The 62005-nt window shown below is 43.6% G+C and overlaps 3 protein-coding genes, 1 long non-coding RNA gene and 1 pseudogene across 4 annotated transcripts; 3 read left to right on the forward strand and 2 right to left on the reverse strand.

Annotated features, from left to right (window-relative positions):
- Window positions 1-20052: 20052 nt before the first annotated feature.
- LOC121790339 (ATP synthase subunit delta', mitochondrial-like) lies at window positions 20053-22489 on the reverse strand. Its single transcript, XM_042188583.1, has 2 exons — window positions 22164-22489; window positions 20053-20674 (listed from the first exon to the last, which is right to left on the reverse strand). Exons 1-2 carry the CDS (start codon window positions 22428-22430, stop codon window positions 20330-20332), a joined length of 612 nt encoding a protein of 203 aa, XP_042044517.1. The 5' UTR covers window positions 22431-22489; the 3' UTR covers window positions 20053-20329.
- A 7908-nt stretch (window positions 22490-30397) lies between these two features.
- On the forward strand, window positions 30398-32898 carry LOC121790337 (annotated as a pseudogene).
- On the reverse strand, window positions 30918-31800 carry LOC121790338. The gene is made up of 3 exons (XR_006048259.1): window positions 31665-31800; window positions 31157-31249; window positions 30918-31052 (listed from the first exon to the last, which is right to left on the reverse strand). It is a non-coding gene; the product is annotated as an uncharacterized LOC121790338 (long non-coding RNA).
- Window positions 32899-51331: 18433 nt separating the features above from the next.
- LOC121790342 lies at window positions 51332-52226 on the forward strand. Its single transcript, XM_042188587.1, has 2 exons — window positions 51332-51672; window positions 52033-52226. Exons 1-2 carry the CDS (start codon window positions 51372-51374, stop codon window positions 52050-52052), a joined length of 321 nt encoding a protein of 106 aa, XP_042044521.1. The 5' UTR covers window positions 51332-51371; the 3' UTR covers window positions 52053-52226.
- A 7019-nt stretch (window positions 52227-59245) lies between these two features.
- On the forward strand, window positions 59246-59902 carry LOC121790340 (WASH complex subunit 3-like). The gene has a single exon (XM_042188584.1). It carries the CDS (start codon window positions 59246-59248, stop codon window positions 59900-59902), a length of 657 nt encoding a protein of 218 aa, XP_042044518.1.
- Window positions 59903-62005: the final 2103 nt, after the last annotated feature.

Raw genomic sequence — 62005 nt, forward strand, 5'->3', positions numbered from 1 at the left:
CGGCCGCGACCTCATCTCGCTCGCCGGCCAGAGTATTGCAACGGGTGGAGGCCTATGAGGCAGCCTTGTCGCCTAGGGTCACTGGTCTGAAACATGCAGGTACCATGAGAGAGAAGGGGGAGGATCATCAAACAGTCAACCTACATGCTACACCACATCAGATAACATGTTATGCAATTAATGCGTCTCAATCGAATTTTTCCGAGAAAGGAGGGAAAGCAGCAGCTCATGGCAAAAGTGGTTTGTTTCGTCCCACAAATACTTCAACTGACTCATTCATTTTGGGAGAGAGCGACGCTTTTGGAAAGAGGAGCATTAATTCCACACTATCCCCAAAAAATGACCAACTCGATATGGAGGCTTCTGCATATATTGAGAAGACAATTGAGGCTACAATCCAACTGCCAGCCGACGTTAATGCAGCAATTCTGGAAGAAAATCTGCTGGGTCCAATATTGGGAAGTGGGGAAAATAATTTATATTCTTGGAATAAGGATACGGAGTGCATGGAATCAGCTTTTGTACCAACCAACGCCCACTCTCTTTGTCTCAATCTCCACGTGGAGATCAACAGGATCCTCTGCCAAAGCACGATGTGGCACCCTTAGCTAATTTTTCTAGTGTGGAGGCGTGCGATATGGACCTCTTGGAAGTCCAACCCCTTGTTCAACGTAAGCTCCATTCTGCCTCCAAAATTGGGCCGTCGACTTCTGGAATGAATTTAATTCATAAGGGATCTAAGGAGCAGCCCAATCCAGCTTTTACTCCAGACACACAGGTAATATTTTCGGCCTTTTCTAATTACAAGCCCAGCTCTTTTAATACTCCACTCTCGGCCCAGTTACCCCAGCCCAATCCCGAATCCAGCCTCATATTACTTCCAACAATTCCTATTTCACCTCCAATAGCCCATAACCCCAACCAGCCCATTCCTATTCCACTAACAGCAGCCCAATCCACTGATATGCAGCCCAATCTTTCACGTCCACCAGTCCAAAACATACCCCAAAAATCAAAAAAAAGCATGCAGCCCCAACCCAAATCTCCCCTCCCAAAGCATCCAACCACTTTGATTTTAAAGTCAGCCACTCCATTTAAGAACAAAATTACAACACCAAGCTTTGGAAAAAAAATAAAGCTGCTTCGGGACTGACCGAAAGAGAACTTGCTGCATCTCTCTTTACGGATCGGAACCAACCCCGAACAAGGCCACGCGAACCAGTCGCTCCCCCCTCTCACTCTTGAATGGTGAGGCCGGTAATGGGCTGGACTTCCCACCTTTGCCGAACAAGGCTGGCCCTCCCGATCTGGAACATTTTGCGGGTGCAGCCACTTCAAAATCATGGCAGAATTGGTCGAAAATGAAGCCAAGAGGACCAGCGACCAGGCGTGCAACCCATGCACACAGATGAGTCCAATAAAGGGCAGCCTAACATTTATTTTGCCCGCTCCATGGCTGATATTCTAAGGACGGGGCAGCCGGCGGAAGGTCCTATTTTACTTGATCGCGAAAAGGCGGACAAAAGAGGCGAAGTCCGCATCGTCGAAGGTAAGCCGTGCCTTTATTTTTCGGCTAATGAAACTTCTCTTCTTGCAGGCCGTATAGGACCTGCCATCGTCGGAAAATTCTCTCACTCCATCCCCCCTGCCCACCAAATTCAAAAGGCCCTAGGTAACCTCAAACTTGTGGGTTCTTTATCTTGGAATTTTTTAATGCAAAGCATATTTTTATTCAACTTTCCGACATGCGTGACTATGTGAAAATTTTGAATGGTCCTAATAACTCGCCTATTTGGTATGTTGAGCATCACCCTATGCGTGTCTTTAAGTGGACCCCTGATTTTGACCCCCTTTTTTGAAATCCCTATTGTGGCTATTTAGTGTAATATTCTTGCCTTACCTGTGCATTTATTTGAGGAGTCATCGTTGATTGCTATTGGTGAGATGCTGGGTAAGCCTGTCCAAGTTGATCGAGCTACTATTACTAGATCTCGCGTCTCCTTTGCTCGGATTTGTGTCGAGGTTGATTTGTCGCGCCCTATTCCGGAGGAGATAGATATTGATATTGCAGGTAAACATGTGACACTTAAGGTGAAATGGGATAAGATCCCTTCGTATTGTACCGAGTGCAAGCACGTGGGCCACTCGGCGATTTCATGCTATGCTTCGGGGAGGCGGCCCATGCCGCCAAAGAGGGACTACTCCCAACGGCCGACCCCACAGAACCGGCCTCCTCCCGACAGAGAGGGAGAGTCGCATCAGGCAGGCCCGAGTAGGCAGCCTCGGGGCCCGAGGTACCAGCCTTTTCCTAGGCAGCCTACAGAGAGACCACCCCCCGAGGTTGGACAGCCATTGCGTCAGGAGAGGCGCAACCAGGGCGTGGTGATCAGAGACCCGGCCCCTGGCCCCATCTCAGACCATGGGCCTTCTTCAGCAGCCGCAGAGGGCTCTCAGGTTGCATGGGACGACGGCTTCGTCGTGCCTAAGAAGAAGAATAAGGCCAAGAAGAAGAATAAGGGCAAGAAGAAACAGGCGAACAGGACCTCGGCGAGGACAGTGTCAGAGGGAGAGGGTCATCAGGGCATGGAGGCAGATGAGTCCTCGTCAGGGAATGAGCGGGGCTCTAGATCCCGTTCGCCTTCTATTACACGCGGATTCGGTTATGGGCCCCTAGCGATGGTTGTGCATGGTGATAACATGTTCGGGGCATTGGAGGATTTTCCCTCGGATGATGCCGAGGTTGAGGTAGACAGCGATGACCACCAGGATCATATGATTTGTGAGGTACCGAACACGAGGCTTGAACCCGACGATCCGGTGCTGCAGTACATTGGACCCACTTCCCCTTCCGCAGAGAGTTCATCGAAGAAGGCGAGGCTTTCGGCCTCGGGAGCCTACTGAGTTTCCCATGTCTTCTCACTTCATGATCTGGAATGCCCAGGGGATAGCGAACTCTACTACCCAGGGCACTTTCAAAAATATGATCGATATGTATAGTGTTTTGTTTGCCGCGGTGCTTGAGCCCCAGACGGATCCCCGGCCTTCTTTCTTTAGTAGGAGATTTGGGCTGCAGTTTAGGTGTTCGAACACAAACGGTAAGATTTGGATCTTTTCTCACAGGGACTGGCAGGTCGAGGTCATTGACGACTCTGAGCAGGTCCTTCACGTCCGAGTTTCTACTGCGATATTCCCCTTTTCAATCTATCTCTCCGTAGTGTACGCTAAGTGCTCGAGGGAGGGGAGATACGATCTGTGGAATAAGCTCAGGGACATCTCTCTAGCCACTGACGGCGCCCCCTGGCTTGTTGGTGGTGACTTCAACATCTTCTTGTTGGAGGAAGAGAGACAGGGCAGCTCAACAGACAGGCACGGAGAAATGATGGACTTCGCCGACGCCGTAGCAGACTGCCAGCTACTGGACCCAGGCTTTGATGGCCCACCGTTTACATGGACGAGGAGTGGGCTCTGGGAGAGATTGGACAGAGTTCTTCTTGGGAGCACTGGACGACCGCCTTTGCGGCTACTAGGGTGACTCATTTGCCTAGGATCTCCTCAGATCATGCCCCTTTGCTAGTGCGGTGCCAGCTCACGGCTCAGATTCCGAGGCCTTCGTTTAGGTTTCAGAACATGTGGGTTCGGCATCACACTTTCAGGGATGAGATTGCCAGAGTGTGGACGGCGGAGACGGGCTTCTTCGGCATGCTTAATCTTCAGTTCAAACTCAGCAGAGTTAAGGGTTTTCTCAAGGGATGGAACAGGGAGGTCTTTGGGAACATCTTTGAAAAGCTGAAGGAGGCAGAGGACGCGGTTGCCGCTGCGCAGGCGGCTTACGACGGGGACCTGACAGGAGCCCACAGGAGTGAGCTTAGCCGTTGCACCGCCCTCTACGTACTCCGCACTAGGATGGAGGAGGATTTCTAGAAGCAGAAGGCTGCCATTCGGTGGGCGGCAGAGGCGAAAGGAACTCCAAATTCTTCCACGGGTGGGTGCGACAGAAGCGGGTGAAGTCCCGGATTCACGCCATTCAGGGAGGAGGACAGACTCTCACGTCGGAGGAGGACATCAGACAGTCGGCGGTTGACTACTTCCAGCGGCTTCTCACGTCAGACGTTGAGCACTTGGAGCAGCCGGACCTTGATCTCTTGCGCGGTCTCCCAGACTCCGTGGACCGCGAGGGCCTCTGTGCAGTTCCTGATTACGATGAGGTGAGGGCGGCGGTCTTAGGCATCAGTGGGGACAGCGCCTCGGGACCGGATGGCTTCTCGTCTCTTTTCTTCCAGCACTGTTGGGACATCGTAGGAGCAGAGGTGGTGGCAGCAGTGGCGGACTTCTTCTTAGGAGCTCCCATGCCCGCAGCTTCACGGCCACGACCATCATTCTCTTGCCGAAGAAGGCAAGCCCGGCGACCTGGGCAGAGTACAGGCCGATCAGCCTTTGCAACGTGACCAACAAGATCATCTCCAAGATCTTGACATCGCGTTTGGCGCCGCTGCTTCCTCAGGTTGTGGCGCCGAACCAGAGCGGTTTTGTAAAGGGTCGCTTGCTTAGTGATAATGTGCTCTTGGCTCAGGAATTGATTCACGACATCGGCAGGTCGCTCATTCAGAAGGCAAAGTCGCCTAATCTGGCCCTCAAGCTAGATATGGCTAAGGCCTATGATCGAGTGCAGTGGCCTTTCCTACTCCTGGTGCTTGAGAGGATGGGATTCCCGCCGGGGTGGGTGAGTATGGTCGATCGTTGCATCTCCTCTTGCTGGTTCTCAGTGCTCGTGAACGGGGCTCCGGCAGGTTTCTTTCAGTCTACGAGGGGACTTCGCCAGGGAGATCCGTTATCGCCGTCGCTGTTCGTGCTTGCTGCAGATTATCTTTCGAGGAGCTTGAACAGGCTGGTTGACACACATCCCGATATGGAGTATAGATGTGCAAGGCGCGCGCCGGCCATATCCATTTGTCTTATGCCGATGACGTTATCATTTTTGTCAGGGCGCACAGACAGTCCGTGGAGAGGCTGGTTCATTGTCTCGAGCACTATTCTGCCGTGTCGGGTCAGATGGTGAACAGGGGAAAGAGTCATTTCTACCTCTTTGAGAAGTTCGACGCTTGGGCGGCTGAGGTGGCAGAGGCGAGTGGATTCCAGCAGGGATTCCTCCCTTTCACCTACCTCGGTGTCCCTATCTATAAGGGGGGGCTGAAGGCCGGCTACCTTTTAGATATCCGACAGAAGATGGTGGACCGGATTCACAGCTGGTCTCACAGACATCTCTCTCTTGGAGGACGCCTCGCTCTGATCAAGAGCACCCTTGTAACCATCCCTCTTCACATCTTCCAGGTCCTGAAGCCGTATCAGTATTGGATGAGGGAGTTGGAGCAGATCTTGGCCCGGTTCTTTTGGGGTACGGTTGGGGAGCAGAGGAAGATTGACTGGGTTAGCTGGAAGAAGAAGATTTGTCTGCCGTTGGATGAGGGAGGCCTCGGCATCCGTCGTTTCCGCGAGGTCGTCATAGCTTTCAGCATCAAGCTCTGGTGGAGATTTCTCGCGCAGGATTCACTTTGGGCGCAGTTCACGATGCGCAAGTATTGTTTCCATGTTGGGCGTGCTTTCATTTCTCCTTACTCTGTGCATGATAGTCCTATCTGGCATCGTCTCACGGGCATTAGGGGTCAGGTTCATGGTCTCATTAGGTGGTCCCTAGGCGAAGGGCGGATTAGTTTCTGGGATGACGTGTGGGTCGGGGATCTTCCCCTTAGGACCTATTGTCCGCCCGGGACTGATCTCCCTGCCGCTGAGGTCTCTAGGTTTTGGCGTGATCATACTTGGCATGTTGAAAAACTGCATGATTATCTGGCTTTGTATGGTGTGCCTTTGCATGTGTTGGATCTTATCAGGGCTGTTCCGATTGAGGTGGGCAGGCGGGATGTGATGCGATGGAGCCTCACTGGCGATGGCGAGTTCTCGACGGCCTCAGCCTGGGAGCTCATCCGACACGGTCCCCTAGACATTTCGGACTTCGCATGGTTGGAATGCTGGGCTGACCCCTACCATCTCTGTCTTCATCTGGCGCTCCTCCTCCAGAGGCTCCCTGTTGAGTGTTATGTTCAGGCCCGGGTATCTCTCTTGCATCCAAGTGTCTCTGTTGTGTCTCTTCTTTCTCAGTCGAGTCGTTTCAGCATCTGTTTGTGTCGAGTCCTCTGGCGAGATCGGTTTGGGATTACTTTGATGGCTGGTTCCCTTACATCAGCACACACATTCACACGTGCACTGACATTGCACATAGATTAGGTTTTTGGTGAGGTCCTCTCACAGGGCACGCCTTGCACATCAGCTTCATCATTCCATGTTTGGTCTACTGGTTTATCTGGACGGAGAGGAATAGCTGCAAGCATCGCGGCATTTCTTTTCGTTCTTCACATGTTATTTGGCAGGTTGTTCGGCACCTGCGAATCTTGGTGGCGGCAGGCGTGCTCGTCCCCACTCATTGGCGTGGTTGCTCTCCGGCCGTTGACTTCATGCCTTCGATTCCTCCTCGCCGGCGAGTTCTGAGGTCCCTGCAAGTGCTTTGGCATCCACCCGACGATCCTTGGGTGAAGCTGAACACCGACGGGGCCTTTACTAGCTCGACGGGACAGGCAGGCGGTGGGGGAGTGGTTCGGAGCTCAGACGGTTCTCTCTTGGGCCTTTTGTACGCCTCTCGCAGCTGGGTCGGCCTTCGAGGCGGAGCTATTAGCTCTTCTTCACGGGCTGACACTGGCTCCAGTTCTCCTCGCATGTCTGGTCGAGATGGATGCGGCAGCAGTGGTCGCGGTGTTCACTTCAGGATGCGGAGGAGCAGCGGATGTGAGACATCACATGGCTCGCATTCGTACTTTGCTCGCACAGATACAGTTCATGTTCTCTCACATCTTTTCGAGAGGGCAACCGACCAGCAGACTTTTTGGCAGGTAGGGGGGTCCAGACCCCTGCCATCACCTTCTTCGATGCGGATTCAGCGCCTCGGTATTTGAAGTCGCTCGTCAGGATGGACCATTTGGGCTATCCGAACTTCAGATTCAGATATCGAGATGGATGACTACTTTCACTTGGTTCGTGGTTTGATTTATGGTTTTTTATTTCCTTAGGATTGGCCCGCTTTTGGCCATCATCCTTGTCTTTTTATGATGTATAGCTTTGTTATGTTTATCTCTCTTTAGTTAGATGGTTAGTACCCGGTCTGTGGGGATACCATAGTAGCTTTGTTAGCTCTTGTGTTTTGTATCTCTCGTGCGGACCGAGTCACTTTTGGGCTCGTCTGATGTATGTTCTTTTGGTGATTTTTGATATATACAGGTTGGGGGTCCGCCTTAACCCCCCGCCGTGATGGTGTTTGAGGAAAAAAAAAAAAAAAAACCCTGAACCCTAAACCAAAACAATTCATGCCCTTGCATGCAAATCACACACACTAAAAACACACAATGCTCCCTAGCCATTCAAAATTCCCAAATAAGATTTCGTCATTTTTTAGTGTTTTTCGTTAAGTTTTTTCCTTTCATCTTCTTCGTTTGAGTCTTAGCTACGTTTCTACCGTTTTTGTTTTATTTCGTACTGTTTTTGGCTGGATTTCGACCGTTTTAAGTTTCGGTCTCCGGAATCCATTTTCCGGTCGTCTTCTTCCGGTCGTCTTTCCGGCAGTTTCTACCGTCAGTTGTAGGTTCTAGTGAGTCTTCGCGTCTGCTGTGTTTACAGGTACGGTTCTGATTGGCTTGCGTGTTTTGGTGTGTTCGGCGTCGCCGTAAACTCGAAGTTCGCCGGCAATGGCGGATCCGCCGCAGCAACGTTTGCTGGCTTCTCGGCAGCGGCATGCTGCTGGTGCTGCTCGTGGTTTAGAGGAGGAGAACGAATTGTTTGGAGTGAGGCGAGAAGTTCAGATTTGCCGATGGGGTCGGAGGCTGAGTCTGAGTTGCAGGCGGGTCAGAGGCTGAGTTGGAGTCTGAATCGGGCGGATCCGACTACTCTATGTCGGCGGAGGACCTTGAGGATGATGACTTACTCGACTCTGAGGAAGGGATCAGAAGTCGATGGAGAGGGGCCAAGCTACTGAGGAAAACGAGCTCAGTCTTCATTCGTTGTCGGATCGAAACGATGAAGCGCAATTTCATGAACAGAGTTCGCGGGGGGTCAGATGAATATGCTGCTGAATACCAGAAAGAGATGGAGGATGATCGACTTGCAGATAGAAAAATGGCCAACTTCGTCGACTACGAACAGCCAAGAGTGTTGCGAAGCCACAGCAAAGAAAAAAAAATCTGGCGAAACGGTCGGACACCGTCGACGCAGGAGGCGGCGCAGTTTCACGATCCCTCACTAGGGTTCGGCAAAAGTGGCATCGTACGAGGCTCGTTCAGCAGCTACGGTTGGTGGAGAGACAAGGGGGCACGTGCGTCAATGGTAGGAAGGCAGTGAGAATGCAGACTTGGTGATACAACATGACAATTCGTATCAGCAGAGGAATCTTGCAATTAATCCAGTTGTCTTATGGATGTCGAAAATGGGGAGTGGCAGCTAGCAATTGTGGAGAGAGAGAGTATCCCTGCCATAAAAAAGCAACGGTTTCTTTATCCCTTGGAGTGGCAAAACTATTGTACATGCATCATTAATAGCACACTAGCCGCCAACTCCTCACTGCCCAAAAAGGAGATGGATTCGGTTTCTAATGCTACAAATCGAGATAAGCTCCAACTGTCACCGTAGTCAATCTTTGTGCTTGGAAGGGATCAGTGGGTGTTGTTTGCAAGTACCGAAAATGAGAGAGTAATTACTGCACAATGTGAAACAAGTTTGTCTTACCCCAAAAATAGGCGTCTCGATGCAGCTGATTGTGGAGCATGTATAATTTTGGAAAAAGCAACATTTATGGCTCATCTCCTCCAACAATGACTGCCCCAATTTTGTGATGAATCAATATTTGAAACAGCAATTCCGCCAACTTCACCGATACCGAGGTCAAGGCCAGCTCATCGAAAGCAATTCCGAATAATGTGAACAGGGGAGTGAAGACAAACCTGCTTCATTAATTTGGAGTGATATGGAGCACGTCGATATCGTCAAAACACATGGGAAATCGACAAGTATCTCGACAGAAGAAACTCAGCAACTTGATCTGGCGGAGACTCGAACCCTCGTCGCTCAGCAGGTGAATTCGGCCGAGTTTGCGGGCTGCCGTTTTGCCAATTACTCCTGCCTCGGTCCAGGTAAGTTCTCACTGGACCCTCCTTTCATCCCTCTCTTTCTCCTTTAAATTCCAAGCCCATTACATCCCAAATAACCCCCAGCCCACTTCACATTTTATTTATTCCAGCCCAAAAAACAGCTTATTGCTACTCCCCCACAGCCCAAAAATCAAACAAACATGCAGCCCATTCTAAAAAAAATAGAACCCCTATGCATCGTCCTTCCCAGCCAGATTCTGACGCCGGAAAACAACTCGCCGTCGCGATTTTTGCCGGCCAAAAACACCCCAGCCAATCCAAACGCCGTCCACCCTCACATCCTCAACCCACCACTGTTCTTACCAGCCCAAACATGGAGGATTTTCCCCGATCAGCAGCTCAAGCTGACTCCAGCAGTTCCGACGTCTGCCGAAGCCATCGGGCAGCCCCTCTTCATGTTGTTCTTCCTTCGCTGTTCACAACTCACCCACGCCTTCTCTTCTGCTAGATTGCTAATTCTCCACCTCTTTCTTGGGCTGATATGATGAATGAAGATGCTCATTTGGAGAAACAAATACATGGACAAAATTCAAAGGAACATCAGCCTCCATCGGCTGGAAATTGGAGACCAATCAAATATTTATTTTGGGACATCTATGGCTGATGTTTTAAAGAGAGGGCAGCCGGCAGAAGGTCCGATACTTTTGGATCGAGAAAAGGCGGATAAAAGAGGCGAAGTTCGCATTGTCGACGGTAAACCGTGTCTTTCTTTTCGGCTAATGAAACTTCTATTCTTGCAGGCCGTATAGGACCTGCCATCGTCGAAAATTCTCTCACTCCATCCCTCCTGCCCACCAAATTCAAAAGGCCCTAGGTAACCTCAAACTTGTGGTTCTCTTTCTTGGAATTTCTTAAATGCAAAGCATATTTTTATTCAACTTTCCGACATGCGTGACTATGTGAAAATTTTGAATGGTCCTAATAACTCGCCTGTTTGGTATGTTGAACATCACCCTATGCGTGTCTTTAAGTGGACCCCCGATTTTGACCCCTTTTTTGAAATCCCTATTGTGGCTATTTGGTGCAATATTCTTGCCTTACCTGTGCATTTATTTGAGGAGTCCTCGTTGATTGCTATTGGTGAGATGCTTGGTAAGCCTGTCCAAGTTGATCTCGCGTCTCCTTTGCTCGGATTTGTGTCGAGGTTGATTTGTCGCGCCCTATTCCGGAGGAGATAGATATTGACATTGCAGGTAAACATGTGACACTTAAGGTGAAATGGGACAAGATCCCGTTGTATTGTAACGAGTGCAAGCATGTGGGCCACACGGCGATGTCATGCTACGCTTCGGGGAGGCGGCCTATGCCTCCCAAGAGGGACTACTCCCAAAGGCCGAACCCACAGAACCGGCCTCCTCCCAACAGAGAGGGAGAGTCGCATCTGGCAGGCCCTAGTAGACAGCCTCAGGGCCCGAGGTACCAGCCTTTTGCTAGCCAGCCTACAGAGAGGCCACCCCCGGAGGTTGGACAGCCACGGCGTCAGGAGAGGCGCAACCAGGGTGTGGTGATCAGAGAGCCGGCCCCTGGCCCCATCTCACACCCTGGGCCTTCTTCAGCAGCCGCAGAGGGTTCACAGGCTGCAGGGGACGAGCTTCGTCATGCCTAAGAAGAAGAATAAGGGCAAGAAGAAGTATAAGGGCAACAAGAAACAGGCGAAAGCCACCTCGGCCGGACAGTGTCGGACGGGAGAGATATCAGGGTATGGAGGGGGATGATTCCTCGTCAGGGAGAGAGCGGGTCTCTAGGTCCAGATCGCCATCTATTACACGCGGCTTCGGGTACGGACCTCTAGCTATGGTTTTGCACGGTGATAACATGTTCGGGGCCTTGGAGGATTTTCCCTCGGATGATGCTGAGGTTGAGGTAGATAGCGATGACCACCAGGATCATATGATTTGTGAGGTACCGAACACGAGGCTCGAACCCGACGATCCGGTGCTGCAGTACATTGGACCCACTTCCCCTCCCGCAGAGGGTTCATCGAAGAAGGCGAGGCTTTCGGCCTCGGGAGCCTACTGAGTTTCCCATGTCTTCTCACTTCATGATCTGGAATGCCCAAGGGATAGCGAACACTGCTACCCAGGGCACTTTCAAGAATATTATCGATATGTACAGTGTTTTGTTTGCCGCGGTGCTTGAGCCCCAGACGGATCCCCAGCCTTCTTTCTTTAGTAGGCGATTTGGGTTGCAGTTTAGGTGTTCGAACACAAACGGAAAGATTTGGATCTTCTCTCACAGGGACTGGCAGGTCGAGGTCATTGATGACTCTGAGCAGGTCCTTCACGTCCGAATTTCTGCTGCGATATTCCCTTTTTCAATCTATCTCTCCGTAGTGTAAGCTAAGTGCTCGAGGGAGGGGAGATACGATCTGTGGAATAAGCTCAGGGACATCTCTCTAGCTACTGACGGGGCCCCTGGCTTGTTGGTGGTGACTTCAACATCTTCTTGTTGGAGGAAGAGAGACAGGGCAGCACGACAGACAGGCACGGAGAGATGATGGACTTCGCCGACGCCGTAGCAGACTGCCAGCTACTGGACCCAGGCTTTGATGGCCACCGTTCACATGGACGAGGAGTGGGCTCTGGGAGAGATTGGACAGAGTTCTTCTCGGGGAGCACTGGACGACCGCCTTTGCGGCTACCAGGGTGACTCATTTGCCTAGGATCTCTTCAGATCATGCCCCTTTGCTTGTGCGGTGCCAGCTCACGCTCAGATTCCGAGGCCTTCGTTTAGGTTTCAGAACATGTGGGTTCGGCATCACACTTTCAGGGATGAGATTGCCAGAGTGTGGACGGCGGAGACGGGCTTCTTCGGCATGCTTAATCTTCAGTTCAAACTCAGCAGAGTTAAGGGATTTTCTCAAGGGATGGAACAGGGAGGTCTTTGGGAACATCTTTGAAAAGCTGAGGGAGGCAGAGGAGGCAGTTGCCGCTGCGCAGGCGGCTTACGACGGGGACCCCACGGGTGCCCACAGGAGTGAGCTTAGCCGTTGCACCGCCCTCTACGTACTCCGCACTAGGATGGAGGAGGATTTCTGGAAGCAGAAGGCTGCCATTCGGTGGGCGGCAGAAGGCGAAAGGAACTCCAAATTCTTCCACGGGTGGGTGCGACAGAAGCGGTGAAGTCCCGGATTCACGCCATTCAGGCAGGAGGACAGACTCTCACGTCGGAGGAGGACATCAGACAGTCGGCGGTTGACTACTTCCAGCGGCTTCTCACGTCAGACGTTGAGCACTTGGAGCAGCCGGACCTTGATCTCTTGCGCGGTCTCCCAGACTCCATCGACCGCGAGGGCCTCTGTGCAGTTCCCGACTATTATGAGGTGAGGGCGGCGGTCTTTGGCATCAGTGGGGACAGCGCCTCGGGACCGGATGGCTTCTCGTCTCTTTTCTTCTAGCACTGTTGGGACATCGTAGGAGCAGAGGTGGGCAGCAGTGGCGGACTTCTTCTCAGGAGCTCCCATGCCCCGCAGCTTCACGGCCACGACCATCATTCTCTTGCCGAAGAAGGCAAGCCCGCGACCTGGGCAGAGTACAGGCCGATCAGCCTTTGCAACGTGACCAACAAGATCATCTCCAAGATCTTGACATCGCGTTTGGCGCCGCTGCTTCCTCAGGTTGTGCGCCGAACCAGAGCGATTTTGTAAAGGGTCGCTTGCTTAGTGATAATGTGCTCTTGGCTCAGGAATTGATTCACGATATCGGCAGGTCGCTCATTCAGAAGGCAAAGTCGCCTAATCTGGCCCTCAAGCTAGATATGGCTAAGGCCTATGATCGAGTGCAGTGCCTTTCCTCCTCCTGGTGCTTGAGAGGATGGATTCCCGCCGGGTGGGTGAGTATGGTGGATCGATGCATCTCTTCTTGCTGGTTCTCAGTGCTCGTGAACGGGGCTCCGGCAGGTTTCTTTCAGTCTACGAGGGGACTTCGCCAGGGAGATCCGTTATCGCCTCGCTGTTCGTGCTTGCTGCAGATTATCTTTCGAGGAGCTTGAACAGGCTTGTGGACACACATCCCGATATGGAGTATAGATGTGCTAGGCGCGCGCCGGCCATATCCCATTTGTCTTATGCCGATGACGTTATCATCTTTGTCAGGGCGCACAGACAGTCCGTGGAGAGGCTGGTTCATTGTCTCGAGCACTATTCTGCCGTGTCGGGTCAGATGGTGAACAGGGGAAAGAGTCATTTCTACCTCTTTGAGAAGTCGACGCTTGGGCGCTGAGGTCAGAGGCGAGTGATACCAGCAGGGATTCCTCCCTTTCACCTACCTCGGTGTCCTATCTATAAGGGGGCTGAAGGCCGGCTACCTTTTAGATATCCGACAGAAGATGGTGGACCGGATTCACAGCTGGTCTCACAGACATCTTTCTCTTGGAGGGCGCCTCGCTCTGATCAAGAGCACCCTTGTAACCATCCCTCTTCACATCTTCCAGGTCTTGAAGCCGTATCAGTATTGGATGAGGGAGTTGGAGCAGATCTTGGCCCGGTTCTTTTGGGGCACGGTTGGGGAGCAGAGGAAGATTCACTGGGTTAGCTGGAAGAAGAAGATTTGTCTGCCGTTGGATGAGGGAGGCCTCGGCATCCGTCGTTTCCGCGAGGTCGTCAAAGCTTTCAGCATCAAGCTCTGTGGAGATTTCTAACACAGGATTCACTTTGGGCGCAGTTCACCATGCGCAAGTATTGTTTCCATGCTGGTCGTGCTTTCATTTCTCCTTACTCTGTGCATGATAGTCCTATTTGGCATCGTCTCACGAACATTAGGGGTCAGGTTCATGGTCTCATTAGGTGTCCCTAGGCGAAGGGAGGATTAGTTTCTGGGACGACGTGTGGTCGGGGATCGCCCCTTTGGACCTATTGTCCGCCTGACTGATCTTCCTGCCGCTGAGGTCTCTAGGTTTTGGCGTGATCATACTTGCATGTTGATAAACTGCATGATTATTTGCTTTGTATGTGGGCCTTTGCATGTGTTGGATACTATCAGGGCGGTTCCGATTGAGGTGGGCAGGCGGGATGTGATACGATGGAGCCTCACTGGCGATGGCGAGTTCTCGACGGCCTCAGCTTGGGAGCTTATCCGGACACGGTCCCCTAGACATTTCGGACTTCGCATGGTTTGGAATGCTGGGCTGACCCCGACCATCTCTGTCTTCATCTGCGCCTCCTCCTCCACAGGTCCCTGTTGAGTGTTATGTTCATGTCGGTATCTCTCTTGCATCCAAGTGTCTGTTGTGTCTCTTCTTTTTCAGTCGAGTCGTTTCAGCATTTGTTTGTGTCGAGTCCCTCTGGCGAGATCGGTTTGGGATTACTTCGATGGCTGGTTCCCCTACATTAGCACACACATTCACACGTGCACTGATATTGCACTTAGATTAGGTTTTTGGTGGAGTTCCTCTCACAGGCCACCGCCTTGCACATCAGCTTCATTATTCCTTGCTTGGTATACTGGTTCATTGGACGGAGAGGAATAGCTGCAAGCACGCGGCATTTCTTTTCGTTCTTCACATGTTATATGGCAGGTTGTTCGGCATTTGCGGACGTTGGTGGCGGCGGGCGTGCTTGTCCCCATCATTGGCGCGTTGCTCTCCTGAGTCGACTTCATGCCTTCAGTTCCTCCTCGCCGGCGAGTTCTGAGGTCCCTGCAAGTGCTTTTGGCATCCACCCGACGATCCTTGGGTGAAGCTGAACACCGACGGGGCTTTACCAGCTCGACGAGACAGGCAGGCAGTGGGGGAGTTGTTCGAGGCTCAGATGGTTCTCTCTTGGGGGCCTTTTGTACGCCTCTCGTAGCAGGGTCGGTCTTCGAGGCGGAGCTTTTAGCTCTTCTTCACGGGTTGACTTTGGCTATGCAGTTCTCTTCGCATGTTTGGGTCGAGATGTTCACTTCGGGACGCGGAGGAGCAGCGGATGTGAGACATCACATGGCTCGCATTCGCACTTTGCTCGCACAGATACAGTTCATGTTTTCTCACATCTTTCGAGAGGGCAACCGACCAGCAGACTTTTTGGCAAGTAGGGGGGTCCAGACCCCTGCCATCACCTTCTTTGATGCGGATTCAGCGCCTCGATATTTGAAGTCGCTCGGCATGATGGACCAGTTGGGCTATCCGAACTTCAGATTCAGATATCGAGATGGATGACTTCTTCACTTGGTCCGTGGTTTTGATTTATGGTTTTTTTATTGCCTTTGGATTTGGCACGCATTTGGCCATCATCCTTGTTCTTTTTAAGATGTATAGCTTTGTTATGTTTATTTTCTCTTTAGTTAGATGGTTAGTACCCGGTCTGTGGGGATACCATAGTAGCTTTGTTAGCTCTTGTGTTTTGTATCTCTTGTGCGGACCGAGCCACTTTTGGGCTCGTCTGATGTATGTTCTTTTGGTGATTTTTGATATATACAGGTTGGGGGTCCGCCTTAACCCCCCGCCGTGATGGTGTTTGAGGAAAAAAAAAAAAAAAAAAAAAACCCTGAACCCTAAACCCTAACCCTAAACCCTAAACCCTAAACCCTCGGGATGCGTGCCTCGGGAAGTGTGCCCTAAACCCTAAATCCTGAACCCTAAACCCCGACTGTGCCTCGGGATGCATGCCTCGGGAAGCGTGCACGCACCCTAAACCCTAAAGCTAGAGAAATGGGCGGGAACTAATTTGCTTTCATAACTGCCACTCGCCACGCAATTGAGCTGATGAAAGCTAGGGGCGCCTCGGAAGGGTTCACCAAGTCCCCAACGGGTTCACCAATCCATAGGGCTAGGGTTTTTAGATCCCGCCCCTAACAAACATAATAACAAGGCCCGGAGGGATGATCCAGTCCCCAACAGGTTCACCAATCCATAGGGCAAGGGTTTTAGATTCGCCCCCCTACAAACATTATAACAAGGGCCCCAAGGATGATCAAATCCTCTATTGCGGATGCTCGTTTTCAAACGCTAAAAACCAAAAAAATCTCCCCTCGGTCCTGACGGTCCTCCGGTAAATAGGCCTCCGGCCGGGAGCACCAAGCAGGAAACCGGGTGTGGGGGAGCCCCCCAGGCGTGACACGGTCAGGCGTGACACGACCCCTGAACCCTAAACCCTAAACCAAGCCCCTTGGCCTAGCGGTAAAGGGTGCTGGATACCACGTCCATCCTGGAGGTCTCGAGTTCGAACCCTAGGTGGCGTAATTTGTCTTTCCTCCTTATTATAGGAGTTGATTTGTAATTTCCTCCTTCATATATATGATATAAATATATGAAGTTAATTTAAAAAAAAAAAAAAAAACCCTAAACCCTAAACCCGACGTGCCTCGGGATGCGTGCCTAAACCCTAAATCCTGAACCCTAAACCCCGACCGTGCCTCGGATGCGTGCCTCAGGAAGCGTGCCCTAAACCCCGACCGTGCCTCGGGATGCGTGCCTCTCACAGATGCAGGTTTGGTTCTCTCACATCCAACGAGAGGGTAACCGGGCAACAGATTTTCTTGCAGGTAGGGGGGTCCAGACCCTTGCCATCACTTTCTATGATTCAGATACAGCGCCTCGGTACTTGAAGTCGCTTGTGAGGGTGGACCAGCTGGGCTATCCGAACTTCAGATTTAGATATCGAGATGGATGAGTTCTTATTTTTGTTATGGATTTTGATATGTATGTTTTGTATTTCCTTTGGGCTTGGCCACTCCTTGGTCATCACCCAAGTTATTATGTATTTTATTAGATCGTTTGCTAGATGGATAGTACCCGGCTTGTGGGGATATCCTAGTAGCTTAGATAGAGTTTTTGATATGTATCCCTTTTGTGGACCAAGTCACTTTTGGGCTTGGTCAATGTACGACACTTTATCGTTTGTTTTGATATGGACAGGTTGGGGGTCCGCCTAACCCCCCGCCGTGATGGTGTTTGAGGAAAAAAAAAACCCACATCATGGTTAACATCTGACTCTTCCTAGCGACTGTTGTATCTTTTACTGCACTTTAGCCGCAATTTTTCGAATTTTTCGAATTTTTGTCCTATCCAGCTTCAGCACGAAATGTCAAGGTATCTTTATTGCTTTCTTAGTTTACTCACGTCCCAACCGACTTTACAAACTTATTTTACACTCTGTTGTAAATAAGTTTGGGGGGATGAAGTGGTGGACCGTGAGTTTAGGTTTTTGTTTTTGTTTTTAGCATGTTTAGGGACATATTAGACTGAGTTGCCTATGATATTAAATTCTTTCATCTTTGATTAAGTATGGCTTAACATTTTGATTTGACGGCTTGGTGAAAATGTGCATAATTAGTTAATTGCTTGTTCACCTTGAATCATGTTCAAATTCTTTTTTGCACGAAATTTAACAAAATGATAATTTGTTAAATTAAGTGGAGAGAAAATAAAAAACAAGAGAAAAAATAAAGTATGAGAGAAAGAAAGTAATAAAGGGAAAGTTAAGTGTTGTTTTTTGCTAAAAAAAAAATCAATCACTTAATTTGTAACAAACCAAAAATATAAAGTTGATCACTTGAGATGAGATAAACGGAGTAATAGCATTCACAATAACAATAAGGGCGCCGATTAGTGCCCTCCGCCCACCGCCGCCCATCCGTTCGTGCCCAATGTGGCGTGTCTGTCAGTCTCGCGGGCAAATTTTTTTCCACTCCCTATATATATCTCTTCTATCTCATTTTTTACATCACATATCTCCTTTCTCTCATCTAAAATATCTCTCTCTCTCTAGAAATGAATCCCAATAGAAGTTCCCAAATTCTGACGAAAACCAATACCCCGACTTCACTCCGTACTTGGCAATGCCTACGTCAGTACTGGTAAACCCTTCACCCCACACCGCAGGCATCGCAAAATTACTACCAGTTGCTACAGACAGGGGTGTGACCCGCATTTCAGCGACAAAGTTTATCGGCCAAGCATGCTCGGTAACCCGTGGATCGAATGAATCCAACATTGTTCCGGATTCAACACCAATGAGTATGGCATGTCAGACACAGAGCCATCTTCGCCCAAGGTCCAAGGAGGATCCCACTCCCCCGCCGAGTCGTGTGAGCCTGAACTCTTGCGGAAGGAAATAAGGGTAAACTACCCCCTAAACTACACCGCGGAGTCAATGGCCCAGGCTTGGTGTTAGGTCGACATTTCTAATGACCCGATCGTGTCCAACATGTCGAAGGGAGAGTTTTGGGGGCGTATCACGGGTAGATACGCCGAAGTAAAGCCTGTAGGCACTGTACGAAAAGCATTGGGAACGCATGAAGACCGAAATTGGCAGATGGAAGGTCTGTAAGAAAACAACTTGCGGGTGATGGGCAGTGAACGCAGCTACAACAATGTGAAAGAGTTTACCGTGAAAGAGTATTCGCTCAATGGTATGTCTCCCCCTTCAAACACTGGGATGCCTGTCAAATTTTGAAGGATATCCCCAAATTCCAAGTGGGGTTGGATCTGAACGCGCCGAAGAGGACACGTCTCAACAGATCCGGGGGCTACAGCAGCAACGGCAGAGATGAGCCGACCGAATCAACAAGCTAAAGAAAAAATTGGGTTCCTGAGCTGCTTTTTCTATGTTTTTCTTTTATTTATTTTTTTGCCTTATTTTTTTAATTAGATTAAGTATGTTTTCTTCTCTAAGTTTTTGCCTTCAATTTATTTTATTTTATTTTATTTGATAAACGTCATATAGATAATGCTAATGCTGATTGTGGAACTAAGGATGGACTGTTGGATAGGTTGCCACTAGGATGTCAAACTAACCCGAAACAAGTAGGTCGGCCCAAATAGACCGGTAAAACTAGTGGGTTAGGGCTCTAATTTCACAATCCGAATACAAAAACGGGTTGGCCCATTAGAGTTGGCGGGTTAAGGGGGTTGGCCAGGCAGGTTGCGATTTTTAACTAAAAAATATTAGATATGTTCGTTCATTAAAAATGAAACGTTTCCTAAGATGGAAACAACTCAATCTCTACATTTTTTATCACTCTTACTTTACTCTCTATTCATTCACTCACAAAACAATACTACATAAAATCATATGCCGACTTCCAATATTTCATATGTAATGGGAGGGAGGGAGTACAATGCATGATGTACTAAAGAACTAGCATAGGTATAAATATTACTCCCTTCATTCATTACTAGCAGAGTCATTTCAGTTTCTGCACTCGTTTTTAAAAAATAATTATAAATAGTGAAGGTCGAAAAATAATAAACTAAGAGAGAAAATATTGTAGATAAGAATTTCCCTACATTATTCTTTTTGTTACTTTACTATATCTTCACTTTAACTAATTATTATCATATTTTTAAAATGAGAGCAGAAAATGAAACGACTCTATTACTGTAGAACGGGGGAGTATTATACTCTCTCTGTTCCTTGTTAATAGAGACATTTCTTTTCAGCACAGAATTTAAGAATAGTGTGTTAAATGGTTGGTGAAAAAGTAAGAGAGAATAAAGTTAGAGAGATGAAGAGAGAATAAAGTAAAAGTAGAATTACTTTTTGCCAAAAATAAAAATGACTCAATTAACTTGGAACTTTCCAAAATAAAAAAAACGACTCTATTAACATGGAACGAAGGGATGGAACGAAGGGAGTACAACTTTATTGGGCTATTAACAATGAGGTGATGATGAAGGCTCTTTTTGTTTCTGCCTTCTGGAACGTATTTGGTCTCGCACCAGTGGAAATTCAAGGTCCTATTTGAAATGCCTTCTCTCTGAAGACATCACATTAGGTGATGAGATTTTTACATCTCCAACTAATGTAGCTTTGGAAGTTGTATGTCGTATAAATCTATTAATGCATATAGTTTTGCAAACCAGCAGTTTTGATCAACATTCTATTGTATCATTGACCACAAAATAGAAAAGCTCCAACATAAACTCACATAGTTAAAATTACAACAGATGACCTTAAAAGGAGACCATCCAATTGTAAATTTGTTTCATGGTTACAACCACTAGATCACAAGTTAAGGGAAATGCATCAGACCCAGTATTTATTCAGAAATCCCTTTATATAAAACTCAGAGATCTAAAAGTTCGATCAACAAGCATAAGGTCTTGAAAAAAGGGAGACAAAAAGAATCCGCATAAGCAAAAATAAATCAATCGATTATGCTGTAAATTTAACCTGTAAGGGCGGCATTGAGAGCGCTGTGTACATCTATGCCGATTTGTGCTTCAGCTTTCTCCACATCGGTTGATGCTGTGTTTAGCTTTTGTTGAAAATCTGCGAGGCCTTTCTGAACCAAATTTGGGTCCAGGCGGTCTACAGGTGTGGCCTCAATAGCAATTATATCTGCAACAGAGTTTGCATGGATAAAAGCAAACCCGCTGCTGAGGAAATATTTGGTCACATCATTGCCTTCATGAACTGACAGTATCCCAGGTTTTAGCTCCGCAATTGTAGCTACATGACCAGGTAAAACACCCATTTGTCCCGTAGTTGCTGGTACTATGACCATATCAACCTGTATAAACAATAGAGACACATTCATCACTTTACATGTTTGCTTCTAGGCTATATCAACACTCAAATCACACCAGTGAACGGATCAGTGAAGAAGTGTAATTTATAATACATTGATTATCTTATTCCAATAAATTGAAATGATCCAGGAATTGATAGCTATAAGTTCAACTAGGGTCTATTAAGCAACATAGTAGCATTTGCAGATAATGTAAAACACAAAAATTTCCATCTTGGCAAACAAATTAACCATTAACTGTTCTACATTATTTCCGTGTTCGAAAATGAGTGATGTGATGTTAGCTGCATTTACTTGAAGGTGGTAGTCATTAGCATGGAATTAGATAATGGATGTTGGATTAAATAGTATGAGTATATTTTTCACAGTGATTGTAGGCATCTCAAATGAATGAGAACAGACAATTCGACAAGTAATTTTTACTAGAGCTCCTAATGATTGGCAGACTAACACCTAAGACATCTTAGCCAAAGATTTTAGCCTGAAGAGTCTGGAATCTCCTAAACTAAAGTAATCATCTGAACAGTGGAAATTGGATTTGGACATAAAAATAGAATTCACTTAGCAAGAAAACGAATAAGAATAAAAAATTTGCAGGCTCTTCCCCAAGAAAGAGCAGGGCCCCACTTGATAACACAGCACGAACACAGGTAACCCATAATATTGACTGAAATAAGTAAGGAGAAAATCTCTAATTTGTGTATTAAAAAATACAAATGTACCTAGTTGACAATGGAGAAAGAAATCAAAGATCATAGTACAGAAAATAGGTCCTGATACTCAGTTGCAACGTGAGCTTTAGGAGGGGCAAATGCCTCCCTCAAAATTTTGCACATACTTATATTACTTTGTTCTTCAATTCTGCAAATTTATCCATATTTCCACATATATGCCCCTTCTAAACTCCTCAAAATTTCCTCACATATATTTTTACCCCTCCTAAGTTGAATTCCTGGCTCCCACCTGCTAATACCGAATAAATTTTCACCGAAATTTTTGTAAAAGGTCCAAGATAGAAAATGCAGTTCCACAAACCCTAAACCTATATGCCCACTGTCCACATGAAGAGTCTGACAAAAAATAGGTTGTAACAACCAAGCATATTAAAGGGAATATGAACAATCCATCATAAAAGGTCAATGAAAAAACAAGCAATACAAACACCTATCTCCACCTAAAAACATAAAATTGCATATTCTGGAGCTCTGCATCCAAATTTAAACAAATTAGCTAGAAATTTCTGATTTAAAAATGCACCGAGAGGGATTTTAACAGCATACTACCATAGTCACAGTAAAAGAGGGAAAAAGCAATAATAACCTACCACAGCTTAGGAAGCCATTCCAAGAATGCATCATCAAATAAATTAGAGACAACAGTCAAAACCGATAATCTCTAAATAACAATTCGCATCAAAATATGATTATCAATGAAATTGCCTAGAACCATAAATGGGCGTAGGGTAGGGTACCTCTTTGGAAGATAAGACAGAATCATAAGGAAGCACCAAATTGACAGTGAGCTTGGACGGAATGTTGGCCGGGGTGGGTGGTCGAGGCTTCATGTAGGCCGATGGGGTTTTCGGCGGGTCCATATTCGGATTCATTTTCTTCCATGATTCCACAAACTTGGTGTCTTCGGCAGTCTCCGCAGGTAGATCGGTAGAAAACTGGCGGCGCCACCTCATGGATGAGGCGGAAGCTCGGTTGAAGAGGGATCGTGAACCATGTCGCAACATTTTGGGGGCGTCACAGAGAGAGGGGACTGACAAAAGGAGATTTGCGATTTGAGAATTTTGGAGATGATATACCGTGGGCTTCACTTCAGGCCCATTAAAACACACATGCACTGGATGTCAATCCATTTTAGCAGCGAAATTGTCCGCTAGTAACTAGTCAATTAATCTATCTATCTATGCATGTATTAAAGGCGAGTTTTAGCCTTATTTTGCAATATTTGTAAATTCTGGGTATGAAATTAAATACTTACAAATATAGGGTGTGAAATTGGATGTTTAAATAACCGCTCGCTGCCTTCAAATGAGAAACCGCTGCATTAAAATGAACGAACTAATCAATTACTCTCTCTGTCCTGTTTTAAGAGTCACGGTTGATCAATTTCGGCCGTCCCGCTTTAGGAGTTTCGGTTGGGATAAACTAATAAAAAATGCCTACAAAGTAAGTAAAAAGTATTAAAAGTGAGCCTCAACATCCACTATAACATTTATTTATTACTCACTCAAACACTTTCTTTAAACATGTGTCCGACTCAACCGGGACTCCTAAAGCGGGACGGAAGGAGTACGATATTATTATATGATTACACTATTAGTCATCCAACTTAAATATGAAATAACTGCTGCATTCAAATGAACGAACTAATCAATTACAATATTATTATATGATTACACTATTAGCCATCCAACATAAATATGACGTACAACATAATTTTATAATAAAAGACAAGATATGAACAAAGCAAATTCAATTAAAATCACTAGTAATTAGTGAATTCTTTTTGTAGTACATAAAGATAAGATATGAACCAAGCAAATTTAATTAAAATGATATAAATTACTAAATAAGTAAAGTTTTGAACAAATACACACCACTAATAATGTGGACCTCACAATCCATTAATACTATTTCCACTATTTTTTTCTCTCTCTCTTACTTTTTCTTATACTCTCTTACTTTAACAATCCACATTAAAACTCATGTCATGCACAATTTTATCCATTTTTTATTACGGAGTGAGTACTTTAGATTATCCTAAAGTGTAAATAACTTATGGTAAATACTGAACTTATAATACTATTTGTGCATATACTCAAAGCCTCCAAGGTGAACACCCAGTGGCGGACCTACTCAGAGTCATGGGACCTATATTTGCTTCACACTCATGTTTTATTAAGAGTTTATTCAATCTATTTTTATTGGTTCTTCTTATATCTATAAATGTCCTTATTTTTCTTATTTACATTTGATTTAGAGTTTGATTCTTACAAAAAATTTATTTTTTATTAGAGTAAAGGCCAAAAATGGTTCTAAATATATGCACATTTTACGATTTTGGTCTTATACTTTATCTTTTGAATTTTTGCATCCTGAACATTTGAACTCGGATCACAATTGGTCTTGTACTAACCGTTCCATTAATTTTTAACGGTCAACTAGTTTAATCCCGATTAAACTGTTAATTACTCCCTCTGTCCAATTAGAAATGAAACGTTTTCCTTTTTGGTCTGTCCCATTAAAAATGAAACGTTTCTAAAAATGGAAATAATACTCTCTCTACTTTTTCTTTTCTCTTACTTTATTCTCTCTTCATTAACTCACAAAACAACACTACATAAAATCCCGTGCCGAAAAGCAAATGTTGCATATTTAATGGGACGGATGGAGTATAATTTTTTACTCTCTAATTATATCCTTAATTATTTTATTAAATTATCATTTAAAATATAAAATAAATATTATTAAAAAAAGAAAATGAAATGCCATTTGACTTCATTAGTATTTTTTTTCTTGATTATCTCAAAATTACCACAATGATATATCTCAAACTTTAACTAAACTTAATCAAACAAGCCAAAACTTATGTCGTTGTCACATTACACCTTTTCCTCCTCTTCTTCTTTTCCTTAGTGGCAGCGGCGCCACCAGCAGTTGGAGTAGTGACTGCGACGACGCCACCGGCCCACCGCCAATATACATACAAATTCACAGCCTTCAGCACGGTCGAGATTTTCTCCGCCGTGATGGGGATTCAATCGTCGTGGAGGACCAAAGCAGCATAGGTGCAAGCGAGCTCTCCCACCGAAATATTTTCCTACGAAGACAAGATGATTATCGAATATTAAGGTTTTGCAAATGGAGATGCTGCTGTTGTTGTTTCTTTAGGGTTTAATTTGACTAGATTAGTATTTCTAATTAGGGTTTAATGAATTGGATTTTTAGAGTTAATTCAACACTTTTTCATCTCTTATCTCCGGGAGATCGAGGGGTTTCAGATTCGTTACATTGCAGTCGATGAGGGACGCGATTGAGGGGTTGCCCTTTAGCCCTAAAAGGGCATTTAGGTCAGTTCAGTTAAATGTCTGACATGGGCCAGGCCTGCATGCTGTCACGTTTACTGTGACTGACGCAAGTGATGGTTGGGTTGGTCGGCGATTTGACATAATTTGCAGCCATTACGTATTGTTCACATAAAAACTTGGGGCGGGTATTTTGAAACCATTTCAAAATATTCACAAGTTAACTCTAAACTTCCCTCCACACCACTTAACTCCCACACCCCTACTCAGTAACCTCCCTTCGTCATTGTTGGCTCTTGCATGAATGACGCCAAAACGGAAGCGGGCTGGGTCCTCTGGTGCTTCCTCCTCACGAAATGGGTCTCAGAGTAAAAAGCATCCCGCACCACCGCCATCGCCATCGCCACCACGACCACATAGACGTGTACCAGAGGTCATCAATGTCGACACAGAAACCTGGGATGTCCGAGATCCTGATCTAGATTTTTTCTATCCCGAAGAAGAATACAGTATGTTAGGGTTGAAAATCGGATTTTACAATTTCATTGATAGATAGTCTCAGTTTGTGATTTAGGGCTCCGAAATTTGTACATTTTGGTAATTTAGATCCATGTCTTGGTTTGATTTAATTCCATTTCTCAGTTTGTCAAAAGTTAGGTTATTTAATTTTTGTCTGATTTTGAAAAATCTTAACAGGGGACGCTCCTGGGAAGTTTTTCGTTGCTTTTCATCATGGTGGTTCGTTCTTCGAAACCAAAGAAGAGAAGAAGTATGTTGGGGAATATTTGACTTTCTTCGACGACTGCGACATTAACCACTTCGCGCTTATAGACTTGTCTAGTATGTTACTTAAGTTGAGGTATGACAGGAAGACAATATGCGAGTTTTATTACTGTCATCCAAAGTATAGTCCTGGTTGTGAGGCCAAAGTAATAAGGGGCCCTTTGATGCCCATTGTGGAGGATGCACACCTAATTGAATTCCTCAAGGTTGCTGCTACTAGCACAAAGTTAGTTCACATATACGTGTTGGAGATTACCCGGGCGGCCGCTATACTAAAAAAGATGAAAGATGAAGCGCAAGAGGTTCTCAAATTCTGGCCGGCGAAATCCGAAGGAGTGATTATTGAAGAGATTGAAGAAGCTCAACCAACTGTCCCAAAGCGTCCACCGAGAAGGAAGAGAATGCAGGAGCATGTGGTGGTGCAAAAGAAGCAGCCTTTGATGATTGGGTGGTATGATAAAGATGTAGAGTTCGATGAATTTCTTATAAAAAGTCTAGAAGCTGACCATGCTAAGAGGAAAAGGGACAACGAGGTAGCACGTCAAAAATTGGAGAAAGCCATTGAAGAGGTATCATCCGAAGCAGTACCGTTCGAGTCCCCAGTCTTTGCGTCAGAAGCTATGGAAAAAGTATCAGATGCCATACCATCGTTGTCTGAGATCGAAGTTATGCCACAAGTTGAAGCAGTCCCAGAAGTTGTTGAAGCTATACCACAAGCAATACCAGACATTGTTGAAGCTGTGGCAGATGTTGGAGAAGTTGGAGGAGAAGCCTTTGATGATTGGGTGGTATGATAAAGATGTAGAGTTCGATGAATTTCTTATAAAAAGTCTAGAAGCTGACCATGCTAAGAGGAAAAGGGACAACGAGGTAGCACGTCAAAAATTGGAGAAAGCCATTGAAGAGGTATCATCCGAAGCAGTACCGTTCGAGTCCCCAGTCTTTGCGTCAGAAGCTATGGAAAAAGTATCAGATGCCATACCATCGTTGTCTGAGATCGAAGTTATGCCACAAGTTGAAGCAGTCCCAGAAGTTGTTGAAGCTATACCACAAGCAATACCAGACATTGTTGAAGCTGTGGCAGATGTTGGAGAAGTTGGAGGAGAAGACTTCCATGCACACGTGCAAGAGGCGATTGGTTGTGATTTGCAATAAATGAGTATGATATATTACCCCCACGTTTGTGAGTTATGATTTACATGAATGATTTAGTACCCCATTTGTGATTTAGTTCTATTCTGTTTGTGTTCATCTGTGTTTACTTTTGTCAGTGTGTTGATTGAGTTTTGTTTTGCGTATGATGTACTTGGTACGTCAAAATTTGGAGATGCAACTGTCGGTGTCAATGCACTAGAAGATGTGTACCAACCGGTCATAGATGGTGGGTGTCAACCTCAAGAGGACATATGGGTTGACAGTTCATTGTTCCCAATTGTTGAGGACATTATCCATGAACAGTTCATAGCCGAAGTTGAGATCCCTGTGCAAGAGTCAGCTCCAACTACTGTAGTTACAGATGAAGCCGAACCAACTGCAGGAGAAGTACCCCAACAAGTTGCCCAAGTTGATGTTGATTGTCCTACTTTCGAGTATGTTCCGGACGGAGGCCATCTTCATAATGAGGGATCTCCGAGTGATGATGATGAGGATGCGGTCGGCCATTTTATCTCTTTGGCAAACATGTGTCGAGATGAGCATCTATTTACATCCTATTATGAATCTCTATGTTAGCAACAACCGGAACAACAAGAGGAACAACAACGGAATGCGGATGCGGAGACCGAACAACATGGGTCTTGACAGCAGAATGGTGAGGACAGTGGAGGGTCCAAGAATGACTACAAATATACGATATGTGATTATGTTTAAGGTTAGGGTTGTCTGACGATATTTTTTTGTTAGGGGCCTGCAGTGTCACAACTGGAAACGTTAGGGACTTTTGAGATAGTTCACTCTATATTTTAAATGATAATTTATTAAAATAATTAAGAATATAATTAGGGAGTAAAAAATTGTAATTAATAGTTTAATTTGGTCAAAATTGGGATTAAGCCCGTTGACCGTTAAAAACTAACGAAAAAGTTAGTGTAAGACCAATTGTGATCCGAGTTGAAATGTTCAGAATGCAAAAATTCAAAAGATAAAGTATAGGACCAAAATCGTAAAATGGACATATGTTCAGGACCAATTTTGGCCTTTACTCTTTTTATTATATACATTTGAGAGTTCGATTCTCACTATAAGGAAAATTACTATATCTTCTTTTATTTTATATTGATTTTTCTATTTTATATTGTATGTGTTCCTATTTATATCATTTTTTATTTTACGTTTTACATTGCTAATATTAAGAATTCAGTTTAAATCTTTCTTTTCTTCAATGATTTATGTTTTATTTTATACTTTTTTTAAAAGTCACTTTTTCAACGAAGTTGTTTTTATTAACGTTGATGTTGTATCTATCGACAATCTCCTTACACATGCCTCTAACTTTTATAATTGATTCTCTCATTCATCGCAGCTAAAAATCACCATAGTACTAGGAGCACCGATTTGGAACCCCACCATAAAAATCCTACGTCCGCCACTGTGAACACCCACTATTACAGTGGGTCACTTTGCTCGTACGGGAAAATGATAGAAAATTTACACCCATCAAATTTCTCAAATCTTTTTCATCATTTCCTCATATATGAAATATAATTTCATTCTTTTTTTATTTACTACTATTATAAGTTATTTGATGATAATGTTATCCTATTTTGAAGAATAAAAAATGAAGAATAAAAAATGATGAAACTCTTTTATATGTAAGTTGTAACAAAGATAAAGAAATGAGAGATTCAAAAGGTGGAATTGTCATATCCCACTGTTTCCTTTCTTACAATGAATTTAATGCACCCCTTACTGTTAGAATTCAATAATTGAGAAATTTCTAGGTGGCACTCTTATTTAGAGTTGAATGAACGAGAAATTTCATGTTGAGAAATTTCTAGGTGGCACTCTTATTTAGAGTTTAATGAACGAGAAATTTCATGGAGGTATCTGATATCTATTCTAATAAACAAATAAATAGGGAGGACAGTTATAAAGGAGGTATCAACCAACCAAATCGAAAGCCGACGATGACGGCTTCAATTTGGCTGCGAATTATCAATAAGGACCAACGAAGGAAAAGAAGAAATAATAAACGGTATGAGAATTAATAATTTTATTTTTTCTATGTCTCACTTACTAGAAGTGATTCACATTTTTTTAATGTCTCACTTAAATTGTGCTAATTTTTTAGCAAAAAAAAATAAAATATTTATTCTCGGTTTTTTTACTTCTCTATCTTATTCTCTCTTCTATTTTCTCTCTTCTATTTATTTACTCTTCACTTAACTCTCTAAACCATTTTCCCAAATCTCGTATCCAAAGGGAACATCTCACTTATAATTGGATGAAGGGAGTATTATTCTTTATATGTAATTTTTTTAATTAAAAAATTCACCAAATAAATTTATTAGGCTAACCAACCTTATTTTTCTAAAATTTTTAAATATAATACTGCGTTGGCCTATTGTACTACATCGAGCGCACACAATTGTCATTGAAGAGTTCTTTCTTTTTTTGGTAAAACACGTTAATTGAATTCCATTTTAATGAAGAAGATTAGATTTATTCCGAATGGGGGAGTGACGCACAAGGGTTATGCGTCGTTATTAATGAAACGCACAACCCTTATGCGTCTTTGGTTAATGACGCACACGGGTTATGCGTCGTTCAACGACGCATAAGGGTTATGCGTCTTACTCTAATGACGCATAACCCTTGTGCGTCACACTGGTTAGTATTCCTGCCTATCACGCGGGTGACCCGGGTTCGATCCCCACTAATCAGACGTCATTTTGTATGCATAGGTCTCTATTATTGACATTGCATAATTACGCGATAGCGATTAGGCAACTGACATACAAATGGTCGTTTGACCAATTCGACGAGTACCTCCACATTGCGGAAACGACCAGACGTGAGTGTGCGAAGAGGTTTTGTCGTGGGATCATGGAGGCTTTCCGTGACAAGTATCTAAAAAAGACCCACCACCGTTAATCCCCGGTCGTTGATAAACTTACACGAAATAGTTCACTGATCTCTTGGTAATCTAGGAAGTATTGAATGCATTGATGTATGCATTGGGCATGGAAGAACTGTTCTAGTGGTTGTAGAGGCGCTTACACTAGCAGGCACAAGGGATAACATCCTTAAATCATTCTCGAAGTTGTTGTTGACCATCGACTCTAGACATGGCATGTTTCCTTTGGTGTGTTTGGAACAAGCAATGATATCATTGTGCTCAATCGATCACCGATATTCGATGAAGTTTGTGTCAGTCGGGCCCCGACGATCGAATTCACTACAAAAACAAATTTGGTAACACAACAATTGAAGTTTTATTTTATGAATTTAAATTAATGTGATTTTCGGTATTTAATTTTTGTGATTTTTGACATTTAATTTGGTAGTTATAGTTTTTTTGACTATGTTTTTTAATTGTAGTTTGTAATTTTCTATTTTTAATTAATATGAAGTAATTGTTTTTTACTCTTATTTGATACTGACATTGGGTCGTGACTGAGAATGAGGCTAGCTGAAAAATGTTTTTGTGGCTGATTTTAAGAAATGATGAAAAATGTACGACATAAAAAAAAGATAAAAGAAAAATAAAAAATCCTCTTAATTTAATGGTCCCTAATTTTGCTCTATTATAGATGGATGAAAATTATGGAAAAAGAGTGAAAAATATTATGAAATGGATCGTACAGGAAGAGGAGGGGAAATGAGATAAATTATTTATCTTCCACCATTCAATCTAAAAGTAGAGCCACTAGAATAAAGAAATACATAGGCTCCAATACCCAATCGAAATAGTACATGCTGGCCAAATAGGAAATGCAAAGTAAACCTCCTACTCAAGTCGCAATACGGCTATACCTATACTATACCCCACAGTTGACCCCTCTCTCTCCCTCTCATATATCAATAGAGGCACTTACACATCTGAACAATCAGTTTTCAATTGTGCAAGCAAAAAAATGTTGATGCTAGTGAATTGCTCCGGCTGCCACACGGCCCTCCAGCTGCCCCCCGGCGCCACCTCAATCCGCTGCGCCGTCTGCCATGCCATCACCCGCATAGCTGATCCCCGGAGCGCCCCTCCTCCCCCGCCCTCTCCCTACCTTCCCGCTACTTCCTCATCTTATAACAATGGATACAACAACAACTACTACCAACCTCCCCCTCCCGTCCCCGCTCCCGCCCCCTCGAACCACGGCCAGAAGAAGGCAGTCATAATAGGGATCTCCTATAGGAACACCAAAAATGAGCTTAAAGGATGCATCAATGATGCCAAATGTATGAAATATATGCTCATCAACAGGTTCAACTTCACCGAATCCTCAATCCTCATGCTTACTGGTAATCTTCTCTCTCTTCTTCATACCCAATTTGGTGACTTTCTTGACTCATTCAAGGTTTGACTTCTTGATGTCAACTTGCCAGCTGAGCTTTTACAATTCCAATCAAATGATTTTTATTAACTACCATATTTATTAATGGTCATTGCAAATTGAGATATACTATGAATTCAAAATGTGTGGATGAACCTTGCATAACATGGTAATTAGCTGTAAGAGAGCATATTTGCCTTTGCTGCTGGAAAATTCTTTAGTTTGCTGTCTTCTTCTTCACGGATTTCACTATAATGAAATGATAGTTAGGACTTAGGTGTCTTTGACAAGTAAAATAAACTAGATATGCATCTGCTTTTTTGAAAATGTAGTTAGAGAATTTGATTGAAATACTACATGAGTGTGATTAGCTTCTAATAATTATCCATAATCATAAACAGTATATATGCTGAATCTATTTAGCTTTTGACAACAATATTGAAAATGGTGTCCCAAAGGTAAGGAATCATATACCCAGTTTTCTTTTTTCTAGTTTTTCTAATTAAAAGATTTATAAACAATGATTGGAGTATCATAGTTGGCTATGGAATCTAATGGGAATATATTTTCAGAAGAGGAAACTGATCCCTACAGAATACCAACCAAACACAATATTAGGATGGCCATGTTTTGGCTCGTCAAAGTTGCAAGTCAGGGGACTCACTGGTATTCCATTATTCCGGCCACGGGGCGCAGCAGAGGAACTATACTGGAGACGAGATTGATGGGTTCGACGAAACACTATGCCCTCTTGACTTTGAAACACAGGGGATGATCGTCGACAATGAGATCAATGCCAGTATCGTGAGGCCTCTCCCAGCAGGTGTGAAGCTGCACGCAATAATAGATGCGTGTCACAGCGGCACAGTGCTTGATTTACCCTATCTTTGCAGAATGGACAGGTTAGTTCAGGCAGATAGGGTTGCGTTAAAATACTAAAAAATTTCCAATCCAAAATCTCAATATTGTATGTTAAAATTATCAACACAAAGATATTAGTATATCAACATAAGACTTTGATATACTTGTGTTTTTGTATTGATTTATAAATTTACATGTTGTAATGCCTTAGTGTTGATAATTTTAATACACAATACTGAAGTTCTGGGTTCTGGATTGGGAACTAGTTAGCATTTGATCGGTACATAATACTAAGATAGAAAGTAGACGAAAGTTACATCATAGTTGCTACATGTCTACAGAAGTGGAAGGTATTCATGGGAAGACCATCGTCCTCCATCAGGCGCGTGGAAAGGCACAAGCGGAGGAGAAGCCATATCCTTCAGTGGTTGTGACGATAATCAAACCTCTGCCGATACCGCTGTAACAAACTCTGCTTTTTTTCCTTTCAGAATCACTCTTCTTTCGGATAATAAACTGATGAGGCAATTGAAAACTAACAGGCTCTATCAAAGGTGACGTCTACGGGGGCAATGACCTATGCATTCATCCAAGCAATAGAGAAAGGGAAGGGAGCTACCTACGGGAGTATCTTGAATGCGATGAGGTCTACCATCCGGCAGACTAGTGAGGAGTTAGCCGCTGGAGGGGGTCCTGTCACAACACTACTCACAATGCTATTGACAGGGGGAAGTGGTGTTGGACTGAGACAGGTAAGGACGCACAGTTTATACAATGCGTCTTAATTTACATATTACAACAAAAGCCTAAATTACGATAAGATCGTGTTGAATTGCAGGAACCACAGCTTAGTTGTAACGAGCGATTTGATGTCTACATGAAACCATTTTCACTCTAAGGAGACAGACAGTATCTAGTTCCAAGTTAATGTGATGGATTATTTCTGGTATCTGATTTATCTGGACTGACAGATGTAAAGTTCTTCAACCTTTCTCAGTTTCCTTTATTTATTAGATACAGACATTTTCATTTGAGCATTCTTTTGTCTCTTCTTGTGATATTTCTAAGAATTTGGTTATCTATCATAACTGTGTGGCATTTTTCCACATACTTGTGCAGGTTTATTAGAATGTGCTTCATAAATAAAAGGAATTTACTTTCAACACCTATAGATCTGGCTGATGTCGAGCATTAAAATACAAACATAGCTAATATTAATGTAATGAAGTTATATCATTCAATAGATAGTTAACAATACTCCCTCCATTCAATATATATATGGAGTACAAAACTATTTGACAAATAAGCATATAAATTCAAACAATCAATGTCAAAAAAACAGAGCGTACTTTCTTCACGTCGTGAGCGAGGTCGGACAACTTGAAGAACGCGTAGGGTGAACTCCGTCTCCTGGACATTTCCTCGAACACGTTCAGCTCTTTCTCTTTGACCTTGCGTTTTTTGACTTCCTTTTCTTCCAAATCGCCAGTGTAGTCTCGGACTTGAACGGTGCCGCACAAACAGTCGATCGCACGATAACAATCTTCGCAGTTAGCCATTGATGCAGAAATGAATAATGAAAAAGATGTGGATTTCGATAATTTTTCTAGTGCTACATTCAAAGGAAAAGGAGTCATTTTGGATGGAACGGACCAACAAGGATCATCTATAACATCTCCTATTACACAACTCATGTTTTTATTTGTGTAGTAGGAAATGTTACGGGTGATCCTTCGGGGAATGGGGGAAGTATAAATATTAGCAATTTCAGTTGAATTGTAAGCTGGTTAAGCGGGTTTTAAAAGACATAAGTCCATTTTTATATAAAAATATTATTCCCTCATTTTCTGTACTTGTTTTTAAAAAATGATAATAAATAGCTAAAGTGGAGAGAGGGTAATGTAAAAGAGAGAATAAATTAGATGAGGCCTAATATCTAATTTGTATTTTTTATCTCTTATAATACTCCCATCGTCTCTGAAATTTTGTCACATTTTTCAATTTCTGTTCATCCCACAAAATTTGTCACATTTCACATTTTACCATTTTTGGTAATGGATCTCACATTTCACTAACTTCTTCCCACTCACATTTTATTATAAAATTAATACTTAAAAAGTAGGACTCACATCATATCAACCTTTTCAACTCACTTTCCATTACATTTCTTAAAACTCGTTTCCAGTCAAACTATGACAAAATTTGGGGACGGAGGGAGTAATATTATACTCCATCCGTCTGCCATTAAGAATGGCGGCACAAATTTTAAGAAATGTTAAAAAAATGGGTGGAAAAAAAGTTAGTGGAATAGGGGTCTCGCTTGTATATATTAGGCCATCCACAACGCTGTTCCTATACCGTTCCTATCTCGTTCCTTAAACCACTATTTGAGGGCCCCACTGTACTTTTTTACTCCATTCCTTAACTAAGGAACGGAACCTGCAACCCTCCGTTTCTTATCCGTTCCTTAACCGTTCCTTAAATTACTATTCATTCAATTTCATTTTTTATTTTTATTTCCAATCCAATTCAATTAAAACAAACACACTTCATTAAAATTAAAATAACATTACAACATAAAATATAAATACAACTTAAAATTCAAAAAAATAAAAAAAAGACATAATTAAAATCCTAAAAAAAATGACATAATTTAAAATACAATTTTATAGAGACATCTTTAAATGTTTTATGTTTCACTTTCGATGTGGGACAAAATCGTTCAAGGATGTCTCTATAAAAGAGAAACAACCAAGGATGATTTTATCCCACATTGAAAGTGGAACATAAAACATTCAAGGTTGTATCTATAAAAGAGAAACAACCAAGAATGAGTTTGTCCCACATCGAACCAAGAATGAGTTTGTCCCACATCGAAAGTGAAACATAAAAACATTCAAGGTTGTATCTATAAAAGAGAAACCACCAAGAATGATTTTATCCCACATCGAAAGTGGAACATAAAACATTCAAGGTTGTATCTATAAAAGAGAAACAACCAAGAATGAGTTTGTCCCACATCGAAAGTGAAACATAAAAACATTCAAGGTTGTATCTATAAAAGAGAAACAACCAAGAATAAGTTTGTCCCACATCGAAAGTGAAACATAATACATTCAAGGATGTCTCTATAAAAGAGAAACCACCAAGAATGATTTTATCCCACATCGAAAGTGAAACATAAAACATTCAAGGATGTCTCTATAAAAATTCAAGCCCCTTGGCCTAGCGGTAAAGGGTGCTGGATACTGCGTCTATCTTGGAGGTCTCGAGTTCGAACCCTGGGTGGCGTAATTTGTCTTTCCTCCTTGTTATAGGAGTTGATTTGATTTGTAATTTCCTCCTTCATATATATGATATAAATATATGAAGTTAATTTTTTTTTTTAAAAAAAAAAAAAAAAAAAAAAAGATGTCTCTATAAAAGAGAAACAACCAAGAATGAGTTTGTCCCACATCGAAAGTGGAACATAAAACATTCAAGGTTGTATCTATAAAGAGAAACAACCAAGAATGAGTTTGTCCCACATCGAAAGTGGAACATAAACATTCAAGGTTGTCTCTATAAAAGAGAAACAACCAAGAATGGTTTCATAAATTCGCAATTCCATCAAATATATATGGGATATTACGAATTTCTTGTATTCATTTATTTGTAAAAATTGTTTTTAATTATAAAAACAATTTTTATAAATAAAAGTATTTTTTTTTTAAATTTGATTTTTTTAAAAAAAAATCGAATTATTGCGTCATCGTGACGACGCCACTCGCGGGGTAGCGAGTGGGCGTCACGCACGTCGCGGAGAGAGCCACGTCGCCGAAGCGCGTGGCGGCACAGACCGTGCCGCGTCTCGTGCCGACGGCACCCGGGACGGCATGGGCACGGAACCGTGACGAAACGTAGCGCCACAACGCGTTCTGCTACGGTTTCGTTCCGGAGGAACAAAACGCGGAACGCCCACGGCCCGCGTTGCGGGTGCTCTTATAACCTGTTGATGAGCATATATTTCATACATTTGGCATCATTGATGCATCCTTTACGCTCATTTTTGGTGTTCCTATAGGAGATCCTTATTATGACTGAAAAATGGAGAATCCAATTGATAGAGAAATCTGGAATAAGAAAAGTCCGTGGAAAGGAAGAAAAAAGTCGGAAGAGAGAAGGAAGAGAAAAGGAAAATTTTCCTTAATGGACTACATTTTTGGAGAGTTATTTCAGCAAAATACAATAGGGAGCCTTATATATATGCTAAGTAAAAGAACCAAAAACCAACTAATCAACCTAACTAATTACATTTTATTTTCAATTTTAACATTCCCCTCAAGATGGAAGCACCAACAAATGCTACCATGTTGAAAAGAAGCATCAAACTAAGAAGGAAACTACAAATAACTACAATTTATTCTAATTCCAAGTCAAGAGAAAAGCATCTTGAGCATTGGACTAATGATCTATCTGCGTCTCTTTCTGAGCTCACTTCTCACTTCTCTTGAAGGCATAGTTGGAAAGGACAAACTTGTCGTGACCACATCCTGCTCACTTCTCCACACTGCTGTTGATTTGGCCAATGAGACCAAGTTGCAAAGCCATTGTCTGGCCAGAAGGATGAGGCCTTCTTCTCTGCCAATGCTGCTGCTGCACCCTCTACTGTCTCTGCAGCTGCTTCAGCAGCAGCCAAAACATCTTAGAAAACATCTTCATCATCTCATCAACAATCATCATCTCAACAACAAATTTGATAATTCACCAATGGTTGCAATCACCAACATCAACTTCCAATCCAACATCCTCGAACCGAACCGAACAATCCAACATACAACCGAACAATCCAACAAACAAATCCAACCGAACAATCGGTGAACAACAAAACAAACATCCGACATACAATCGGAAAACTAGAGACAAATCTGAAAACATATTCAGATTCAATAACAAATTTGAGAAAACATATTCTCAAAACGAAAAACTCAACCGAATTCAACCGGAGAGATACAAACTTGGATCATACAAATCCAATGAACAGATGATTGAGAAAATCGGAGCATACGACTGCCGAAGTTCAACATACTACACCAAACATGAACTCCAAACCGGAGAGAACCGATTACAATCGGAATTGAGAAAAATTGAAAAACTCAATTGAGATTAGAAGATAGAGAAATCACCGATCAATTGGTGAAAAACACAACAATTTACATGAAAAAAAATAGATCGGCGAAAACTGCCGAAGAAAAAGTAGATCGGAAAAAAAGGGAGAAAAAAAACTTAGAGTACATCGGCGATGACCTGGAGTACATCGGCGGTGATGAGAACATCAACTAACTCTCCGCCAACAATAATCCAAAGATTCAGATCCGAACAGAGATGAAACCCTAGTTCAGGAAATCAAGTGGAGATTCAAAAAAAATAGAAGAGATAGAGGTAATCAGAGGCGCGCAGCGGATTTGCGCTCTGATACCATGTGAAAAATGGAGAATCAAATTGATAGAGAAATCTGGAATAAGAAAATTCCATGAAAAGGAAGAAAAACGTCGGAAGAGAGAAGGAAAATTTTCCTTAATGGACTACATTTTTGGAGAGTTATTTCAGCAAAAGACAATAGGGAGCCCTATATATAGGCTAAGTAAAAGAACCAAAAACCAACTAATCAACCTAACTAATTACATTTTATTTTCAATTTTAACACTGCCTTCTTCTGGTCGTGGTAGTAGTTGTTGTAAGACGATAGAAGGTAGCGTGGAGGGGCGCTGCGAGGTGAAGGGGTTGGCTCGGAAGGATGCATGAATCAATTACATAATAATTTTGATCTATTTATTAGATTATTTAGACAAAATTCTATTCGAGCAATTATCTCATGTATCATGCTCATAACTTGAATTAAATCATGCTTTAGCGTAATTGAAACCTAAAACATGCTTTCTATGAATTAACCATTTTACCTTGCGGATTCTCCAAAGAATCGAAGATAGCTCGCGCCTTCTCCACGTGAAGATGTTGTGTACTAGACTACGGATCTTCTGACTAGTTCCCGGACTGTATGCTGATATCAGTGTGGGCTGATCTCACTAGGATACTAGGATTTAAATAAAGAAGACAGAATCCTATCTCACGGAGGAGAGGGAGGGGACGAAAATTATGAGTATAATTAAGTGTATTTTTTGTCTGCTTTATTTTCATATTTATATTAAGTCACATATTTGGCCCAGTCAGGGATCTATGAAAGGTTTTGGATATGGCCTCCCTCAATTAGCTTTTTACTAATTAAATTGAACCCACAATTTAATACAAGCTTATATTGGAATATTACGAGCAACCACTACAGAAGTAATATTGCACTGCCCATCCAAATCCGAAATTATAAGTAATTCGGGTTTCCATTTGTTTGTCGTTCATTTCCCGCGCTTAGAAACGTCCATTAATTAATTAGTTTCTGCTATGAACTTAATTAATTAACATCTTATTAATTCCAAGAGTGGACTTAGCAGGAAACACTTATTTATTATTCATAGAGTAATCAAACTCCAACTAGTTAGGTTCCGAATAATAAAGCCTTGTTTCGAGCTACTCTTGAGGACGTTATCAAACGAGACTCACCTCGCGCACGATTCAATATAATAGCAATCTTAGCACCGCTAGATATTAATCACCACTACCCAATATACTAGGATTATTGGGTTGTGAAAAACCCTCACTATTTGGTAAGTCAAAGTAGTGCATAATCAATACCGTATGATCAATGCTAACGTACATTGATTAAGAAATAAATAATTTATCAAGACCTCGTCTTTCAGTAGATAGCATAAAGACTTGTCTCGCTGTTAGATCCAATTCAGTGTTCTACCACACCAATGTCATCTTATTTCAGTAAGGCTTAGAAATATGCGGACTGACATTGCAACCTTTCACGATATGTAGTTTAGGTCTATCTGGGTTGTGAAAATTTTATTTTTCTTTGTTCACCGTGTTACCTTAAAGTGGACGACGCCCACAACCGGTCTACTAAAACAAAGACTTACACTTTGTTAAGTTAGTTATACATTTAAACATGCAATAAACATCCATTAAATGTAAAACATAACAACATTATGACAAAAATAATTTGTTTCATCCATTGGAAAATAAAATAAAGAGTTTTACAGTATTCAATCACTCGAAAGTGATTTCTAGTATACAAACTCTAACACGAGGTTCATCTACGCGGGAGATGCCATGGCAGACAGCGCAGCAAGTGGTTGTGGCGCCGGGGGCAGCAGGAGCAATGGACTCGCATCAACATTTTTATGCTTGCTCAACTTTGCAACACTGAGATGAGGGTTGTTGGGACGAGAAGGATGAGGATTGGAGGGAATTTATTGTCCACAAATTTAGGAATCAATTAGGAACTTCAATTCTCATTTCCTACTTGGTATCCCATTTAGCAATAATTAGTGGGTTTTTCTAGAGATATATGATGTTTGTTTAGACATTTTGGGTTTCTTGAAGGCCCCAAAAAAACACAAAGGCGCGCCTAATATATCAACATAGTGTTACATAAGAGCATCCACTACAGAGGCGGCGCGCCGGCCGCCCTGGAACCGCCGCCGCCGCGGCTAACTATAGCGGGAGCAGCGTCCGCCCCGGTGCGGATGCTTTTTTGGGGCGGAAGGGCGATCGGCGACTAGGCGCCGAGGACGCGCCGGGCTCGGTCCGCCAGGCCGACAGGCACGCCGGCCTATAGCGCGGCGGTGAGCGGCGCGCCGGTAGGGGGCGGACAAATTTTATTTTTTCATTTTTTTAAAAATTTAATTAATTTACCTATAGATACACCACATTTCCCTCAATATTTTCACATCATTCCAACTCTTTATTCATACTTTCTCTCATTAAAATTTGTGGATTCCATTGGTATTAAAAATGGACGATTTGTGGAATGACGCATGGAATTCTCTGATTCAAGAGGTGCAGAGGGAAGCCGACGAGGAGGATGCGGCGCGGGCGGCGGAATTGGTGGAGGCCGCGCTCCCTCGTGCGATTACTCATCGTCGGACCATCCAACGACACCATACCGGAGCGTACCAGCAGCTAATGGCAGACTACTTTGTAGATAACCCTCGTTACCCACCTGAGATTTTTCGTCGGCGTTTCAGAATATCGCAACAGCTCTTTACCCATATAGCGACGAATTTGGCGGAGCGGTACAGGTGCTTCACCCTCCGGAGTGATTGCACTGGCCGGATCGGGCTGCCTACTTTTCAGAAATGCACCGCTGCAATTAGGCAGCTTGTCTATGCCGGATCGGCTGATATGTTCGACGAATACCTACAGATGGGTGAGACGACTAGCCTAACGGTGCTCAGGCAGTTTTGTAAGGGGATCCGGGAAATCTTTGGTCCGGAGTTCCTACGAAAGCCACCTCTGATGAGTGCCAGAGACTACTAGATATGCACGGTTCGGTGCACGGTTTCCCAAGGATGTTAGGAAGCATCGATTGCATGCATTGGGAGTGGAAAAACTGTCCTGTGGCGTGGAAAGGCCAGTTCACTACTGGTTTCAAAAGCAAAGGTCCATCGATGATTCTGGAAGCCGTTGCTGACTACCGTTTGCGGATCTGACATGCGTATTTCGGTGTTGCAGATTCGAGCAACGATATCAACGTTCTGCAGTCATCGCCTCTCTTCAATAATGAGTGCCAGGGGAAGGCTCCAGAAATCAGCTTTGTAGCCAACGAAATGCAGTACCACAAGGGATACTATTTGGCAGATGGGATATACCCTCGTTGGCCCGTATTCGTCAAGACAGTTCGCCAACCGGTTGGACTGAAAAATAATATTTTGCGCGAAAACAAGAGGCTGCTAGGAAGGATGTTGAGCGAGCTTTTGGTGTGCTCCAAGTGCGATGAGCCATTATACGGTGCCCGTCACGAGTTTGCCACGAAGATGATGTCGTGAATATTATGCTAACATGTATCATATTGCACAATATGATAATAGAAGATGAAGGATTTACTGCAGAGCGCTGGGCACCGGAAGATGGTGCAAGTTCAAGTCACGGTGTTGCCTCCGCACCGATACAGATGGGTGTACCATGTAGTAATGGGTATTTGCTCCAACGTTTCACTGATATGCGCAGGAGCACAGCACATGCCACACTCCAGGCCGATTTGATTGAAGAGGTATGGGCATGTAGGGGAGGGGGGCAGCGTGGAGAACATGTGTGATTTTCTATAGATTAAATTTTCGTTGTATAATTTTTCCTTTACTTTAATACGACGAAAATTTAGTGTTCAATTTTAATTTATTTAATTATAGCCATTTTTTTTCTAATTATGTGTAGTCCGATAATTTTAATTATAATTGAATTAAAATATAAAAATAAAAAATTAAATTGAAAAGTGGCTAAAAAAAGTGTCCACTATTGCTGCGAATACTTTTTTTTTGGCGCGGATAAATACGAAGTGGCTGTGGACAAAAAAAGTGGCTGGACTATTGGAAGTGTCCAACTTATAGTGGATGCTCTAAGAGCATCCACAATGGCGGCGTGCGGACTGGCTGGCCGATCCCTGGCGCTCGCCGATCCGCTCGCCGAACCATTGCAGCAGGCGAGCGCCAAATCGGTGAGAAAAACGGTGAGCGCACGCCGATTCCCGAGCGCTGGCCGATGCGCTCGCCGATCGACTGGCCGCCATTGCAGGCTCCTGATCGGCGAGCGATCGGCCAGCGGTTTTTTTTTATTTAATTTTCGAAACACTATATATACGCGATTTGCACGTCATTTTCATTTGCACCACTTGTTTTAACGAGTATTCTCTCTATCTTAATTTTTGTACAAGAGCAACAACGCAAAATGGAGCACAACAACGAGCCTACTCAAGGGACGAGCGGGTCTCAAACTCCCACGGTACCCGTGGGAGGTGGATGGGGTCCGATGGCCGGGTACCACAACATGTACCCTTAGCAGCAGATGATGCCCGGGATGGCATCCGGGGGTGGTATGCCGGGATGGCAGGGGATGCCGGGGGGGCGGCGATGCAGGGCGGGCAGGGGGTACCGGGGATGCAACCCGGGATGCAGATGATACCGGGGTGGGCACCCGGGATGCAGGGGACGCGGGGGGGGGGGACAACGTCTATCGCCCCAGTTTTGATTTTGTGTCTGCTTCTTCGCTCACATCGACACCATCGGAGACGCAGTTCACTGGGTGTGATACTTTCTCCTTAGAGGAGTTGGGGATAGATCTCAGGGATGCGGACACCCCCGTTCAAACGGGGGGAGTAGGGCGGGGTCGGGGCGCGCCAAAGAAGAAGAAGGGGAAGTGCAAGAGGGTGGTCGGCGAGTCATCGCAGTCGGCTGATGACGACAGCCCGGCACAGAGGAAGTGGACGGACGCGGAGAACGTCGCGCTGTCCAAGGCGTGGGTGAGTATTTGCGATGATCCCCTCGCCTTGAACAATCAGAGGATCGTCAACTTGTGGGCTAAAATAGCAGCAATCTACAAGGCATTTTGCCCGGAGGGGAGGCCACGCAGCGGGGAGGAATGTCGGAAGGGGTGGGACCGAATCAGAGCTGGGGTCTCCCGATTTTCGGGCTTGTACACCAACGTCCTCCGCATGGAGACCAGTGGCCAAACTGAGGACGACTGCAGGAGGATAGCGGAGAAAGCCTTCCCCGTGCCCGGGCTTTATAAGGAGTTCTTCTACTGGAACTGCTATGAGGTGCTGATGGACTCCGAGAAGTTTCGGGCAGGTGTCGATGCTGGCTGGCCGAAGAAGCAGCACTTGAACTATACTGGTGATTACAGCGGCGGCAGCAGCGGCGGTTCCCACGACCTCCCCGAGGATGTACAGGAGTTTCCGTCCCCTCTCGCGTTTGCTCGCCGCACTCGCCCGGTTGGTCAAAGGTGGGCGCAACGGGCTCGCCAGGCCTCCCAAGAGGTCCAGTCGGCATCCCCCCAATGTTGGCGGGTCGACAGCCGAGCTCCTCTTCTTCGCGCGTCAACAAACGCGAGCTCAGATGTACAAGATCTTAGTTGAATGGAGGGCGGCAAGTGACCCCAAGGAGAAGAGTTTTCTTCACGCAATGCTCGTGAGTATGAGGGCCGATTTGAATCCCGCCGCGGCACAGGTGGAGGGCTCAGACGCGGGCTCAGACGCCGCAGATTTGGGGGTCCCAGATAGCGGCGGCGACGGCGAGGTGTGAGGCGGAGGCGGAGGGGGCCGTGTGTGGCGGATGAGTTTTTTTAGATTAATGTAATTTTTTTAATTAATGTACTTTTTTTAATTAATGTACTTTTTAAATTTCAATATTATTATTGAGTTTTCCCGTATCTGTGTCGTAAATTTAATTCCGTATTTTGTGTGATTGTTAATTATTTATTTTTATAATTTTGATTATTGTGGCTAGGCTATGGCTGACCTATTGCTTATCTAATTGCTTGTCCTGATGATATGGCAAGAGGAGTTTTTAGTGCTGCTGATGTGGCAGGAGAAGTTTGTGGCTAGACTATGACTGGGCTATTTCTATTGGACATGCTTTAACATATCTTTACAATTTGGACAGATAAAAACCTGGGCAGCTCAGATATGACAATGAGAAATGCAGATTTACCAAACTACCCTTCTTTTTGCCCATCCATCTACAATTTCACTCTCTGCGAGAACCATCTCTATTCCTATAATCTCATTCAAGGCCCTCCATTTTCTGGGAAAGGTGTTCGGAATCGATAACATTTGCTGGGCACACGATGACAAGTTTAGTTTTCCGTCGGCAGATTGTGGTTCCTCAATTCGATGTGGAATCCCTAATATTTTTTTCCCAATGGATAGAGAACAATCCAGATTTATGAGATTGTGGTTCCTCAATTCGATGTCGAAGACCTAGCAAAAATAAACAAATTGATAAATGCCATTAGAAGAGTTCGACCTACTGCTACCTTTCCCTTCGACGATTTGCACGGCAATTGAACTTCAAGCGCTTATTATGAGGAAACGAGAAATATGTGTCACGAAGACTTACCATAAATCAAGAAGGCAATTAATGCATAATTGATACTCATTTAATAGGATTGATACATAATTACATTGTCTAGGAATAGATTATTTCCTACCATATGAGAATGTAAAAGTGGCCCTATATCAAGGCTCCCTATCGAATGATTCAATACATAAGAAATATTACAATCTTTCAATCTTTCAATATGGTATCAAAGCGGGTAAGGATTCAGAAAATCACCATCATCATCCCTAAACCTTTCCCAACCCTTTGGCAAAATCAGCAAGCATGTCGAACACGGAGGAATTCAACTCCGGCGACATTAGAACCCAAGCCACGGAAATATCCACCCAAAATATGATGGTGTTTCCACCGGAACTAGCCGCACAATTCGCGGAGTTCCTAAAACAAACCAGCCTCAAATCAACCAGTGAACCAACCAAGGAAAACGCACCACCACCATACCACCCTCATCACCCAGAATCATTGGGTGAGATCATAGTCAAGCCGAAACTAAACGGAGAAAACTATCCTCTCTGGTCGAATCTGATGGATCGACGAATCGAGGGAAAGGGGTTGTCGTCTCACATAGATGGAGTTACAAACCCCCCTGCCCGAACCGATCAATTCTTTCTGAAGTGGCAACAACGCGATCACTGCGTATTCAATTGGATAATCAACAACATAGAGACATACCTGATCAATGAAGTATCGCAATATGAGACGACGTATGATCTGTGGGAAGGTCTCGCCATTACATATGGCAGCGGGGGCGACCCACTCCAAATTTACGACCTACACCGACAAACAAACACAGTCAGACAAGATGGAGCATCGCTCGAAGCCATATGGAATAAGTTCCAAGGACTATGGATATCAATTGATCAACGAGAATTGAAGCCGATGGACAAGCAGACACGTATGATGCAATCAAGAAGGAGATAATCAGGCGCGACCCTTTACCAACGGTGCGCGAAGCTTATGGAATAGTTCACCGAGAATCAAACAACGATGCCATACTCGGAGTCGGATCTGGAGGAATCGGGAAAGATGAAATAGGCTCTGGCCTCGCTGTCATCGACCGTGGACGCCCAACTCAGCCACCAACCACCGCCAATCGACCATGGAATAGGCGCTCCGACGAGGATAAAAGCCGGCTAACGTGCTCACACTGCGGCGGAAAAAGGCATACCAAGGATGGGTGCTTCCACCTCATCGGATTCCCCGACTGGTGGGACGATATGAAAAAGGCGAGGGCGGTGCGAGCGCTGAACAGAAATGGCGGTGGTCGAGCGGCGGTTGCGATTGTTGACCGGGCTGCTGACACCGAAAATCCGGCGGGTAGCACCGGCACAGTAGGCCGGGAGACAGCGGGAGGAGGAGCGGTCCACACCACCGACGAACCAGCCAAGGCAGCGATGGCTAGGGTTGTTTGGGAAGGAGGTAGTATTTTGTGCAATTTAATCTCAAATGTTTCCGAAATCGCAAATCTGCCCCAGAATTCCTATAAATGTCGCCCAAAACCAACCAACTCCCAGTATTCATGATTCAACTCCCGAAAAGATTGGAAACCCCAAATACACCCACATACTTCTGGAAATTGTCTAAATACACCGACTAGCTCTTGTGTTTTCGCAAGAACACCCTCAAATTACCCAAAATTGGAAATTAACCCCAACATCCCTTGCCACAATAAATTCTAAGCCCTTGCACATTCATCACTATCTGAAAAACGACATACAGAGCATGAATGGATCTTTGATTGTGGTGCTACTAATACTATGTCTTATGAACTTACTGATTTTACTAATATCTCTGCTCCACATAAGAAATATGTTCAGACAGCAAGTGGGAGTATAATTCCAGTCCAGGGGACAGGCACAATCAAGATCAGTCCAACATTGCAGATCTCGAATTGCCTATATGTGCCGTTATTAGCACACAAATTACTCTCAGCTAGTCATGTAACTAGAGAATTAAAGTACAAACTTCTAATGGAGCCCGATTTGTGTGTCTTACATGATATCAAGACGGGGATGACAATTGGGCATGACACTGAACAACAAGGACTGTATTATGTGGACAAGATTGCCCAACCCGGTACTGCGATGCTGACTCACGGACCAACAGAATCACAGGGTTGGCTTTGGCATCGCCGGTTAGGACATCCCTCCATAGGATACATGCGTATGCTTTTTCCCGACTTAGCCAGTACTCAGTTTTCTTTCAATTGTGATACTTGTTTTTTTACTAAGAGCCATAGACACTCATATAAGCTCAATAATTCTCGTGTGGACACCACCTTTTCCTTGATTCACTCTGATGTCTGGGGCCCAGCACCCGTTTTGGGTAGCCTTGGATTTAAGTATTTTTTGTTATTTATCGATGATTGCACACGTTTAACATGGGTATATTTTTTGAAATCTAAATCTGATATTTTCGAGAAGTTTACTTTGTTCTACAATATGGTGCACACCCAGTATAATAAAAAAATCAAAATCCTTAGGTCCGATAATGTGGGGGAATTTGTGAACTCAAAAATGCAACAGTTTTGTTCTGAGAGAGGTTTAGTTCATCAAACTACGTGTCCACACACTCCTGAGCAAAATGGGGTCGCTGAGCGGAAAAACAGGAAAATCCTAGAAATGACTAGAGCCCTTCTAATCGATTCACACGTACCCAAAACCTTTTGGCCCGAGGCAGTAGCCACATCAGTATACCTACTAAATCGGTTACCTACCCATATCCTAAACTTTAAAACTCCCTTCGACGTCTTCTCTACACAAAGTCAAATACCACCACCTCTTACCCTTAAACCCAAAATTTTCGGGTGCTCTGTTTTTGTCCACATACCTAAACACGACAGAACAAAATTTTCTCCATGCTCCATTAAGTGTGTCTTCGTGGGTTATGGGAAGGATCAGAAAGGGTATCGATGCTACGATCCAAAAACCAAACGCCTCTATGTTACCATGAACTGTGATTTCGTGGAAAACAAATATTTCTATAACCAACCTAGCGGTCAGGGGGAGGAAAAGGGTTCCGAACCTGTTAGTGACACGCTAAGTTGGTTCCCAAGCCCAAATCCAGATAACCTACTTACTCCAGACCACACACTCTCCCTGATGCCATTACCAAGCCCTGTGACAGAAGATGGTCCAACAGACGATGCGAGCTGCGGTACTACCGGGCCGTCTTCATCCCATGATACACCTTGCGAAGTCAGTGAACTAGTCTCATTGTCAGACTCGTCTACGATTCCTGAGGTTAGTAATCCTGAGAAAGATTCCACCTCTCAACTTAATACTAACCATGGAAGACAGGAAAATGAGCCATGCGAAGAGCCAGGAGTGAGTGGCAGATCGTTCGAACTACCATCAAGGAGCACAAGGGGTGTACCTCCAAAGAGATACTCACCAGACTGGAAGGGACGCAAAACAAAGTACTCTATGGCAAACTTCTCCGTTGGACACCTAACTGAGATGGCTCGAGCTTTTGAAGTGGCCTTGTATGAAGAGGATCTCCCACGATCAGCTGAAGAGACAATGAAACATCAGCACTGGCAAGAGGCGATGAAAAAGGAGATGGATGCACTTCTCAGAAACAACACCTGGGAAAAATGCAGTCTACCAGACGGAAAGAGACCAGTAGGATGCCGATGGGTATTCACCATCAAACAACGAGCAGATGGATCTATCGAGAGGTACAAGGCGCGGTTGGTGGCAAAAGGATACACTCAAACCTATGGAATAGACTATGGGGAAACCTTCTCCCCAGTGGCAAAAATGAACACAGTCAGAACCTTACTTTCAGTTGCGGCCTGCAAGGATTGGAAGCTGCATCAGTTTGACGTGACAAATGCCTTCCTGCACGGAGAGTTGAAGAAAGATGAAGAAGTGTACATGGAAGTCCCTCCAGGATACTCGAACGAATTTGGCAAAGGACAGGTGTGCAGACTAAAGAAGACTCTTTATGGGCTAAAACAGTCACCCGGAGTATGGTTTGGGAGATTCTCACAAGCCATGAACAAGTATGGTTACTCCAAGAGCCAATCAGACCACACATTATTCATTAAAAGAAGGGGTGACCGGATAGCTTGTGTAATCATCTATGTGGATGATATGATCATAACCGGGAATGATGAAGAAGAAATATAAAACTTGAAGAAACACTTATTCCAAGAATTTGAGATGAAAGATCTGGGGGCTCTCAAATATTTCTTAGGAATTGAAGTGCTTCGATCCAGAGAGGGGATATTCCAAAGACAAAAGAAATATGTGCTGGATCTCCTCGCAGAAACCAGACTCCTCGACTGCAAGCCTGCAGATATACCACTTATGGTAAACCATGGCTTAAAGTTTGAAGACGTAGTTAAACTCGCCAATCGAGAAGAATACCAGCGTCTAGTCGGCAAGCTAATATATCTCGCCCATACAAGACCAGACGTATCTTATGTAGTGGGAGTTATAAGCCAGTTCATGCATACACCTCAAGAACATCACATGGATGCAGCACTAAGGGTGGTCCGTTATCTGAAGGGGACTGCAGGTTATGGGGTATTGCTAAGGAAGAATGATGATCTTGAAGTAGATGGATTCACAGACGCTGACTGGGCAAGCAACCCGATAGACAGAAAATCTACGGGGGGATACTTTACCTTCGTTGGAGGAAATTTGGTCACTTGGAAAAACAAAAAACAGAAGGTAGTAGCCTTATCAAGTGCTGAAGCCGAATTTTGAGGGATCAAAAGTGGTCTAACAGAGATCATGTGGCTAAGACGTTTGCTCACTGAAATTGCTCTTCCTCCCAAAAGAAGAAGTCAATTATTCTGCGACAACAAGGCTGCTATCAGCATCTCTGAGAATCCGGTCCAACATGACAGAACTAAGCACGTGGAAGTGGACCGTCACTTTATCAAGGAGAAAATCGAAGGAGGGATCATAGAGTTTCCATTTGTCAGATCAGAAGACCAGCTCGCAGATATTCTCACCAAGGCAGTAAATCCTAAGATGTTCAAAGAAGTCTTGAGCAAGTTAAGCATCGGAGATGTCGTTGCTCAACTTGAGGGGGAGTGTCACGAAGACTTACCATAAATCAAGAAGGCAATTAGTGCATAATTGATACTCATTTAATAGGATTGATACATAATTACATTGTCTAGGAATAGATTATTCCCTACCATATGAGAAAGTAAAAGTGGCCCTATATCAAGGCTCCCTATCGAATGATTCAATACATAAGAAATATTACAATCTTTCAATCTTTCAATAATATGTCGACATGTGAATATAAAAAAATCGGGCATGAGTTCTTGTGTATAATGCTAGGGAGTTCTATGCGACATGACCGGCTTCACCTATTCCATCTCTGGTTCCTACAAGGCTTCATCTGCCACCAGAATCGAAACCACCGATCGCTGCCGAGGTAGGCGTATTCGGAGGCCCAACTCGCCTGCAGGTAGGGTAATGGTTTGCGGCGGCGGGGGAGGGTGCAGTGGAGGTAGTGGAGAAAGAAAGGGGAGATGAGGGCGGCAGCGGGTGGAGAGGGAGAAGTGGAGATGTGGCTCATTTTCTTGCAAATTTTGCTGTAGGATGGCCAAATGTGTAAGTTGGAATAGCTAACTGCAGAAAAGGAAAACTCTATCTGACTCTAAACATTTTCTCGTGAAATGAAAAAGACAAACCAAACGAGCCTAACTCTATCAGAACAAAAGATTCAAAAGTTAGAGACTATTAAAATATGATAAATTTCATACTCCGCATTTATTATATCATAGCATTTTCTCGTGAAATGAAAAAGACAAACCAAACGAGCCTAACCCTAAACCCATTGTTAATTCCCTATTTTAGTGAATGTAGCTATTTGTCCAACATTATCAAAGTTATCTTGTGCAACTCTGCCCCTTCAGAACTAACTGCGTTGTCCATGCGAGCAACATTGTCAAAGTTACACAATGCATGATCATTGAAAGAGTCTTTTAACGCAAGTTTGTGATACTTTTAACGGGTTGTTATAAAAAATGCAACATAAATTATATGTATGTATTATCCCGTAGAAATATAAGATTTCTTTCATGATCATTTAAAAAATAATTTGTCAAAATGCATATATGCGCTATCATTGTATTATTTAACGGGTTGTTATGAAAAAATGCAACATAATAAATTATCTGTATGTATTATCCTCTAGAATTTTAAGTGTTCTTTCATGATCATTTAAAAAATAATTTGTCAAAATGCATATATGCGCTATTACTGTATTATTGTGACTATTTTCTATATATGTGTTCCGTTTAATATTTTTTTTTTGTTATGCATTGTAATGGATTAATTAACATAGAGTATCATGTCTTGAAAAGATAATGAGCACACATCATTTTATATTCTACGAAATATCATAATTGTTGAGGAACAACGTCATTTTCCATTCATGTGAGTCTTATTTTTCTAAAAATTATCGTTCCATTTAAAAATAAACACAAAATCATTGTTGCTTTGATATAATATTAACGCAAAACTCTAAATATTGTATAAACTCAAAACTATGATACATTAGGAAATATAACATATGATTAAATAACAGTAACAAAAAATATCAACATAGTTTTAATTTAATGTCAACACAACATAAACCGTTGACACTCTATTGACATTTTTTGTTACTAATATTTTATCATCTGTTGACATTTTCTATCGGCCCAGATCATAATTTGGAGTTTGTACAATATTTAGAATTTCCATTTGATTACATCCCTCTGGAGACAAACGTCATTTTCCCTTCTCATGTGGCAAAAAAACATCATAACAGTTTTGATTTTTCAAAATGAAATAATCAACCCCCATAATTATTTTTAACAAAATAAAAAATCCAATTGATGTTACAAAATAATTATATATATAATGGTTAATCAAAATTCTATAGTCAAATTAAATTTACTATTCCCTCTGTTCCATAGTAGTAGAAATGTTTCTTTTCGGCATGCGATTTAAGAAATATTATATTAAGTGAGTTAAGTAAAGAAAGAATAAAGTAGGAAATGAAAAAGGTAGAGAGATAAGAAAATAAAGTAAAAGAGAGTATATTAAGTGAGAAAAAAATGTTGATTTTTACTAAAAAGGAAAATGACTCAATTATATGCAACGTATCAAAATGATAAAATGACTCCACTACTATGAAAAGTGAGGAGTAATTGAGACTGAATTAAAGAAGAAAACTGAAAATGGAATAACAGGATCCGAACTGCCTAACCTACACTTATTTTTCCAACAGATTTAGTCTTGATTTGGCTTGGTGATGTGATAGCAAAATTCATAGTCCAGTTTTAGTACGTAAAAGTGAAATAATACTTGTGCGAAATTTCATTGCGATTTCGTTGTTTGGAATATTTGCATGTCATGAGAGAAAAAGACACGGAAACGTCATATGTTCACACTGTAAACACGAGGAAAAAAAGACTTGGAATAATGGAAAATTTTCCATTTCCTTCCTACAAATACACCATCATATTCATATCCACACACCAAATACAAAACAGGAGGAGAAAAATGAAGAGATGGGCAGCTTTTGTGGTGGTGGTGGTGGTGATGGTGGCGAGTGCGGCGGCGCAGGGGCTGAGCCCGAGCCAGTGCAACAACCAGAAAAATAATCTCAAGTACACGTGTCGTAACGTGGTGGTAGGGGGGAAGCCGTCGGAAGGGTGCTGTCAGCTAGTCAGGGCGGGGAACACCGAATGTCTTTGCCAATTTGTTACGCCCAAGTTGGTTGCGGCGCTTGGCGGCGCCGCCCGTGCTATTGGACTCGTTCGAGGCTGCGGCAGAACCATCCCTCGCAATTTCAAGTGTGGAAGTAAGTACACTATACTCTCTACGTCCTATTAAAAAATTAAACGTTTTGCTTTTGTCAGTTGTCCCATTAAAACTGAAACATTTCCTAAAATGGAAATACCACCAACTCTACATTTTCCATCTTTCTTACATTATTATCTTTTTATTGACTCATAAAACAACAATACATAAAATCTCATAACGAAAAACAAACGTTTCATTCTTGCAATACGTTTCATATTTAATGGATCGATGGATTAAATTAATTAAGCTATCTTGAATTCTTTCTTATTTATTTAAACTCTAATTAAATTTAATAATTTCTCCGTAGGAAAAGTATTTCTAGTACGACTTATTTTGACTTTGACTTATTTTCTTTCAGGTTTGACCACTCCACCTTGAGGATATCTATGACCCAAATATTGAAAATAAATGAGCTACAGTTTCATCACCTCTTAGCACTACGTTGTATCAGTTCTGTTTTGTATATTAGTTTGTGTTTAGCTTCTATTTAATCAGAATAATGTAATATAAAATCTACATCGTTATATAAGAAAAGAAAAACTATGTATCAAATGGTTGTCGTTTATAGGCCGGACATGGTAATAGACCAGAAATGCGATAATAATAAACTTCCACATAAAATCAGTATATATAGAGTTAATAATATCATTGCGGATCCAGAAAGAGGGGGCGGAATGATATAAATTCAACATGAACTCCAAATTTGAATGTGTCTTTAACTCGCTCTAAGACACCTTTTAGTAGCTATGTTTCACTAGGATAATATTACTCTCTGCGTCCCACTTAAGATGACACATTTTCCTTTATAAGTTTGTCCAATAAAATAACACATTTCCTTTTTTGGAAACCTTATTCTCTCCAATTAATACATCCAACTAATTTTTCTCACTCCTTTTAAAATATTCATCTTTCTTTCTCTCTCTACTTTAATACTTACACCCACTTTTTCTCTATCTCCAACTAAACACATAACCAATAACTCTAAAAGCATGTGCCGGTCAAAAAATATGTCATCTTAGCCGTTTTTAGGAGTATTATTTATCTTGGCTCTACTTATTGTTTGGTATACAAAATAAATTAACCACGAACCCGTGTTATTTTCTCAGCCCGCGGAAAGGCCCACGTCATTTTTCATGTTTTAATAGAATAATTGAACCAAGAAAGATGGTGAATTTATTTATCTGCCTTCAAAATCAAAAAAATATAATATACTTTTATTACATCATTACCCTTAAATTATCTAATTATTTTGAAAGAAACGATTAACACTAAAATCTTCCCTTTAGACCTGCGGGTGGATATCTTTGATAATTACAAAAAAAAAATAAAAAAATCTTCCCTCTCAAAAACCGTTCCTCCATAGCTTCAGCAAATACCGAAACATATTTCAAAAGAAGCAGAATTTCCTCCATAACTTCAGCAAAAAAAATACTCCCTTGGTCACATAAAAATATGTGCACTTTCCATTTTCGTCCGTCCCACAAAAATATGTGCATTTCATTTTTGTAAAGTTATATCAATTTAATAATGTAGGTCTCACTATCCACTAACTCTACTTTAACAACCATTCTTCTCTTCTCTATTACTTTACTATATCATTCTCCTCCTCTCTTACTTTACTAATTTTTTTTCTTAATTTCCGTGTCATCTCATCCGCCAATATCTTTATGGGTATAGAGGGGAGTATGTTTCAAACATAACAAAATTCTCCGCTCATTCTTCTTTGTTTTCTGATTCACATAATCACTCGAGTGAGTTCTCCCTTCCTTCTCTTTCTTTCAAAGTATACTTGTATATATATGTGCAAGGTTATTCTTCTTTGCCGCATTTCGTGCTTGCAACACACCATTTTTTATTTTACTCCAATAATGTTAATTTGATGGGGCTGAACGGGACGGGGTGACTCTACCGGATAGGCCTGTCAAAATGGATATTGGGTATTGGATACCCGATATCCAAACCTGAAAAGGTCGGGTAATTGGATACCCGAAACCCGATTTTTCGAGTATCGGATCGGGATCGGGTAGTGAGAATTTTGGATGATTGGGTATACCCGAATTATCCAATTTATTTTTTTAAAATTAATAAATTATGTTTTTATTATAATTAAATGTAATTTAATTTTTGAATTACATGTGAATGAATGAAAGATGTTAATATGTCAATTTCTTACTGTGGATGGATGAAAGATGTAATTTATTTAATTTAATTTAATTTCTTATTGTGGATGGATGAAAGATGAAAAATGTAATTTAATTTCTTAATTACATGTGGATGGAGGAAAGATGTTAATATGTAATTTAATTTCTTAATGTAATTTATGTTCTTTATTGTAGATGGATGAAAGATGTTAATATGTTATGATAAGACTCATTTCATGCATCGATTTAGGGGTAAAATGTACGCTACTTGATCAGTTTATCGCGCAAAGCAAGTGTTAAATATGCAGGAATGCCGCTTGACCAAGGCAACAAGGCCAAACTGATCAAGCGAGTACAATAGGCGAAAAAGGCCAAATATCGGGGGAGTTGATCAAGGGGAGTAATGAAGCAGTCAAGGAGGGGACCACTATTTCCAGAAGAAGGACACATGAGGCTATGAGCTAGTGGTGCGCATCATTCTGTTATCAAGGACAACGTTCTAGAAGGGGACACGTGCTGATATATGAGACGCAAGGACGGAGCTGAGTCACGGATCTGTTACTGAAAAGCGTCGTCATTCTAGAAGGAGAGCACGTAGCAATCAATAAGTCGCTCACTCTTAGCATGAGCGAATATTTCCTGCCAAGATCGTTATCCAGCTGGAGGTCGTGCCGAGCCTATAAATAGAGGATGTGCCACCACATTAAGGGGGGGATCCTTTACTTTCCGTCTTTAGTTTAGTTTAGTTTAGCTCTCTAGTTCAGTTCCCTAGATAGCTTAGATAAAGTAATGCTTAGTTAGAAAGGGCGATTGAAGGAGCGCTGCAGAATACTTGATATCTGTCGGCGTATTCTTAAGTTTCCCGCCGAGGATCTCCTCGGTTTACTTGCTTTCATAGTTCTGAAGTGTTAGCTTAGTTTAAATTTCACGTTGTACTGTTTTGAGTTTTAGTTTTAATCAAAGTTGCTTTCGTTTTCATCATCGTGTTTACTATTCTAAGTAGTTAATTTTCATTCCAGTCTGAGATTTACTTGACCCAGTAGTTAAAGTTCCCTTGAGCAAGTAGTTAGTTACTTTTCTGCCTAAGTTAAATCAGTAGTTAAAAACTCCCAAAAGTAAAGTGTGGCAGCAGCCAACCCCCTGTTCACTACTCACACACTTGATACACTAGCTTCTCTGTGGGATCGACCCCGAACTTGCCGTTTTACTGTTAAAGTAGTGCAAAATTGGGAGTTTATAAATTACATTGGAGGCGTGCGAAAGCGAGATCAACTTGATCAAGTGGTAACGACATTTGCAAACTGATCCATCCGATTCAGTTATCTCTTCCATATAACTGGAATCAAAAAGAAAAAAAGAAAAAACCGGATTTTTGCAGCCCGCCAAAATGGCGCTGTTGCCGGGGAAGCATGGTGTTATTTTATGTTTGTGTGTAGCGCATAGGTGTATATAATTTTGTTTCTTTCTTTTCTCATTTGTTTTTTCTTCTGTTGATGAGAAGGTACCACCGCGGCAACCACTGGAATCACCATCTTATATACAGAGGCACTAACACTCATTGGAGAGTCCAGGAAGCCGGCGTAGTTACCAATCGTTACAGAGCCGCACTAGCAGCAGCAGTAGCCGCTGATCAACTGACCAGCGAAGAAGAAGGAGAGCAGAACGCGAAACCTAGACCACCACCACTTGAACAAGCAAAAGAAGAGATGGCCATCGTCGACAACGACTCAGGAATTGGCTCTCTGTACGCTCATGATGAAAAGGAGCCCACACATGCCATTGCTGTTACTCCTGGGATGCGGACCATCGTGATCAAGTCAGGAGTACTAGCCGTTTTGTCCTATTTTTACGGCCTTTCAAAAGAATGCACGTACACCTTCCTGGAGGAATTTTGCCGATACTGTGATATCCAGCCCGTACAGGCTGGATCTACATCTGAAGATTATAGGCTGAAAGCCATCCCTTTCGTTTTGAAGGGTGAAGCTGGAGTATGGTTGTCGAGACTGCAAGAAGGGTCCATCAAAACATGGGCCGAGTTCCGAATGATATTCCTCGATCGCTTCTTTCCAGCGTAAAAAATGAGTGCCCTCAAGCGGGATATTACAGAAGCCAGACAGGAGTACGACGAACTCCTCGGCCAGTACTGGGATAGATTCCAAGGGCTGCTTCAAGCATGCCCTAACCACAAGCTGGGGGAGCGGGAGATCTACTTGATCTTCTACGGTGGACTCACAGTCGATAGCAAGAATGATCTCAACCTAACAGCCCACAGGGATTTCTCAAAGACCCCATTCAGCCAAGCCAAAAACATCCTGGAGAGGCTGATCGAGGCTAAGCGGTCGTACGAGACATCCCGTGGCCAGTACAGAAGGGGTGCGATGCACGCAGCCGAGGCGCTCAATGACGAAAAGCTAGAGGCTCGATTTGAGCAGATGGAGAAGAAGCTGCTTGAGGCAGTAGAGAAATCCAGAGCACCTCCGCCACCTGCACCCAAAGAGCAGCAGTATGCACCACCACCACCACCGGAAGAGCATCACTATTACTATTGCGAGTGAATGTCGTCGGCCACTGGAATGCGAATGGCAACTGGATCCAGGGCAAACAGAGAGATGTGCCGTGGAGAGACCATCCTAACTTCAGATGGAGTGATCTAAATCAAAACCAACCACAGCAACCAGCGCAACAGTATTTACAATTCACCGAAGGGCAGCCCAATTAGCCCGCACGCGTTCAGGAAAGGCCACAGGATGGAGGTAACAGGATACAAGGCAGTCAGGGGAGCTGGTCCGCGGGGCAGCAGGGCAACTGGTCAAGTGGAGGACAACCTAACTGGTCAAGTCGACAACAGGAAGGAAACTGGGGGTACCAACACCAAGGCCCTCAGTTAAGCAATAAGGGAAGACAACCAAATAATCAAGTGGTAAATTATGTCGCGCCGCACCCGAGAGGAAACCAACAACCCCAAGGGAACCCACAGTACTTCCAAGGGAGCCAACAAAATCATTTCCCTCAGAACCAACCAGAGCAGTATGGACCTTCCGGCTACCATCAACAAGGCCACGGAGGAGGTCGTTTTAATCAGAGATATAGCAAACAGCAAAATGAAGGTCCATGAGATATGATGATCCCATATCAACCCCATGATGCAATGTGAGAAATACAAGAAGCCCAGAGAGAACAGAGGGCTGCACTAGATACGCTTACAAAGCAGTTATCTCAGGTCGCCATGTCACTGGGCGAGCTGAGGGGGAATGAAGGAAAAATTCTGGCTACAGTACAACCACCTACTGGGCGAGAGAATGTCAATGCAGTATCTCTAAAATCAGGAAGAGTTTATCAAAGGCCATCTGCGAGTTCTCCAGCACCCAAAGACGGACTCAATCATGAAGAAGGCCCTGAGTCCAGCGCCTTTGATCAAGTCACAAAAGAAGGAGAGTCTAGTGCCCTTGATCAAGTCACTGATAAAGGAAGGACGATCGAAGAAGAAAATGTAGCCGTGGTGATCCAACCAGGTGATCTTCCACCGAAGAAGACTGACCCAGGGGTGTTCACACTCCCAATTTCCATCAGAGACGTTCGAATGGAGCATGCAATGTGCGACCTTGGGGCTTCCATCAATATAATACCGTATTCTATATATGAAAAGCTAGGAGAAGCTAAGCTTGTCAAAACCGGTATGGTGATACAGCTAGCAGACGGGGTCTTACATTCACCCAGAGGGAGTTCTGGAAGATGAAATCGTCAAAGTAAACAAATTCAGGTACCCCGCTGACTTCTTCATCATAAAGATGACAGAACCAGGAGCGGAGGAGTCTATTAGAGTCTTTTTGGGAAGGCCATTCCTATCTACCACCAGTACAGTCATAGACGTTCGCCATGGGACGATGAATCTGGATTTTAATGGAGAACATCTTACATTCGACATTGATAAAGCTGTGAGAAAGCCACGGGACAGTGAGAGCATACAATTGGTAGATACTATCAGACCTTGGGAGCAAAGGTATCTAGGAAAAGAACTCTTCAAAAGACCGTCCACTAATTCCATTGTAGATGAACAACTTAAGAAGGAAGCAGCTGAATGGTTCGACGCAACGATGACTTGGGAAATGGATGATCAATCCATTGAAAGGGAAATTATGGATTTCTGTAAGCCGCCACGACCAGCTGAGTTAAAAGAGATCACTCAGCCAGCAAGGGTCGAAAAACCACCTGACCAAGCCGCCCCATTGAGAAGAATGTTGAAGGAAAGTTCCGCACCTACAAGACAACTATTGTCTTTACCTGCATCGTCAGTTACCCTCAAGAGCCTGTCCAACCAGACGTACCAAGAACCAGTCAAACCAAATCTGCAAGGACAAGGAGGAAAATTGATGAAAGAACTGAGGCTAGGTCAAGAGGTGGTCAAGTGGAAAACAACAGACTTGAGAGAGATTAACCCAGATCTGTGCATGCATCCCGCCATGTTAGAAGAAGGAGTGACATCCCACCTTGATCGACAACGCAGACTCGACCCCGCTTTGAGAAAGGAAGAGCTCAAAGTGGGGCAGAAAGAGCTACTCTTCCAGTGCCAACTCAAACTGATACCCAGGAGGCGGAATTCAAAATGGGTGGACCCTCGTACCATCATGACAATGCACACACAGGAGGCAAACATACTCCCAGGAGACCCCCCCCAATTCGTTCACATTCGTGGTAAAAAGTCAACGGGTTGAGCCCTACAGAGACAAGACCAAAGTAGACACAGTGGAAGAAATTCCACTGAGCATGCCTAATCTTATCCAGTGAGCAGGTAAAAGGAATGATCGGGTACTCATGGGTAGTCTGCTTGATCAAGCAACAAATTCTTAATCTATTAAATTGATCAAGTGACATCCCAGGGGAACTCGATCAAGTCCTTTGTAGTTAGTGTAAATAGTTTTTCATGTGTTAGTTTTTTATTCTTAGGTAATTAAAAGTCGGAAAAAAGGAAGGAAACTGATCAAGTGGAACTATTTGAGTTTTCATCTGGAATTAATTGTCCACTTGATCAGTGCAATTCGAATTTAATTGGTGGTACAATATTTCATTGATCAGGGCAGGGCAGGTGATGAAAGGACGTGCGCAGTCACTGGTGAGGTGTCAGGCAGCGCCAACTGTCGCAATGAAAGGACGTCCTGGAGAGAAGGAGGAAGTGTATCAGAGAAGCTAAGCCAGCTGGCACTCTGAAAAGGGCGCACCTCTACGTGAAGAGTCGCAGAAATTTGAACTGCGAGGGATCTCAACGTCAGAGATCCCAACGGTCGTAATATCAGTATAATAGGCAGATTTTAGAACCGTATTTCACTTTCACCCAAAGCGACCACAGTGCATTCCATTTATTCTCCCATACTGCTCCAAGTTCCGAACCTTTGCCCAAAAAAATCATCATCTCCATCACCAGTACCAGTAAGAATGTTGATTGAGCAAATTCCAACTTCATCCTCATCCTCAGATGCCAGCGCCGAGAGTGGCGACCGGGAAACCTCGTTCCAGGCCCAAGTTGAAAACTCTAGCCCATCCTCTCAACTTTCACTACAAACCAGCGCCGCCGCTCCACCGCCCGCAGTGGACGAAGAGACCCTACGGCGCCTCGATAAAATCCTCCGGAGTATACCCTCCGAGATGGACAACGCGGCCGCTTACGCCGCACTCAAAGCTAAACTTGGGATTTCCCGGTTTAAAGAGCATGCTTCGTCTTCTGAAACAAAAATCCCACCTAGCTCTCCTACATCACCTTCACCATCTCCCATCCAACCTCCGCCATCTCCTATAGCCAAACCTTCGCCTCCTTCCCCAACATTTACCCCTATCCAGCCGGTGAAATACGGCGGGGAAGCCTCCGACGAGGAAGGCTGGAGGGAGGATTATGGGCAGCCATTTGCTATCCCGTCGCCAACAAGCGGTGGCGGCTCCATTTCGATCCACGAGCCGCATTTGACTGGGGGCGGCGAAATCAACGATGAAGAAGAGGAGGACCTCCACCCGTTGTTCGACTATAGGGAAGCTGAGAAGGAGGAGGAACCACCAAGCCGTCAGACGCGCAACCGATCTGCTCCTAGAGGAAGCTGAAACCCTGAAAACCCGAGGAGATGAGGAAACGGTGATGCAGAGACTCCTCACAGTACGACGGCTGGTTGATGAAGAGGAGCCAGAGGAGCCAGAAAGCCAAGAGGCCGTTAAGGAGAAAGAGGCTAAGGAGGACAGCCGTCAGAGGAGAGAGAGAAAGAGGAAGGGGAAGGGAAGTGTTTTTCCCCTCTAAAGAGAAGTCGTCCCACCAACGAGGGGGTCATTATTACAGATGCTTCCGAACCCGTCTCCCCACTGACGAGAGAGAGAGATGAGGGCAGCGATGCAGAGGAACAGGAGTTGCGCTGTACCCGAACATCCAGGAGGCAACAAGGAAGGCCTACTATATCTCCTTCCACCATCTACTCCCCTCAGCATGTGCCCTTAACCCCAACTATTCTCCAACAGACGTTGAAATTTGATGATCCCAAATGGCAGGAGGAGGTTCACCAAAGGGTGACTTCTCAAAAGAGGTTGAAGGCGGGGAAGATTCTACAGCAGCCATCCTTGGAGAAGATTGAGATGAAAGAGAGGTTTGCCGCCTACATTGCCGGCATCGGATTTGAATGGTTGCTAGAGGTCGATGAGACCCCCGTGCCAGAGGACCTGGCCAAGGAGTTTTTCACATCCTTCCGATTCACCGGAAGCTCAGACCTGAACGACAGAAGTGTCTCCTTTAGGGTCTTTGGCTAGGACCAACTGATGAGCCTCAATAAATTCTCCATCTGGATGGGCCTCTACACAGAAAGCCAATTGGCTAATGGGGTTTGGGTTGGGCGTGATATCGGTTTCCCTCAGAAGAAACCCAAATTCGATCAGCAAGCCGTCTGGAAGGCTATATGCAATGGGCGTGCCCCTACCTTTACAGCCTCTGAATCCAGAGGTCATCACATTGCTGATCCTGCCCTCCTCCTAGCCCAGATCTACCTGGCATGTAATCTCCTCGGACAGGCCAATACACTGTCAATCATTATCTTGTCCGAACTCTACTTTATGTGGAGTATGAGAGAGCAAAGGAAGGTCCATCTGGGATTCCGGTTGGCCTACTCCATAAGTCAAATTGCTACCCGCGTTGCCCGCCATCTTAACGTCTGCCACCTTCTCAGAGCCTATTTGAGGAGAAACAAGATTATGGAGTGTGCCGAACGTCCCATCATTGGCCCCAGTCCTGAAATGTTTAACCTTGATTTCTTTGTTAGAACTCAGGTACTGGAGAAGACGCAAGGAAGGGGTTTTCAATTTTATGCAGCCGGTCGGCGGGAGCAACAGAGAAGCTAACCCAGAAGGAGAACTAGGCCGGAGGAGACCTCAGCAACCCTTGCCGAAGGAGAAAAAGAGGATACACATCGGGCGCCCACTCCGAGGAAGGAACAAGAGGAGGATGCAAGTGCTGATGACGCAGACATTGATGCAGCTGGTGGAGAATTCAAATTCTCAACTGGTCCTGCTGGCCAGGTTGCTGGGAACCACCCACAATCAAAGCCCTGCCAGCCAACCACCACCTCCCTCTACAAGCTCCCCTCTGCCTCGACGCCCATCATCCTCCCGACCACCATCAGCATCCCCCGGTCAACCTCCCAAAAGGCATTGAGTATACCCCCCAATCTCAGTCATTTCAAGTTTAAACAATCTTACTTTTTATTTGTTTTTTATTTGTATAACTGACATCCTGCTCCACCTCACACTTAGACCTATGTTGGGTCTAAGTGTGAGAAGTTATGCATGTTTTTGTTGGTTTATATCTGCCCTTGTGTTTTAGTTATTGTTCTTCTGTGTTTATTGGCATGTTTGATTGTTGGAACTGTCTCACACTTAGCCCAGTGTCTGGTCTAAGTGTGAGAAGTTTTCCTTTTTCTTTTGTGTCGTTGCCTGTACCTAACCCTTTTCCACTGCATCCAGTCCCTCGAGGACGAGTTCATATGCAGTGGGAGGGGGAGGGTTAGTTCCAGAAAATAAAAATCATTCATGTCAAAATTTTTAAAAAAAATCAAAATTTCAGTCAGTAATAAATAGGGCAGTATGCATGAAATTGGATAAGTGGAAGACTTGATTACTTTGGGAAGAGTTAGAGAAAGGAATCAGTATGTTTACATGTAGAAACTTGAT

The sequence above is a fragment of the Salvia splendens genome, unplaced genomic scaffold (assembly GCF_004379255.2).
Source record: "Salvia splendens isolate huo1 unplaced genomic scaffold, SspV2 ctg481, whole genome shotgun sequence".
Taxonomy (NCBI): domain Eukaryota; kingdom Viridiplantae; phylum Streptophyta; class Magnoliopsida; order Lamiales; family Lamiaceae; genus Salvia; species Salvia splendens.

Coding starts and splice junctions, on each gene's coding strand:
- LOC121790342 (XM_042188587.1), top strand. CDS start 51,372: ATGAAGAGATGGGCAGCTTTTGTGGTGGTGGTGGTGGTGATGGTGGCG. Junction 51,673..52,032: donor TCGCAATTTCAAGTGTGGAA/GTAAGTACACTA, acceptor ATTTTCTTTCAG/GTTTGACCACTCCACCTTGA.
- LOC121790339 (XM_042188583.1), bottom strand. CDS start 22,430: ATGTTGCGACATGGTTCACGATCCCTCTTCAACCGAGCTTCCGCCTCA. Junction 20,675..22,163: donor CTGTCTTATCTTCCAAAGAG/GTACCCTACCCT, acceptor TTGTTTATACAG/GTTGATATGGTCATAGTACC.
- LOC121790340 (XM_042188584.1), top strand. CDS start 59,246: ATGTTGATTGAGCAAATTCCAACTTCATCCTCATCCTCAGATGCCAGC.